Consider the following 59313-nt stretch of genomic DNA (forward strand, 5'->3'; position numbering starts at 1 on the left):
AAATCTCAAATACAGTAGCTGTTGTGGAAACCTTTGCTGTTTATCATCAGCGGTAAGGACACACCTGCTGCCTGGAGAGGTATCCAGGCTTTCTGGTTTTCTATAATTCAAATTGTATTTCACATCGGTTCCTGCCTTGACTGTTAACTTGGCAAAAACACACTTCAGCCTCAGCACTTTGGTTAGCAATGTTGTGGGAGATGCACACACTCAGTATTTGATAAATGTACACTGAGGTGCAGCTCCGAATCAATTGAGACACCAAAAATACACATTTCTGCATGACTGTGGCAGACAAGTGTGCAGCAGACACAGGCAGAGCTCTGTCTCAATTAGCTTCCCCCGCCCCTTTCCTCATTTACCTCAATAAAAACTGGAAACTCCCAAATTATGAATAGATAAAAGCTGAGCATAACTCACCTTCCACCAACTTTCTCAGCCCTCTATTGAAGTAGTTAAAATAAATTGTGCTCATTAAAATTAAATAAAACCATACCTAAATGGACTAATACATAGATGGTAATGTAAGTTTAGTTTATTATTGTCACGTGTACCGAGGTACAGTCAAAAGCTTTTTTGTTGTGTGCTGTGCAATCAGCAGAAAGACTATACAAGATTACAATTGAGTTGGCCACAGTGTAAATATGCAGGATAAAGTCTGTTGTAGCACTATCTGAGGCAGCACATTTACTTCAATTTTGCAAACCAAAGTCATTTTAATTTAGTCAAATGATTTTGTATTGAAGTCATTAATCATTTGGGGGTTTTTTTAGGCAAGTCCAGCTCTGTTTCCAGCTCAAGTTTCCAGTCGATAAAATATCAGCTTATTCATGCAACAATTATGGATTATTTCTGTAGATGTTGAAACCACATTCCCCATTATTTGACCTTCAGTTGCCATACCTTGTGTACACCAAAACAGTGGCACAGAATGCTTGTCATTTGCAGACTGAAATCCTGAAAATTAATAGAAGCAAGGAATTTCAGAAGCTGGTTTACAAAAAAAGACACAAAGTGCTGGAGTTACTCAGCAGGGCAGGCAGCATCCCTAGAGAACGTGGATCAGATATTTCAGATCAGGACCGTTCTACGAATATCATTTATCCATGTTCTCTAGAGATGCTGCCTGACCCATTGAGTTACTCCAGCAATTTGTGCCTTTTCCTGAAAATGTATGTTCAAGTATTTTTTGATCTTGGATCTGAGGATGCAGAGAGGAATAAGAGTCTGAGTCAATTTTAGAAGCAAATTACAAATTAGTATTGGATAAAGCCTGGGAATTGGTCAGTTTACCATTGAACAGGCAGATTGAGCCTTAAGACTTTAGAGGCTCCACCGTTGTGCCACTGTGCTGCCTCTAATACAATTTTACATGACATTCAGTGTAGGGATTAATGTGAAATGAGCACATTTACCAGTGATTGATTTATTTCTGTTGTTGCTATGATTCCACATGTGATTGTGCAGTTATTTTAATTTGTGAAATGTTACTAGGAGTGCCAGGTTCCAAACAATAGTCATTTTTTGACCGCAGAGCTCCTGCACAAACCAGTTGTGGTGCATTTGTGAACGGCTCCTTGGAATGCAGCATAGCTAAGAGCGAGAGAGCAGATGCGGACCAAAACAAGTTGGTGAAAAGTAGCAAAGGAATCTCAGCTGAAGGGATTTTGCAATCAAACTGTTGAATGCAAGAATTTTTTATTCTTGTATTTAATTTGCCATTTCTCACAAAATTTTGAAGAGGTGACCATGTAGGTAGACGAGGGCTGTTCGGTGCATATTGTCTACGTGGAGTTTAGAAAGGGCTTTTAACAAGGTTCAACATGTAGGCAGGTCAGGAAGGTCCGATCACAGAGGATCCAAAGCAAGCTGGCCAATTGACAATGTTTAAGGAACATTTAGACAGGCACAGTGCCCTCCATAATGTTTGGGACAAAGACCCATCATTTATTTCTTTACCTCTGTACTCCATAATTTGAGATCTAAAATAGAAAAAAATCACATGTGGTTAAAAGGGACTGGCAGGCCAAGGAAGACCTCCACAGCTGATGACAGAAGAATTCTCTCTATAATAAAGAAAAATCCCCAAACACCTGTCCGACAGATCAGAAACACTCTTCAGGTGTGGATTTGTCCATGACCACTGTCCGCAGAAGACTTAATGAACAGAAATACAGAGGCTAGACTGCAAGATGCAAACCACTGGTTAGCTGCAAAAATAGGATGGCCAGGTTACAGTTTGCCAAGTAGTACAGGTACTTAAAAGAGCAACCACAGTTCTGGAAAAAGGTCTTGTGGACAGATGAGACGACGATTAACTTATATCAGAGTGATGGCAAGAGCAAAATATGGAGGAGAGAAGGAACTGCCCAAGATCCAAAGCATACCACCTCATCTGTTAAACACGGTGGTGGGGGAGTTATGCCTAGGCATGTATGGCTGCTGAAGGTACTGGCTCACTTATCTTCATTGACGATACAACTGCTGATGGTAGTAGCATAATGAAATCTGAAGTGTGTAGACACATCCTATCTTCAAACAAATGCCTCAAAACATTGGCCGGCAGTTCATTCTACGGCAAGACAAGGATCCCAAACAGACGGCTGAAACAAAGGAGTTTTTCAAAGCTAAAAAATTGTCAATTCTTGAGTGACCGTCAATCACCCGATCTGAACCCAATTGAGCATGCCTTTTATATGCTATAGAGAAAACTGAAGGGGACTAGCCCCCAAAACAAGCATAAGCTTAAGATGGCTGCAATACAGGCCCGGCAGACCATCACCAGAGAAGACACCCAGCAATTGGTGATGTCCATAAATCGCAGACTTCAAGCAGTCATTGCATGTAAAGGATATGCAACAAATTACTAAACATGACTACTTTCATGTACATGACATTGCTGTGTCCCAAACATGGTGCCCTGAAATGGTGCGACTATGTATAAACACAGCTGTAATGTATAAAAATGGCCTTTACTAAAATCTGACAATGTGCACTTTAACCACGTGATTTTTTTCTATTACAAATCTCAAATTGTGGAGTTCAGAAATAAATAAATGATGGGTCTTTGTCCCAAACATTATGGAGCGCACTGTACATGGAGGGATATGGGCCAAATGCAGACAGGTGGTCCTAGTGTTGATGGGGCATGTTGGTCGGCATGGGCAAGTTGAGCCAAAGAGCCTGACTCTATGACTCGGTGGTGGTAGAGGGTTTTTCAGACTGGTGGCCTGTAACAAGTGGCATAACCTAAAAATCCATGCTGGGTCCACTCTTGTTACATATATTAACAATTTGGATGTCAATGACAATTTTGTGGATTACACTAAAATTGGTGGTATGGTGAATGGTGAAGATTATTATCTAAGATTTCAACGGGATCTTGATCAACTGTGCTGCAGGCTGAGGATTGGCAGATGGAGTTTAATTCAAATAAATGCAAAATGTGACATTTTGCTTGAACAAACCAGGCAGGATTTAGACAGTAAATGGTAGGGCTCTTGGGAATTTTGTAAAGCAGAGAGAAAGAGGGATACAGGTACATAGTCCCATTAATATTTTGACACCGATACACAGAAACATAGACATTAGGTGCAGGAGTAGGCATTCGGCCCTTCGAGCCTGCACCGCCATTCAATATGATCATGGCTGATCATCCAACTCAGTATCCCGTACCTGCCTTCTCTCCATACCCTCTGATCCCCTTAGCCACAAGGGCCACATCTAACTCCCTCTTAAAATAGCCAATTAACTGGGACTACCCTCTGCGGCAGAGAGTTCCAGAGATTCCCACTCTCTGTGTGAAAAAAGTTCTTCTCATCTCGGTTTTAAAGGATTTCCCCCTTATCCAGCTGTGACCCCTTGTCCTGGACTTCCACAACATCGGGAGCAATGGTGGTAAAGAAGGCATTTGGCCCACTTGCATTCATTGGTCATTGTAATTATTACAGGAGTTGGGACCATGTTATCACAAGACATGCAAGATGTTGGTATGGTCACATCTGGAATACTGTGTTGAGATACTGTGTTGCCCTGCTGGAGGAAAGATATAATTAAACTGGAAAAGATGCAAAGAAGATTTACAAGAATTACAGGATCTGAAGGATTTGAGTTATGAAGGGAGGATATTTAAGTGGAGTATTTTTCTCTGGCTCCCTGTTGCATTGCAACCTTGTCGTGGTTGGAGTGCTTGTGTGTCTCGGTGACCTCTAGAGCTATGCCAGCGGGAGATTCGTCTCCTGTTAGGGTCTCCCATGCTGGACAGGTCGAAGGGTAGAGGCGAGACGAAGAGCGATCCACTGGTCCTCCAGGTTGGAGGTTGAGCACAGGGTTAACAACCCTGTCTTGTAAAACAAATATGTTATGGAAACAGCAACTGAAGGAATCAACAAGGAGTGGAGGACCTTCATTACTGCCCTACATGCCAGGAGGCATAATAGGCAGTAAGTTTTTCTCTGGAGCATAGGAGGCCGAGGGGAATAGATAAGATGAATAGCTGCAGTCATTTCCCCAGGGCAGAAACATCTGAAACTAGAGGACATAGTTTTAAGATGAGAAGGGAAATAATTAAAAGTTACCTTTAGGGGACAGCAGAAAGGCACAGTGGTAGAGTTGCTGCCTTGCAGCGCCAAGAATTTGGGTTTGATCCTGACTACGGGTGTTGTCTGCACAGAGTTTGTACATTCTCCCTGTGACCGCGTGGCTTTCCTCCCACATTCTAAAGACTTGCAGATTAGTAGGTTAATTGGCTTTTGGTAATTTGTAAAATTGCCCTTGGCATGTAGGATAGTGCTAGTGTGCAGCGCAGACTCAGTGGGTTGAAGGGCCTGTTTTCATGCTGTACTTCCGAAGTCTAAAGACCCAAGGGGCAACTCTTACTGCCAGGGGGTGGTGGGTATGTGGAACAAACTGCCAGATAAGTGGTAGTGGTAGGTAAAGTTATGACATTTAAAAGGCAATTGGACAGGTATGTGAATAGGAAAAACTTGGAAAGCTATGGACCAGGCACAGGCAAATGGGAGTAGCTTGGTTGGGCAACTTGGTTAGAATGGATGTTGGGCTGAAGGGCCAGTTTCTGTGCAGGTTAAGTGAATATTTGCTGCAGAGTCCATAACTTAACACAATCCAGGTGAGGCCTCACCAATGCCTTATACAATTCCAATAAAACTTTCTTACCTTTTCTAATCTTCCCCTAATTCCAGTTTCTATATAATTTACCTTCCTAATCACTAGCTGAGTCAGTGACTTGGGTACAAGCTAAAATAGACACAAAGTGCTGGAGTAACTCAGTGGGTCGGGCAGTATTGTGTGTACAAGCCTACCCATGTTCCTTGGAGCATCAGCACTATTGCATTTTTTTTTAAATGCCAGCCTTTACCTGATCACTCGCATACCTTTCAACATATTCATCCAATCAAACGCAGCCACCTCTCCTTGCCTGCTTCATTGTTTCCTTTGTTTAGATTTCAGACTCTAGTTTAACATTGAAAACCATCACTTTCAACACTTTCTAAAATTCTACTTGATATAGGGTTTCAACCTAAATAGTCAACGTTTCCTTTCCTTCCTTGGATGCTGCTTGACCTGTTGAGTTCAATTAGGAGTTTGTTTGTTGTGTCAAGTACTACCATATGATAGACACTATTCCCTAAAGGTCTTTTGACATTATTGTGAATTAACTCTTTCTCAGATCACTAAACAAGAACTAAATATCCATTTTCCTAGTTGTTTTCAATGTATTAATCTACAAAAGCATCTCATGTGCATTCCATGAATTCATTTTCCAATTTATTATGGCAAGGTTGATTTGCCCAGTCAATCTATTACTCAATGTCTCCCATATTTATTGAATTATCCATATTACACATATGGGAGGAGACGGAGAGGAATGAAAAGAGGGGGGGGAGGAGGGGAAGGGAAATGTCGGACTGAGATGGGGGATGAGCATACAGAGGAAGGGAAAGAACAGGGGTGGGGGGAGAAATGGGTTTGCACCAGGGTGGGGCACGGAAAGAAAGGGACAGGTAGCGGTTGCTGATAAAAGTGTCTGGGGTGCGGTGGGTTGGGTGGGTAGCTATGAATCAACCAAAAAGTTGTGGAGTGGTCTTTGCGAAAAAGGTTGGCAACGGGAAGATGAACACTTGCACTCTGTTCACCAAGGCCTACTAGATCTCTCGGTTACTAACCGTTCTAACTCCCATACTAACCTTTCCCTCCTTGGCCAAAGTAGAGGCACATAAACTGGAGGAAAAGCACCTCAACTTTCTGTTTGGGTGGTTTGCGTATTGGTATGAGCATTGAGTTTTCCATTTTAAAATAATACCTCCCATCCACTTCCCCCTGCTCCCCATCTCTGTGTGCATGCATTTCTCCCACCATCTTCCACTCCAATCATCCTGATCCTTTCCCCTCCTCCATATGTTCATATCCTACATTTCCCTTTCATCCCCCTTCTTTCCCCTTGTGGGAAGTGGTCCGAGTTGGAATGTAACAAGGAATCTGTTTCCCATTTTTTTTTTAAACTACATATTCCATGCAGCTTGGGCCCATGCAGGTTTCCATAGCAATTGCTTGGAGATGGTTCAGCCTTGCAAATGAGTATAGTTTAAAGCAAAGAGTTCCTCTAGTATCTTTGGTTTAAAGATACAGTGTGGAAACAGGCCGTTCGGCCCAAGTTCGCTCCAACCAGCCATCACCCCATACACTACCTCTATCCTACATACTAAGGCAATTTATAGAAGCCAATTAACCTACAAACCTGCACATCTTTGGAATGTAGGAGGTAACTGGAGCATCCGGAGAAAACCCTCACGATCACAATGTGCAAACAGTCAACAGACAGCAACTGTAGTCAGGATCAAACCCAGGTCTCTGGCGCTGTAAGGCAGCAACTCTACTGCTGTGCCACCCCTTGGTGTAACAAATGGATTAATCTGTGCCAGCTGCAATGTATCCATTTAGGAGGTGCAGGCTGCCTTAAGCAATGCGGAGGACTGGAGAATCCAGCTAATTAACAGAGTGGCTGAATAACTGGCTGACTACATCAGTTATTATAGAGAGTAGTAATTAGGGTTAAGTGCACACATTTTATAGCTATTGATTTTGGGCTGATGTTCTCCAAATGTGTCATCTTCTGGTAAACCAAACAATACCGTCTCAATATCCATACATGGAACAAAATCTTACATTCATGGTTATTGTGCCTTATCATTTCCTCAAGGTAGTCCAATACACTTTGAGGTCAACATAGGAGCTCTGAAAATAATCTCTACTGTGAGCAGTAGCAACTCGTATATAATTTGCAGCTTTAACATACCTTTACTCTTTGTAGAGGTATAGGGAAATTGATTGTCAGCATGATTAGCTATACGAGGTCTAATCGAAGACTCCGCTACATAGGTCTAGAGAAGGACCATAACGTAGAACAGGCAGGAGGAAGGGCAGATGCTTTTGGGGAGGAACTTTCAGAGCACAGCTCCAAGTAAACAAGGAAGGGTGGGGCATCATTTCTTACCTGTACACTGTGGATGGCTTTGATTGTAATCATGTATTGTCTTTCCGCTGACTGGTTAGCATGCAACAAAAGCCTTTCACTTTTCACCTGACAATAAACTAAACTAAAAGATTGAAAGTTCAGGAGGGGAAAGGCGTGTCAACACAGGATAATCATATTACAAACAAGTTGTGCAGAGTAGGAGCCCATAAACATGAAGCAATTGGTTTTATTTTGATTTTGAATTTAATACTTGTCACGTGACAAGTCGCAGTGAAATTCTTTGCTTGCATACTCAAGGTATGCAAATAGTCGCCATAAAGGGTCCTTACAAAGTATCCCCGCTCCAAATCCCCCTTTGTTCTCTTCCCCCCCCCCCCCCCCCCCCCCCCCCCTCCCCCATCTCTTGGCAGTCCCCCTACGCTGGGTCTCCATTTTTCTTCCCCCTTCAAGGCAGTCCCGCAAGCCAGGTCCTGATTTGTTCCTTCTCTTAGAAGCTACATTGACTTGGATCTCGCTACCTACCCATAGAATACTATGATGGGTGGTTTAAGCCTACATACCTGAATCATGGATATAGAGAAAGTAGAACGGGTGACTGAGCACACAGCCTTCAGGTGCTCCTTCTTCTTCTTGTGTATGGCGTGCACAGCCTAAAGTTGTAGGACAACTTGTTCTATTTGATCTTATTTGATTGTGCACACTGGGTTGATTGCATTAGTTGAAACAGGCGGACCACGTGAAGGTTGCAATTTTCCACCCCCAGGTGCTCCTGTGTTGATGGTTATTGAGGTGGAAGTGTTGTTGCAAATTCGTACTAATTGTGGGCATCTGATGAGGAAGTCGCAAATCTAATACATAGGGATGAGCAGAGATTCAATTCTCTGCATTTGATGATAAGTTCCGAGGGGATGACAGTTGGATGTTGAGCTGTAGATGGTATACAACAGCTTGATGTATGTGTTCTTATTGTACAAGTGATGCAATACAGAGCGGAGAGTCAGCGAGATAACATCCCGTATTGATCTATGGTGGCAATAGGCAAATTGTAGTTGGCCTTTTTCCTAATTATATATTTTTGCAATTGAGCTAATTTATGCTTGTCTTGAAGATTCTCATGTGCTAATCCTGAAATACGCTTTAAACTCCAAACTAATTATTAAATAGTATTCTGTTTCTGCCCACGCATCATAAATTCATGGTGCATCTTGGCAGGAAAGGGAGTCTCCTAGGTTTAAAAGTATGAAAGCTATGATATTGCTTGTGTACACCTAATTGAGATTTATATGAACAATAGAATATAGAAAATGTATTAAATATATCAAATGGGTTATAGCCCCAATTTATATACACACCTTTGCTGCTTGTCTCATAATGCAACAATAACAATGACACCAAGTGTTGGAGTAAATTAGGCAGCATCTCTGGGTAATGTGGACAGGTAACTTTTCAGGTCAGGATCCTTCATCAAACTTTGCTCCAATTCTATAACGCAACAAAATGATTGAGCACAAAAGATGAATGATGATTTGGGTACATTATTATTTCGTTTAAACATACCCAAGGCCTTATTTTCCTCTTCGGTTCTCCAAAATAATGGACCATATGGCATGAAATGTAAGTGAAGAATAAGTGCATAAAGTGCTGGAGTAACTGCAAGAATGTATTGGTTAATTTATATGTAGATATTGCCCTCTGCAGTTCATCGGTGTAAAAACAAATTAGCATTAACAAATATCAGATTGAAATCTGGATCTTTTTGCTAGATTTTTTAAAACTCTTATTGGCCCCTTGCAAACATTTTGGTTCAGTATACATTTTATAAAGCCTAAGGTGTTATATTGTGAATGGGTGGCATGATCCTTGACCACAAACAAGTTCATACAATCCACATATAACATGAATTATTATAATTGAGCATTACTACATTATTAATCAGAGAAACAAACAGCCTTTTTAATTGGTATCAGAACTGGCCAAATTTCATTGAAGTTCATCAACCTGGATTGCTAAATGTTGTTTTCCTTCTCCAGATGCTGTCAGATCCGCTGGGTATTTCCAGATTCAGCATACGACAATGGCTCCTTTGCCAATTCATGTAACTAAAATGGTAAATCCTTGGAAGCATACGACTAAATTTATTTTCCGTCCTTGCCATAAACTTCACATTCATGCTAAAATGCAGTACTCAAAATCTGTTGAAATATTCCAGCTGTGGGTCAAAATAGTTTGATGGGTTTAACACCTGTTTTCTGTATATTATACAGATTTACAGAATTTTAGATCATATAATTTATTAACCTACTGACATTTTCATGGACTAGAGTTTCAATATCCCCAGATCTCTCATTTGGGCTCCATTTCAACAATAAACATTTAGCCTATGTCTCCTGTTCATCGCAAAATATATTACATTGAAATATATGATTTAAATGCCCTTCAAATTGCTCTGCATTTAATAAGATTGTGATTGTTTTGATGGTAACCCTCTCTACTTGCAGTAATCTTGGGCTTATCAAGAATCTATCAACTTTTATCTTTTACAAGTATTCAGGATCTTTTTGTTGAAGGCTTCTAGGTCTTGTCATTCTTAGGGGAAAACAAAGGGTATCTTAAATGGAAAAGTTCTTTTTTTAAATGACACGTGTCTAGATTCTCCCACAACAATTCTGTAAAGAACCCCTGGAATCTGATTTGTTTTGATTAAGTCCCCTCTAACTCATCTAAAAAAATCTTTCTCGTTAGACAACTCATCAGAGATGCCGCATAACCTGATGAGTTACTCTGGCATTTTGGGGGTTTTTTTGTAAACCAGCATTTGCAATTCATTTTTAATAGTCTTCATTAAGTAAGGTGACAAATATTCTAGTCCTCCTCACCAATGCCTATACAACCAAACATAATATTTATTGTTCAAGAAGGAACTGCAGATGCTGGAGAATCGAAGGTTACACAAAAAAGCTGGAGAAACTCAGCGGGTGCAGCAGCATCTATGGAGCGAAGGAAATAGGCAACGTTTCGGGCCGAAACCCTTCTTCAGACTGATCGGGGGCGGGGATGGGCGGGGACAAGAAAGGAAAAAGGAGGAGGAGCCCGAAGGCTGGGGGATGGGAGGAGACAGCAGGGGGACTGAGGAAGGGGAGGAGACAGCAAGGACTAACAAAATTGGGAGAATTCGATGTTCATGCCTCCAGGATGCAGACTCCCCAAACGGAATATGAGGTGCTGTTCCTCCAATTTCCGGTGCTGCTCGCTGTGGCCATGGAGGAGACCCAGGACAGAGAGGTCGGAGATGGAGTGGGAGGGGGAGTTGAAGTGCTGAGCCACCGGGAGGTCAGCTTGGTTATTGCGGACCGAGCGGAGGTGTTCGGCGAAACGATCGCCCAACCTTTGCTTGGTCTCACTGATATAGATCTGCTGACATCTGGAGCAGCGGACGCAATAGATGAGGTTGGAAGAGATGCAGGTAAACCTCTGTCGCACCTGGAACGATTGCTTGGGTCCTTGAACGAAGTCGAGGGGGGAGGTAAAGGGACAAGTGTTGCATCTCTTGCGGTTGCAAGGGAAAGTGCCCAGGGAGGGGGTGGTACGAGAGGGAAGGGAAGAATTGACAAGGGAGTTATGGAGGGAGCGGTCTTTGCGGAAGGCAGATATGGGGGGAGATGGGAAGATGTGGCGAGTGGTGGGGTCACGTTGGAGGTGGCGAAACTGACGGAGGATTACTTTTTGTATGTGACGGCTGGTGGGGTGAATGGTGAGGACTAGGGGGACTCGGCCCTTGTTGCGAGTGGGGGGATGGGGAGAGAGAGCAGTGTTGCGGGGTATGGAAGAGACCCTGGTGCGAGCCTCATTTATGGTGGAGGAGGGGAACCCCCCGTTCCCTGAATAATGAGGACATTATTATATTTATATTTTCAACATAAATACATAATATTTTAACATAATATTTTAACATAATATTTTAACATAAATACATAATATTTATTGTATTAATTGTCCATAGATTCTCACAATCCAATAACTGAATCTTCAAATTCTTTATATATTCTACGATTTAAAAGCATTGCAGATCCATCTTCATTTTAATATAAATTATTTTATGTGGCCACTATTTAACAATTTGTTCATTTCTACCGAATATTTTAATACAGACATGATCAAATCCACAAAATAATCGCCTAAAATTCTGAAACTGTATGACAAGAAACAATGACAAATCATTTCTGGAATTTTGTGTACATGCAATACCAAATGCTTCTTTTAAAAATCCTATGAAATATATAAGAAGTTAAACATCATAGCTCTCTGATGGAAGGCAAAGCTGGAATTAAGAATTTTATTTTTGTACGAATACACTATATTGGTGTGAGGTATATGTTTTGTCTTGTGCCGGTATCAACAGCTAAATGACTTCCTGTAATGTCTAGTACATGAACAATGGGGTGGTGGTGGATGGGAGTGGGGAAATATTCTGAGAAAAGCAGCAAGAATGATACCTTAAGTATAACTTACTCTTTAGAAATGGGTAATAAACGAAGCGTAAATTTCAAACGCACTCAATCATTCAATGATTCATATTTTAAGTCAGGAAATGAACATTCTATTCTGAAATTTAAATTGTGTCAAATGTCTTCAATATTAGATAATTTAGATCAAATTTGTACGGTTAAGGATATTAACAGCTTTAATAAACAATGGAATGTTAAGCTGAACGGAACAATAAAAGGACATGATTTAGTTAGCCAAGTGAACTTAAAACATTCAATCTTGTCAACTAGAGCAATAACAAGATATTTCAATCTTAATTATTTCCTTGCAGGTTTTTATTATAAAATTCCAGTTGTGATGTACATTTTATTTCTTAACATAACACAATATACATATTTAACTCTAGTCGGTAAAAGTGTTACCACATTAGAACCTGCAATTAAATCTTGATTTCAGCAAGAATCCTGATAGTTCTATGTACATCAATTAAAATGTCACAGATTTTCTGTTGGCATCATGGCTTCCGTTTTCATTAACCAATTCAAGTCTGATCCAGCAGCTGTCTTTTCAGCAAAAATTTAACCAAAAAAAAAAATTCAAACGGAGTGCAGACTGTAACATCCCACGAGTCATCTGGGAGATCCTGGTAGTTTTTTCATGACCTCGGCACTAAGTCTCAAGTAGGCATTGGCCTATGGCACAAAAGAAAAACAATTAGGATATTTGTTTTTAAAAAGACACAAAGTGCTGGAGTAACTCAGTGGATCAGGCAGCATCTTTGGAAAACATGGGCAGGTGATGTTTCAAACTGAAGAAGGGTCCCAACCCGAAAAGTCACCCATCCATGTCCTCCAGAGATGCTCCTTGACCAGTTGAGTTACTCCAGCACTGTCTTTTTTGTCTTTTGTAAACCGGCATCTGCAGTTCCATGTTTTTATATTAGGATAATTTATCTGATCATTTTAGGGAACTGTTGAGTAGTGATGCTTATTCCTTCTTGAAATGAAAAACGTAACATTTTATATAACTGCACATAGTCACAGACCATGTCTATAGTAAGTGAATACATTGATATCAGCAGCTTGGGGGCAAAGTAGTTGCTAACAAAATCATGTTACTAGTTGTAGTACAGAAACACATTTCTGCCATAAAGAAAATATTTCAAAAACTAACTTCTTCGGGCAATCATTTGTCACAGTCATCAATTAAAAACAGCATTACTTTAAGTCATGTCTGCCAATGCAATTCCCCATTGATAATTCAGGATCTATTTTTGTTTCTCCAATTGACCAGCTTTATTTTAAAAAAATCATAAATAACTTTGCAGAGAATGATGAGAATGTCACCCTAAAAAATGATCAGATCCTTGAGACAAAACCAACAAAAACAACCTCAGAACAAGATGCCAGAAGTTTAGATAAGTTATGCAATGCTAAAACATATCACAACATTATATTAAGTGTGGAGTTTCCGTTGGCACTGGTTAGGAGAAATTAGAATATTAAAATGTTTGAACCAAAATGCAACATACCTCAGGACTGTCTGGATGAGATATAACAATAGGTTGACCTTTATCAGACATTTCTCTTATATTCATATGTAGTGGAATATCACCTATGAAAAGACAAATCAGATGTTTCAACTTTCTGGTCTCATCTTTCATCATGCTGTAACATCAATCTTTAGCTTAATTTATAATCTTTAGCTTAATTTATTATTGCCACGTGTACCGAGGTACAATGAAAAGCTTTTTGACGTTTGCTATCCTGTCAGCAGAAAGACTATACATGATTACAATCAAGCCGTCCTTAGTGCACAGATACAGGATAACGGGTGCTATCTTGCACTATATTTAGTGCAAGATAAAGTCAGATTAAAGATAGTTCAAGGGTCTTCAATAAGGTAGATGGGAGGTCAGGACTCGTCTCCAGTTGGTAATAGGATGGTTCAGTTGGCCGTTAACGACTGGGGAAAAAACTGCCACTGAATCTGGAGGTATACATTTTCAAACTTCGTGCCTCTTGTCTCATGGGAGGGGAGAGAAGAGGGAATGACCAGGGTGAGATTAGTTCTTGATTATCTGGCGGCCTTGTCAAAGATAAAAAATAAGGTTATGTTGTATAGTATACCTATAAAATCCTAACTATTTTTAAGTTATTAATTTCCCTTCTGGGATAAATAAAGCTTTATTGTATCGTAAGCACACATCGTACCACAGTCAATTTATTAAAAAATCTTTAATTCTGCTCCATACCTAGAACATCTAGTTCAAGTTTTGCTGCCAGCTCTTTTGCTCCTTCAGCCCCAAAGATGTAAGTCTCATGTTTACATTTGGGACACTGGAAGAAACTCATGTTTTGAACAATACCAAGAACCTGCAAAAAGAAAGTGGTGCTTAGTTTCAGTTTTAGAGATACAGCGCGGAAACAAGCCCTTTGGCCCACTGAGTTCATGCCGACCAGCGATCTTCGTACACTAACACTATCCCACACATTAGAAACAAATCACTTTTTTTTTTTAACCAAAACCACTCAACCTACACGTCTTTGGTGTGTGGAAGGAAACCGGAGCACATGGGGGAAAACCCACGCGGTCACGGGAAGTACGTACAAACTCCATACAGACAGCACCCGTAGTCGGGATCGAACTGGTGCTGTGCCACATTGCCACCCCTAAATGTGCTAAGTATATATGACATTGAAGTATGTTAAGACTAATTCAATTAAGGTTTTAATGCTGCTTTAAATACAGTTGCCACTTTATATTCATTTATCAAATGGGTTTTATATTAGAAACCAAAACAAATAAAATTGATCAATTGATCATTCCCAGCCATGACACACTTTAGTAATGATACAGATTATTAACCTAATAAAATGCAAACTCCACACATACACCTGCGCCCAGCATTAAATCTGGGTCTCTAATGCTTGGCCACTATGCTGGCCATCACGTTGCACAAGAGTGTTTTATTATCATATGTCCCGGATGGGACAATGAAATTCTTACTTGCTGCAGCACAACAGAGTCTGCTGAGTCTGGGGAGCTGAGGTGAGCCATGTCTCTGTGAAACAGAACAGAGCATTCCCTCAGCTCCCTTTGGTAAAGCAGCCTTGACCTCAAGTCCTCCACTTTGTTTTCTAGTGACTGTACATTGGCTGGTAGGATGGTAGGGAGAGGGGGCCAAAGTCCCCTGCGCTTCAGTCTTACTTGCAGTCCTGCCCGACGACCACGTTTCTGTACTCCATGAAGACCTCCTCGGTGTTTACAGGTACAGTAAATTCCCTCCGATTGGGAATTCCCTTACAGTGGCTACCTCCGGGAGATCGCAGTAGCGCTAATGCCTTTAAATGCGTTAGCAGCTCGTTACGTACATCTCTGGTTTTTGCAGATTCTTTTATACAGGTGAGCTCAGAAATACTATATTTGAAGATTTTCTGTCGTGCAGCTGGCAAAATGTCGCCACAGGCAGGCGCCATCTTGAAAACATGTTGGTCCAACATATTGGTACAACAAAGTTGTTTGCAAATGTCTCCATTGTAGATGAATTGTTTATATAACTGCAAGTTCACTGTTGATTTATAATGCAGTACATCTCCTTTTATATTTGATATAGCCTATTGCTGGTTGCTCTGGGTAGATTTTTAATTCTGAAATGATCAACTTTGACAAAACTTTCAATTTCAAGTTAATTTAGTGTAATTATCTCACTTTGAGCGTGGGGGCTATGGGTGAGTGGTTGAATATTGGTCTAGTAATATATATATATAAACATATTACTAAAACTCTCATCTTGTTTGTCTTGTATGTGTGTGTGTGATCCCGGAAATACGCCAAAACGGTACACGATACACAAGTTTCGTTCACATTGATGTTATATTTTACAAGTTATTCACATTTTTAACTTTACAAAACCCCAAGTTGAGAAAAATGACTTGAACACTGCAGTGGCAGTTACAGCTGTGATGTCACAATGGGATTGTAGCCCTGCCCGCAGCAAATCCCAGGACACCGAGTCCTGGCAGCAAGTACAAGTGGATTTTTTAAAATGTTTAATGAGAGAAGGTGAATAAGGGGAATTGAGCCGCCCCTGCGCAGTTGGGGCTATGGGTGAGTGCTGGAATATTGCGTTGGGGGAACGGGTGAGTGGTGGAATATTGCGTTGGGGAATGGGTTGCATTGGGGGACCAGGCCTCCTGTGGGGGCGTGGTCGAATATTGCATTGGGGGAAACGGGTTGCATTGGGGGATCAGGCCTCCCGTGTGACAGGGACTGAATGGGTCCCACTTGGTCTAGTAATACTATAATTTATTCTTGATCTCCAATCTATTTTAAATCGTGAACCTAAAGAAGACATAACTTCTATAAATTGTACTTACAGGAACATTAACTTTTTGAAACATGTTTGCTGCTCGTTCTGCATCCAATAAAGCAATGTCCTGTGGAGTAGAAACAATAACAGCCCCTAAAGGCAAGTGCAGTAAGTTCCATTAAAGTGCCATTCCCCTGGGAGCCACATGAAAACATCCTGGGAAGTGTGTAAAATGAACTTTCAATTATGAAGTTATAAATGCTACAATGCTGAAACTGTGAAATACAAAACTGTGCAAATGCAAGAAATCAGAAATAAAAGGTAATTGTAAAATTATTCAGCACATCAGGCAGCATTGTTGAAAGTAAAACATGCTTTATATTTAATAGTTGATAATCCTTTATCAGGACTGGCCAGTTCAGATACAACAAAGGGAGGTGGTTGGGTGAAATTGTGGAATTCACTGTTGCGAGCTGGAGACTTAAAACTGTCCAGTTGTACAATGAAATGCTATTCTGCCTGAAATTACACCAAGCTTTAAGACCCTCCCTCAGCCAATGTCATCATAACTTATGAATTTCTGTTGGTCCTTCCCCAAACAATTTTTTCCTTTATTTTCTCCAAAGGGCCACTCTCCCTGCAATTTAGTGTTGATTCTAACATTTCCGAGTTTACATGGCCATTTAGTTTACCCCTTGACCTGGTGACGTCTATTTCTCCATTATTGACTTACTATGTTCAGCAATGCTTATTAAATGGTGATGGAGTGTGGAAATCAGATTATCAAGTCAAATGTGATCTGTCTTTTGTTTCCTGTTCTTTTTGCAGTGCCTCAAAACCAGATCTGTGGTACTAAACAGCTGGACCACAAGGGTCTGTTGTTGTGCTATATTACTCTACGATGTTATTTAATATCTGTAGCAGTTAAAAATAGAATTTGAGGTTGTGATTTGGTAGTTTTTGCTTTCTAATAGCAAAGAATAAAATGCCACATTTAATCAGCCTTACTTTTAATACAAATTTTAGAATTTTAGAATTAGCAATGTGAAGAAAATAATTACAACAGGGCAAAAATACTAAATTATTGAGATGTAAAGCATATGCAGTCCTTATTAAAATAAATTGCATACTAATTTTCAGTCTTAATTGCTAAAAATATTCTAATTTACACATAAAATTACTTTGCAATAAGAAACATATCTGCACCGTACAATGACAATGACCTGAGGTCAAACAAAAAATGTTTTCTAGAAAGGGTACTTTAAATATTCTGTCAGTGTGCCCTTGTGTGGCTCACCTGTTACACAGAATAAACAACCCCAAAGAAAAAAAACATTCACGTCAAGAGTTCAAGTTATCAGCATGATTACTTTGATATACCATTAATAGGTTTGCATTATGCATAAAAGCGTGCCCAACGTCGCCCTCATCCTGATGACCACCTTTGTGTGTGGCTGCATCAGGCGGAGTGTAGAGCCAAGACACGTGGGCACTAAGTGTCACTACCTGCTGAGGTTCTACCTATCCCCGGTGTTGCGAAGGATGGGCCTGGCGCAGATGCCACGCAATGTGCCAGTCAGCTGGACATTGCCGCCCCATCTGTCGTCTGTGGAAAGGTTCTTCCGGACCAACACCTTTGACCACAAGTCCATCGGGCAGTGGTCAGCACGGAATGTCCTACAGGCACTGCAGGGAAAGGACTCGATGGATCCAGTGGCGTGGTTCCCAGAGCAGACTGCCCAGCTTGTCTGGCAAAATGCCTCATCGCCAGAACTGACCAACAAGTACCAAGACCTGGCTTGGCTGGTGGTGAGGGGAGCCCTCTCAGTTAGATCCTTCCTGTACCGTCAGAACCTCACTACCAGCTCACGCTGCCCCCGGGACGGTTGCGGTGGAGAGGAGACGGTTGCCCACCTCTTTGCAGAGTGTGGGTTTGCAAAAAGAGTCTGGAGAGGTATGCAAGGGTCCCTGGAACGATTTATCCCGAACAGCTCCGTCACAGAGGACTCTGTGATTTACGGACTGTTCCCAGGGACACATTCAGAGACTGACATCGAGTGCTGCTGGAGGGTCATCAACTCGGTGAAAGACGCTCTTTGGTCTGCGCGAGCGTTGTTCACCACCCAGCGGAGCGAGATGTCCGTCAGGGAATGTTGCCGACTGGCCCACTGCAGACTGCAGGAGTACGTGCTGAAGCTTGGTGCAGCCAACGCCAAGGCTCAGTGGGGGAGGGCCACAGTCTAGGGTCCTTCCGCTGCTGGACATAGGGGGCACGGTATGGTGGAGACGCCCCCCAAATTAAATTAAGGGAAGGTATCCCACGCCAGGGGGCCACATGAGTGGCACGGGTGAGGGACATTTTTTGTGGAAATGAAAATGTCAGATGGAATTTTCGCACTGTGTAAACATTGTATATATTTATTACTTGGACAGGGGCCACAGAGTGGCACGGGTGGGGGACTGTTTGGTTAAATTTGACAAATGTAAAAAAATTGTACTGGAAAAATTTGTAGTCTCCGAAAATGTCGGATGAATTTTGTTTGTTTGAATGGTTCAGGAATTGTATATATTTATCAATTGAATAAAGTCTATTTTGAAATTTAAAAAAATTAATAGGTTTGCATTACAAAGACATGACTTACCTGAAATAGGTATGTTCTGAGAGATAGAAAGTTGCACATCCCCTGTACCTGGTGGCATATCTATGACAAGGTAGTCCAACTGACCCCACTCAACCTACAATATAGAAAATAACTATAACAAGGCAGTCTGAGAATTTGTTTTAAGATTTTAGAGATATAGTGTGGAAACAGGCTCTTCAGTCCACCAAGACCGGACCAACCAGTGATCACCCCATACACTAGCACAATCCTACATTACTAGGAACAATATACTATTTCCAGAAGTCAATTCACTTACAAACCCGCACGTCTTTGGAGTGTGGGAGGAAACAGGAGCACCTGGAGAAAACCCAAGGAGTCACCCGTAGTCAGTATCAAACCCGGGTCACTGGTGCTGTGAGGCAGCAACTCTACCGTTGCGCTACTGTGCCACCCTACAACTGATAAATGTTTGATTTCTGAAAATGCAAATGAAATCAATAACATGTCTGCAAATAGTAACTAATGCAAACTAATGCAAATTGAAAATTTATGGTCTAGAGAAAACAAGTAAACAAACAAATGAATAAGTAAATAAAAACAATTACAAAATCTGTTCAAAGGCATTGAGAGTAAGGAGAAATCAGTAACTCAAAGATCATGTGAATATCTATGTTTGCAACTTAAGAGCAAATTTGAAAACAGTGAATGAGAGGTCTTGTGCGATTTTTCTAACAAGCCATTTTGCCAATTCGCAAGAACTCGGAGCTATTTTGAATCATAAACTCCTGATCTTGTATTATTTGATTCAGCACACAAGACGGAAAATTAAATTTTTACAACCATTCCAATAAATGTGAAAGAGCTGCTGTACCACAAGATTGGCGTCTGCACAGGGAATATGTCCATCCTTATTATATGGAAGCAAGGTCAAAGCTGCTTGGTGGTTGGGTAGCATTTTTGTTGTCCAGAAGAGGACAAACGGGTTAATTAAGAGGGAGAGAGCATGAATTAAAACTTGTGGGGAATATAAAAACTGACTCTAAAAGCTTCTTTAGATATGGAAAAAGGAAAAGATTAGTGAAGACAAATATAGGTCCCTTACAATCAGACATATTAAATTATAATGGAAAACAAGGAAATGGCAGGACAGTTAAACAAGTACTTTGTTTGTGTCTTCCTTAATGAAGACAGAACCAATCTCCCAGAAATGCTAGCGGACCAAGGATCTAGTGGGGTGGGGGGAAGGGGGGAACTGAAGGGAATCTACATTAGAGGTAATCTGTTGGGACTGAAGGCAGATAAATCCCCAGGTCCTGATAGTCTGCATCCCAGAGTATTCAAGGAGGTGGCCCAAGAAATTGTGGATGCATTGGTGATCATTTTCTAATGTTCCCTCGACTCTTAATCAGTCCCTGTGGACTGCCGGGTAGCCAATGTAACCCAACTTTTTAAGAAAGGAGGGAGAGAGAAAACTTGGAATGAAAGACCAGTTAGCCTTACATCGGTAGTGGGGAAGATGCTCGAGTCGATTGTTAAAGATGTTATTTATATAAAGTTGTTTATAAAAATAACTTTAAATGCAAGCAGTGCGCTGTATCATCCTCATTCTCCAGCTTCGAAGTTACTTTATTTGAGGTGGGTTGCTCTGACCCGGTGCTATGCGCTGTCATCTACCGACCCCCCAAATACAATAAGGACTTTGTGAATGACTTTTCTGATTTTCTGGCTGGGATCATGCCCAACTATGATCGTGTCCTTATGGTTGGGGATTTTAACATACATGTGTGCTGTCCTGATAAGCCGTTGGTGAAGGACTTTTTAAGCCTTATTGACTGTTTTAATTTTGTGCAGTGTGTGTCTGGTCCCACACACGAACATGGACATACACTAGACCTTGTTCTCTCTCATGGCTTGTCTGTGTTTAATTTAGAGATCTGTGACTGTGTGGTTTCTGACCATATGCCCGTATTATTTGATGTTGGTTTCTCCTGTGCTGCAGTTAAATCCGGCGCTCCTGCTCGGCGCTGTCGGACTTTTAACCCTTTTGCTGCCGGTCAGTTCTCTGCTGCTTTCGACCAGCTCTGTGCCCCCTCCGATTCCACTTCTCTTGATACGGAGGAGCTCAGTTCTTGGTTTCACTCCTGCAGAACTATACTGGACTCTGTGGCTCCATTAAAAACCTTGCAGCCTAGAACTAAACCCGAGCCCTAGTTCAGTGACGTAACTCGTACAGCTAGACGGGAGTGCCGCAAAGCTGAACGCAAGTGGAAGAAGGACAAGCTGCAGGTTTCATTTCAAATCCTAAAGGACTGCTGGCGTCATTACCAGAACACTGTTAAAGAGGCCAAAAGAGAATACCTGTCAAACATTATTGTGTCTAATCGTCACAACCCATGTGTGTTATTTAAAACCATTGACTCTGTTCTTAATGCCCCACAGCCTGTCTGTTTGGAAGCATCCTCTGAAATGTGCAATGACTTCCTGCACTTTTTCATTGACAAAGTTGTTACCATAAGGGCTCTCATTTCAGCTCCTGCCTCTGACCCCTCTGATTCTGTCCCATGCTTGGTGGTATTTGATAAGTTTGTGCCTGTGACATTGTCGCTTTTAGAGGATGTGGTTAGCCATATTAAGCCATCAGGTTCCCCTTGTGATGCTGTCCCTCCTCATCTTTTTAAAGAGGTTTTCCCCAGTATAGGGCAGTCGGTTCTTGCCATTATTAACAGCAGTCTGTGTTCTGGAGTTGTCCCCGTAAGTTTTAAACATGCAGTAGTGCAACCCCTGCTTAAGAAACCTGGCCTGGATCAAACTGTATTGGCCAATTTTAGGCCCATCTCCAAGTTGCCTTTTATCTCTAAAATCTTGGAGAAAGTTGTTTATGCTCAGTTAAAACTTTTCCTGGACGAGCATAATATTCGGGAGGTTTTCCAGTCTGGGTTTAAAACTATGCATAGCACAGAGTCAGCATTGCTAAGGGTCTTTAATGACATCCTCCTAGCTAATGATTCTGGTGATTATGTGATTCTTGTCCTGCTGGACCTATCTGCTGCCTTTGATACAGTGGATCATGATATTTTAGTATTTAAGAGGGAACTGCAGATGCTGGAGAATCGAAGGTTACACAAAAAAGCTGGAGAAACTCAGCGGGTGCAGCAGCATCTATGGAGCAGGGGAAGTGTCTCCAGGGGAGCAGGGGAGCGTCTGAAGAAGGGTTTCGGCCCGAAACGTTGCCTATTTCCTTCGCTCCATAGATGCTGCTGCACCCGCTGAGTTTCTCCAGCTTTTTTGTGTAACCATGATATTTTAGTATCTCGGTTACAGCACCTAGTGGGCATTTGTAGTAGTGCCCTGGAATGGTTCTGTTCTTATCTGGCAGACAGAACTATGTGTGTAAGCCTGGGGTTACACAGAAAAGCTGGAGAAACTCAGCGGGTGCAGCAGCATCTATGGAGCGAAGGAAATAGGCAACGTTTCGGGCCGAAACCCTTCTTCAGACTGATCGGGGGTGGGGGTGGGTGGGGACAAGAAAGGGAAAAGGAGGAGTAGCCAGAAGGCTGGAGGGTGGGAGGAGACAGCAGGGAAGCTGAGGAAGGGGAGGAGACAGCAAGGACTAACAAAATTGGGAGAATTCGATGTTCATGCCCCTGTGCAGACTCCCCAAACGGAATATGAGGTGCTGTTCCTCCTCCGGTGCTGCTCGCTGTGGCCATGGAGGAGACCCAGGACAGAGAGGTCGGACTGAGCCACCGGGAGGTCAGCTTGGTTATTGTGGACCGAGCGGAGGTGTTCGGCGAAACGATCGCCCAACCTCCGCTTGGTCTCACCGATATAGATCTGCTGGCATCTAGAGCAGCGGACGCAATAGATGAGGTTGGAAGAGATGCAGGTAAACCTCTGTCGCACCTGGAACGATTGTTGGGACGGAGATGGGGGGGGAGGTAAAGGGACAAGTGTTGCATCTCTTGCGGCCGCAAGGGAAAGTGCCCGGGGAGGGGGTGGACCGAGAGGGAAGGGAAGAATTGACAAGGGAGTTATGGAGGGAGCGGTCTTTGCGGAAGGCAGATATGGGGGGAGATGGGAAGATGTGGCGAGTAGTGGGGTCACGTTGGAGGTGGCGAAACTGACGGAGGATTATTTTTTGTATGTGACGGCTGGTGGGGTGAAAGGTGAGGACTAGGGGGACTCGGCCCTTGTTGCGAGTGCGGGGATGGGCAGAGAGAGCAGTGTTGCGGGGTATGGAAGAGACCCTGGTGCGAGCCTCATTTATGGTGGAGGAGGGGAACCCCCGTTCCCTGAATAGTGAGGACATTTCAGATGTCCTGGTGTGGAACGCCTCATCCGTGGAGCAGATGCGGCGTAGACGGAGGAATTGGGAGTAGGGGATGGAGTCCTTACAGGAAGCAGGGTGGGAAGAAGTGTAGTCCAGATAGCCATGGGAGTCAGTGGGTTTATAGTGTATGTCGGTTAGAAGTCTATCACCTGCAATGGAGATAGTGAGGTCAAGGAATGGTAGGGAAGTGTCTTGATGACATTAAATTCTGGATGGCCCTAAACTTTTTAAATTTTAATGAAAAGAAAACAGAAGTGATAGTGTTTGGTCCCAATGGCTCCCGTGAATCTCCCCCTGTTGACTTGGGTCCCTTGGCACTGTATGTGAAGCCAACAGTTTTAAACCTGGGTTTTAAGATGGACAGTGATTTTACATTAGATCGTCAAATAGGCGCGGTAGTTAAGTCCAGCTTCTTTCATTTAAGGCAGCTGGCAAAGGTGAAGCCCATTCTTGAATGACAGCATTTTGAAACAGTAATCCATGCCTTCATCACGTCTCGGCTGGATTACTGTAACGCACTTTATTTTGGAGTTAGTCAATCTTCCCTTGCACGTCTCCAGTTGGTTCAGAATGCTGCTGCTCGTCTTTTAACTGGCCTCCCTCCACTGGCTGCCTGTGTACTTTAGAGTTCATTTTAAGATTATTTTATTTGTTTTTAAATCTTTAAATGGTCTCGCCCCGCCTTACCTCTCAGAGCTGCTTCATCCCTACGCTCCTGCTCGGTGCCTCAGGTCAGCTGATCAACTGCTCCTGGAGGTACCGAGGTCTAAGCGGAAGCTCAGAGGGGATAGAGCCTTCTCTGTTGCTGCTCCGACATTATGGAACACTCTACCTTTGCACATTAGACAGGCCCCTTCACTGTCCATTTTCAAAACTAGTCTTAAAACCCTTTTCTATTCCTTGGCTTTCGACCCTGCATGAGACTTTGCTCCTGTTTTAGTGTTTCTATTGTTTTTTTATTGTTTTTACTGTCTTTTAATGTTTTTATTTTGTTTTATGTTTATGATTAGTCATGTACAGCACTTTGTTGCAACAGTGGTTGTTTTTAAAGTGCTCTATAAATAAAGTTCAGTTCAGTTATAGCAGCGCATTTGGAAAGCAGTGACAGGATCAGTCAAAGTCAGCATGGATTTATGATGGGGAGGAAATCATGCTCGACTAATCTTCTGGAATCTTCAGGCAGTGAACAGTGGGGTGCCACAAGGCTCGGTGCTGGGACCCCAATTATTTACAATATATATTAACCATTTAGACGAGGGAATTAAATGTGAAATCTCCAAGTTTGCGAATTACACAAAGCTGAGTGGCACTATGAGCTGCGATGAGGATGCTATGAGGTTGCAGGGTGACTTGGATAGGTTGGAGGAGTGGGCAGATGCATGGCAGATGCAGTATAATGTGGATAAATGTGAGGTTATCCACTTTGGTGGCAAGAACAGGAAGACAGATTATTATCTGAATGGTATCAGATTAGGAAAATGGAGGTGCAACGAGACCTGGTGTGCTTATACATCAGTCACTGAAAGTAAGCATGCAGGTACAACAGGCTGTGAAGAAAGCTAATGGCATGTTGGCCTTCATTGCGAGAGGATTTGAGTTTAGGAGCAGGGAGGCCCTACTGCAGTTGTACAGGGCCCGGTGAGACCGCACCTGGAGTATTATGTGCAATTTTAGTCACCTAATTTAAGGAAGGACATTATTGCTATAGAGGGAGTGCAGCGTAGGTTCACCATGTTAATTCCCAGGATGGCAGGACTGACTTATGATGAAAGAATGGGTCAAATGGGCTTGAATTCGCTGGAATTTAGAAGGATGAGAGGATCTCTCGTAGAAACATAAAATTCTTAAAGAATTGGACTAGCTAGATGGAGGAAATATTTTCCCGATATTAGGGAAGTCCAGAACCAGGGATCACAGTTGAAGAATAAGGGGTTAATTCCAGACTGAGATGAGGAAAAACTTCTTCACCCAGATCGTTGTGAATCTGTGGAATTTCCTCCCACAGAATGCAGTGGAGGCCAATTCACTGGATGTTTTCAAGAGAGTTAGATTTAGCTCTTAGGGCTAAAGGTATCAAGGGATATGGGGAAAAAGCAGGAACGGGGTATTGATTTTAGATGATCAGCCATGATCATATTGAATGGTGGCGCTGGCTCGAGTGGCTGAATGGCCTACTCCTGCACTTATTTTTCTATGTTTCTATTTTAATATGTTAAAAAAAAATTGTTTCTCACTTGTCTCAACAGCTTTTCTATTGCTGACATCACCATGAGGCCACGCCAAACAATTGGTGCCGTTTCCTCTACCAGAAATCCCATCGACATGCTGCCAAGAGAAGACGAGCATAAATTCAAAATGTATTTAATAGCACTCATAGAAAATGTATTTTACTTGGAAAGAATACACTCCTACAAGGAAGATGGGATAACATTGATTGGAAAATGCTTACCAATTAATTCCATAATTTACCAAAGGTATCATCAAGTTGCCTTTTAAAGGAAAAGGTACAATGATTATGTTATATGCAGAATATTAATCGTAAACCACATCTATAACCCTACCCACAAAGTGCAAACGTGTGTTCACAGCAATCTCAATACATTATGCAAGGGAGAAGTGAACACATATTTGCCAAGCACAAAGGCCTTGGGGCAGGGTGTCCATGTCAAGGTGCTCCAAATTCAAGTAAACACACAGCATAAACTTCAAGACAGAAAGTGCTGGAGTAACTCGGAGGATCAGGCAGCATCTCCGGAGAACATGGATAGGTGATGTTTTGGGTCGAAACCCTTCTTCAGACCGATTGTGGTGGCAAAGGAGGGTACGTGGGGGGAAGAAAGCTGAAAGAGAGGAGGGGCAGGATAGCAAGTGAAATGTTGGGGGGGGGGTGGGGGGGGGGGGGGGGGGGGGGGGGGGGGGGGTTGGTCGACAGATGTTTGGACAAAACCAAAAGATGAAAATGTATGAGACAAATAAAAGAATTGTGAATTTAGGTGGAGGAGAGAAGAAATGGGTGTGTATCCAGGTGGGGAAAAGGGAAGATTTTAATTTAGGAGTTACTTTAGGATGTTTGACTTGGAAGAACCCATCATACTCCTGGGATGTGAAGGAAGGGATTTATGACATAATCAAAAGTTATTTGCCAGAGACAACACGTAATCTGTCCTATTCTTATGCTGTATATGTCAGGTCCGCTTAAGGTTCTCCTCCATAGGGATGCTGAGTGATACTGACCACTGGGATGCCACCACTGACATGACACCGTATCTCCAGAATTCAGCTTTCTTGGTCATTTTTAAACAAAGTGATCATAAGGTCTTGAAAATAATGGACCCAGATGGACACAAATTAAACTATCAATGAACATCTTATTGTTATGTAACTACCTTTCATGCTAATGACAGCCGGTCATTAAGGGCGGCATGGTGGAGCAGCGAAAGAGTTGCTGACACAGAGCCAGAGACTCGGTTTGATCTTGATTAAGGGTGCTGTGTGTATGGAGTTTGTACGATCTCGCCATGATCTGCGGATTTTCGCTGGGTGCCCCAGTTTCCTCCCACACTTCAAAGATGTACAGGTATGTAGGTTAATTGGCTTAGTAAAATTGTAAATTGCCCCGAGTGTGTGTTGGATAGTGTTAGTGTTCGGGGATCGATGGCGGACTTGGTGTGCCGAATGGCCTGTTTCCATGCTGTATCTCTAAACTAAACTAATTACCTGGTAGCAACTTCATTGCTCAGATTTTCCAGAGATATTTCTTCTTTATGGGGTACCACTGTGCTGCCATATATTGTGACTGTCACTTATTGGAAAGGATGCAACCAGCTAATGACATCAGCATGGTGCATCCTAAAACATATATAAAGTCAGGATTAATGTAGGATTAGAAATAAAAAACACCAGAAAACAATTTGGGTATTATTTGTATAATATTTTGATGTTTTGTTACTTCCTTTCTAGAGGGTTCATTATTAAAGTTTTCCTGATATATTTATTTTCCTGATTAATTCCTACTTTCACAGAAATAAAAAGAAAACCAAAACATTGAGTTTGGTTTTGCTAGGGTTCTTATCCTTTTTAATGACATTGTTTTTTGATGTTCATTCCATCGTATAGTATGTACAGTATGTAGAATGTTTAAGTTGATGTTAAGAAACTTACTGTCTGTTAAAGCTGGGGTTCCTTTCAAGTTCATCATGCGTGGGATAGAAGGACCATGCACATCTGCATCCAGCAGCCCCACATGCTTAAGAGATCAAAAACATACTGAATTGGTCAACATTCTTGGATATATTCAACTCTAATGCCAATGCAACCAAGGGCAGTTTTGAAAAAAAATTGTTAATTCCTCAAAAGGTACAATTAATTATGGAATACAACACTCCTATCAGTAATACCAAGAATGCCCTTTATTCTCATGGAGTCATGCACAAATATATGCATCTCCTTATTTTAGATATTTACTTTTTCCTGAATGTTTCTATTTTTAAGGTTTGTAATGGTTTTGTTTAACCTTTTTCTGATGTGGCACATAGGCATCGGGCTGTTATATACCCCAACTTCATGGACAATGGTCCTCATTCACTTAGCAATATGCTTCTATGGTCAAACTTGTACAGGTGCAAATCAGGCAAAAAACGTTTATTTCTGTCTGGCAATGTGGTCATGAACCCTGGAAGTTGCAATTCGACAGTCCTCAATAACAGCCCATTCTCACGTTCCACATTATGTTTGAAAATGACAGGGTTTACCAGTCATGTAAATACATTTTGCTGTAAAAAAATTGTTTTTAAATACAAGTTACAGTCTGGTGGCAATTTCCACACAAATATTTCACCTTACAATGCTTCAACAAAATTGTATATTTAAAGGAAAATCCACCTACCGCTTCATAGGCTGCTAATCCCAGAGCCAAATTCACTGAAATTCAGATAGACACATATGTTAGATTTTTATAAGATAGTTATATGTCAGAATTTCAAATAAACACAATGAGCATTATCCCCAACTCCACACTCCCTTTCTGCTTCCCACTTCAGACAAAAAGAAAAATCTTACGGCCAATAAACCTCAAGTGCCTCTTTACTATTTTATTTTGCCCGTTTTACAAGTGATGACAGAATCAGAGCAGTGTGAATATGTAAGAAGAAGAAACCTGACAAAGACTATGCTACAATTCATGTTTCATATCTGGAATAAATAAATCACAGTTCTATTTACCCTCAATTCTGTGAGCTTCAGAATTGTGGCAGATTTCTGTTAAGTTATTAAAAGTCTGTTCATCAAACCAATAGAAACACCGATTCTATTTATGCCGACTGCTTTATATTGTAATCTACAGCAGGAAGAATACTATCCCCTTCAAAATTATGTAATTCATAAACTTTAGACTAAAAAGTAGTTAGCATTCAGTAAACATTATACCTGCAGTGGTTGATTTTCCAACGCCTCCTTTCCCTGAAGCTACAACAATAACTTGTTTTACTCCAGGAATTGCTTTTTGCTTTGGGACTCCCCGAGCCATCAATCGTTTTTGTCTCTCTTGTACTGATTCAGGAGTAGAGCCTGAAGACTGAAAACAATATAAACACAAATAAGAGCATGCTGAAACAAAAGCTAAATTCAGGAATCCTGGAAATCTGACAAAAAGCAGAAAATGCCGGAAATACTCAGCAGGTTATGCAGCATTTGTGGAGGAATAACAATAACTTTTCATCGGAACTGGGTAAGCTCTACTGAAGTCATGTTTTACCTGGCACGTCAAATTGTTTCAGATATTTTCTGACCTACTCTCGCTGAACGTACATCATACAGAAGCCACAGACAATGCTTAATCTAGAATGCATTGCATGGCAGTGTGTAATGACCAGTCGTTTGATGTGTGAAAAAACATCAGCTGTGGGAATTCAGCAGGTCAGGCAGCATCTCTGGAGGATATGGATACATGCCATTTTGTGTCGTAACTCTTCTTCAGCTAATTCTAGTAGGGATAAAAAAGCCTGACGAATGAAGGGTGGATACAGTTCACAGGTTATAAGAGTAGAATTAGGCCATGCGGCCCATCGGGTCTACTCTGCCATTCAATCATGGCTGATCTCTGCCTCCTAATCCAATTTTCTTGCCTTCTCCCCATAACCCTTGACACCTGTTTTAATCAAGAATTTATCTATCTCTGTCTTAAAAATATCCACTGACGGCCTCCACAGCCCTCTATGGCAATGATCCACAGATTAACTAGCCTCTGACTAAAGAAATTCCTCCCTACGTCTTTTCTAAGAGGCTATGACCTCTGGTCCCAGACGATCCCACCAGTAGAAACATCATTTCCACATCCATTCTATCTATAGTGCCCTCCATAATGTTTGGAACAAAGACCCATCTAAAAACCCATTTATTTGCCTCTGTACTGAATTTCATCTGCCACTTCTCTGCCCACTCTCCTAACGTGTCCAAGTCCTTCTGCAGTGGCACTGCCTGCCCCTCCACCTATCTTAGCATCATCTGCAAACTTGGCCACATCCCCTTATCCAAATCATTAATATACAACGTGAAGAGAAGCGGTCCCATCACTGACCCTGGCGGAATTCCACTAGTCACTGGGAACCTGAAAAGGCGCCTTTTATTGCAACTCTTTGCCTTCTGCCATCCATCCATCCAGCCAACCCGCTATCCATGCTAGTATTTTTCCTTAAATACCATAAGCAAGTTTGGTATTCCAAAAAACGCAAGGAATCATGGGATTTGTCAAAGGTAATTTGTGATAAAGAAAAAGCGAACGGTGTATAAATTGTTAACTATGCCATCAATGAATTAATCTAGAATTTTGTCAACTCTATAGCTTCCTTTCTTGTTCTGCTGTTCACACACTACTTAGTCGCAGTTCCAGTTCAGTTCATTAATCTGCAATTATGAGATATTCAAATGTCAAAGAATTTATTATTTTAATTTAATCCTTAATGTGTTTGTTACTGGAATAAGAAAATATTACTTGTGTTTAAAACATTTTCTTATCATTCATAATTTATGTGTAAAAATATATTTAATCTGAGGAACGGGGGTGCCAGATAGCGGGAGAGTGGGATGTAACAGCGAGAGAGAGGGGGCAGATGCGTGTGGGAGACGATGAGAGACTGGACCAGCAGACATTCTCGGCAGCTGAGCTGCTGCATGTGTACAGACCCGCGTTTCATCCATAGTCAGGATCAAACCTGGGTCTCCGGTGCTGCAAGCGCAGTTGAATTGCTACTGGACTGTCCCCTCCCGAGTGTCCCATCCCTGTCCGGAGATGTCCAGGGTGACCCTGGACTGACGGGACACCGGCCCGGAGCAGTAGCGGCCCCAGGCTTACAGCCAAGAAGCGCTGACTCCAGCTCAACTCTACTCCAACTCCCGAGGAACCCGTTCCCCGACGGGTGGGGGACCGTCAGCTGCACCTCTCGCCTTAGCTAGTGGCTGCCGGTTAACCCCCTCGGTGCCAGCGAAAGCCGAGCACCAGTCATCAACGGGGATACACACAAAATGCTGGAGTAACTCAGTGGGACAGGCAGCATCTTTCAGGCATGATATTCACCTTCAGAAAAAAAAGTAGGGAGCATTGGCCAGGGGGTCCAGGAGGCCGGCTAGACCCCCGGCAAGGTCCAGTGGGGGTTCAGGGGGCAAGTTTCTGCATTTTCAATAAATTGAAAGTGATCCCAAGGCTTTTTGCTGGTAGTTTACATAACAGAAGCAGATTTTTTCTAATACATAACCAGTAAAATAACCCCCAAAAGATAAATATTTCATGAAATAAATGACTTCACACAGCTAAAAAAATCTTTACAAAAAATGTTACCTGAAATGTCACACAGAAAAGGTGATTGATTTACCTATGACATAAGTAACATTACCTTAACTTTAGTTTGCCTTCCTCTTTGCCTGACACTTTCTTTCTGTATTAAGCAAAACAAAAAGCGCTGCAGGAACTCAGGAAGCGAGTCAGGAAGCATCTCTGGATGGAATGGACAGGTGGCATTTCAGATTATGATCCTATAGCAGACCAATTGTCCATTCCCTCCACAGATGCTGCCTGAAAGTCAATGGAGACACAAAAAACTACAGTTGCTGGAATTTTGAGTTGCTGGAGGAACTCAGCAGGTTGACTCAGTTCAGAACTGACAATAAAGCAAACCTGCAGAATTCCTCCAGCACTTTGTGTTTTGCTCAAGATTCCAAAATCGGCAGTTCTTTGTCTCTCCATTGCACCACTGTCGTTGATCATAAGTACTTTGGTTTTTGTACCATGATCTAGCTTACTTAGAATAACCAATAATTTACTGCTTCTCCTGCAGCAAGTAAAAAAAAATAATTGCAATTCTTGGCAGGGTTCCTTGGATTGCATTGCAATAAATCCATAAGCATTAAATTTCAGCCCATAGGCATTCCAACCCAAGATTTATTTACACTGCACACTGCAAGCATGGCACCATCCTCTCATCCCTAACAAAGTCAATATCAATGCGCCGTTCTGTCAGCCTTCCCCACAGCGGGTAGTCCGTTTAGTCCTTCTATGTGGCTGTAGACATCACTGGGGCCAGGAGCCATCCCTAGCCCGGCGCCATCACCCACCGTGTTCGTCTTCAACACCATCTTATCCATCTTCTTGGCGATGCGCACGATCTCCTCCAACTTTCCCATTAAGTCGTCGTTTTGTATTGTTGTTTTTGAGGGTGAGGGAGAGAGGGGATGTTGCAGAAGGAGAACGTAATGGCTGCTCATATCAGCGGAGAGAGCACAGGCTTCTCCTCGCCTCTTGTATAGGGCATTGGCAACGACAGTTGGCCGGGCGCCACCACAAGCGCTGCTGGGAGCTGTAGTCCCAACCCGCGCCCCAGATGCCCCGCCCTGCCCATCGCGCTCACCCTTCCGCACTACAACTCCCAGTGCGCCCTGCGCCGCCCAGCTCCCCAGCCGCCGTCTCTAGGTGAGAAGCCTTCACTCGCCTCAGGTCGGAGAATAATAATGATAATAATTTAAAAATCGGGTTCATTGCTAGGAAAATAATAAACAATCGGAAGAATATCGTGCCTGCATCTTTGGTAAAAAAAAGAGTAGGTAACGTTTCAGGTCGAGACCCTTCTCTAGATATGTTGCCTGACCCGCTGAGTTACTGCAAAATTTTGTGTGATGACTGGTGCTCGGCTTTTGCCGCCACTGAGGGGGTTAACCAGGGATGGGACACACAGAAGGGGACGATAGGGGTTATGCAGGAGAGGGGTGCGTGGTTCGCCACCTTATAGCCCTGTATAACCCGGGAGGGCAGCCCGAGTGAGAATGAAACTCATACACCCAGGCTGAGGGGGATTGGACCATGATTCATTGGATTGTCACTGCTGAGATTTATGTATGGACCATTGGAGAAGTAGCAAAATCAGAGACCAGGTTCGATCCTGACCACGGATGAAACGCAGGTCTGTATTCACGCAGCAGTTCAGCTCATTGTTTCCACTTTGAAGGGAATAACCAGAAATTCTGGTTGTCTTCGGAGTGGTGCAGATCTCACAATCTCACCCTCAATGTGGAAAAGACAAAGGAAATGGTGATCGATTTCAGGAGGGCTGAAAAACACCATCACACTCCGCTGCATATTGATGGAGTTGCTGTAGAGGGTCAGCAGTGTGAAGTTCTTGGGACTTCACCTGGCGGATGACCTGACCTCTACGACCAACACCACAGCAGTGATCAAAAGAGCTCAGCAGCGGCTCCACCCCCTCCGGGGACTAAGAAAAGCAGGTCTCCCTACTGTTCATCTAAGGACCTTCTACAGGGGCACCATCAGAGTATATTGACCTACGGCATCACTACCTGGTTTGGGAGCTACAAGGCTTATGAGCAAAACCAATTTAACAGGATAGTGAAGACAGCCAGCAGGATCATTGGTGCCCCACTCCCTTTCCTGTTGGAGATCTATTAGAAGCGGAGCATCAGCAGAGCCATCTCCATTATTAAGGACCCCTATCATCCATCACACCACATCTTCTCCATTCTGCCATCTGGGAAGAGGTATAGGAGCATCAGCTTCAAAACCAGCAGAATGCTACACAGCTTCTTTCCACAGGCAATAAGGCTGGTTAACGGACTGTGTCCCCTCCCCATATATCATACACCAACACATCTAACCTTGCCCATACTTTGACAGCTAGGCACCTGTCAAAGCAAAGCCACTGTTTGGTCTGAATGTTTTATTTCAGTTTTTAGGCCTATTTTAGATATGGTATAATTTTTAAAGCTATATGTATTTATTCTGTTTTTATTAACCGCACTGATGGGAACTGATTGAGAAACAATTTTTTCGTTTCATCTGTGTATGTAAGTACTCAGTTAAAATGACATTAAAGTAAATACAGTATATTGAATTTTAGGGAAATGGAATAATTTTGGGAAATTTCCACATCCAGCCCGTGAAGGGGTGTAAAGGCAATACATACAGTAGGTATGTTACAAAACCTACCTGAATCATCATTGGGAATCTGCCCACAGCCATGTCCGCGATTTTGGCGCTGTTTGGAGGGGGCGGGTTTAAAACGCGATTTTTACTAGGCTGTTCTAATCGCAGATGTTCAGCCTAGTAAATCATTAACGAAAAATCGCTGCAAGACCCGGTCGCAAAAGGTATTATTAGTTTTATAGGCCTCGATAATATAGTTATAATAGTTTTAAAATTACTCTCTCATTCCGCAACCTCTCGCAGCCGCAGGGTTTTATAAAGCAAACAATTAAAGGTATGTACCTTATTTTTACATTAAATGGGGCATATATATAACCCTGTATATCAAGTTATCTATAGCGAGTAGTTCATTTTTGGGCAGGAGTTTCGGCCCTTCGATCCCGCAGTATTTTATCTCGCCTCTTTTCTCCATACCCTTGATCCCCTTGGCCACAAGGGCCAAATCTAACTCTCTCTTACATATAGCCAATGAACTGGCCTCAACTACCCTCTGTGGCAGAGAGTTCCAGAGATTTAACACTCTCTGTGTGAAAAAAGTTCTCCTCATCTCGGTTTTAAAGGATTTCCCCCTTATCCTTAAGCTGTGACCCCTTGTCCTGGACTTCCCCAACATCGGAAACAATCTTCCTGCATCTTCCTGTCCAACCCCATTTTGCCGTTTCTATAAGATAATGTAAACTCTAGATAGTATAAACCAAATCAGTCTTTCTTCATAAGACAGTCCTGTGAATTACCTTTCTGCAATCCCTCTATGGCAACAATTAGGCTCAGATTTGAGAAAAATGTTAATCAGGTGTGGTCCTTAAGAAATGAACCTCCCTGGCTTTCTTGACTATCCAAGATCGCTTTCTTTACTGCAGCTTTTTTGTCAATGATGTACCATGACACCCAGGTCTCGTTGCATCTCCCCTTTTCCTAATCGGCCACCATTCAGATAATAGTCTACTTTCCTGTTTTTGCCACCAAAGTGGATAACCTCACATTTATCCACATTATACTGCATCTGCCAAAATTTGCCCACTCACCCAGCCTATCCAAGTCACTTTCAGTCTCCTAGCATCCTCCTCACAGCTAACACTGCCCCCCAGCTTAGTGTCATCCGCAAACTTGGAGATATTGCCTTCAATTCCCTCATCCAGATCATTAATATATATTGTAAATAGCTGGCGTCCCAGCACTGAGCCTTGCGGTACCCCACTAGACTGCCTGCCATTGTGAAAAGGACCCGTTTATCCTACTCTTATCTGATGGGTTCTCTATCCACATCAATACTGAACCCCCAGACTTTGATTTTTAAATCTCTTAAAATTGTTGTAACATTGCTACATACAGCACTCCACGTTTAGTTACATCCTCAAAGTTTATAAGAGGGCAGACTGATTTACCTTTTGGTAAATCCATGCTGACTTTGTCCAATGATTTCACCACTTTCTAAATGTGCTGCTATCCCATCTTTAATAACTGACTCTAGCAGTTTCCCCACTACCGATGTTAGGCTTTTTATATCCCGCAGTATTTTTCTCGGCATTTGAGGGCACTAATCCAGCGCGATGTGGCGTTTAAACCATAGCGTTCTATGGCAACAGCGCTTTAAATGGGTACAGCAATTGACTGTTCGGAAAAAGCTCGTAAATTATAACAATTGTGAGTCTTTGGAATAATCTTTCCTTCTCAGTGGAAGTCCTTAAGAAAGCCTATTAGTTTTTGTAATGTTTTCAGGCAGTGCTAATTTCCGGTATGAAAATGGCCAGCCTAATACTTGAGATATGAAAAGGAATTTTGGTGTCCTTATTGTTATGCTTTATCTGATGGGATAAATTGCAGACTTGATTTTTAAAATCTCAAAATTTTGTAACATTGCTACATACAGCACTGCCGGTTTAGCACTCAAAGGTTTAAACAGGGCGCTGTTAGTTTAACGCGTGGGAATTTAAACAAAGAGTTGTGGGCTGCAGCACTATGGGTTCTAAATATAGCGCTACCAGCTGCAGCGCTATGGGCTTTAAACATAGCGCTATGGCAACAGCGCTCTGGGTCACAGACTGTTCGGGAAAAAGCTCGTATAACAATGAGTCTTTGGAATTCTCCTTCTCAGTGGAAGTCGAGCCTTTAGTTATTTTTCAGGCAGTGGTAGAATTCTGGATAAGCCTAGTGGTGAAAAGGTACCAGTGGGCTGTCGGATTGCAGTTACATTGGGATTGGGATTTTATAGGGGGGGGCTCAAGGGGGGAGAGGGAGGAGGGGGGGAGAGAGAGAGAGAGAGAGAGAGGGGGGGGGAGGGGAGAGAGAGAGGGAAAGAGGGGAGGAGAGAGAGAGAGAGAGGGGAGGGGGGGAGAGTGGGAGGGAGCAGAGTCTGAAACACATGACAGCAGGTTGAAAAAACGAAGACAACGAAAGCTGCCTTGTATAACACTGTACAAGTGAGTAACAGAAGCAGGCATATACAGTGTAGTTATATAGATCTGTTTTGCCTTGTTCTTCGTTGTGTTGTTAACGTGGGATTCTATTCAATTTGGGATTCTATTCAAGGGTATTTTTTTGAGGTGTGGAAGCACTGGTTCAGCTGCCGAGAATGTTTTTCTCGAGTATCCTATGACCTGAGCATGCGTAGTCGGAATATCAAGCTCGCTTATTAAGAACTTCAGAAACTTTGGCGGCGCCAAAAATGAGGGAACCTGTGTATTGTCCGGGTGAAGTGAACTATATGCAAAAACAAAGAATTTCACTGTGACTAGGTACATAGAATATCATTGAACCGTATAACCTGGAGCTCGGAGTCATTTAACACAGGTGAGTGAAGCTCATTTAAACTTGGCAGCTCAGTTGCTGATCTGCGCTCCAGTGAACGGCAGGACACAGGTAGAAGATAGACACAAAAAGCTGGAGTAACTCAGCGGGACGGGCAGCAATTCTGGAGAGAAGAAGTTGGTGAAGTTTCGGGTCAAGACCCTTCTTCAGACACAGGTAGGTAGACCCGGCCGATAGTCAGGCCGGTGGGGCAGTGGACGGGGACACTCACCCAGAAACGCGCTGCCAAAGCCGCCAAAGCCGCGCTTGTCCCGACGCCACGGCTCCTGGCTCCGCACAGCTGCGCCATCCTCCCGCCGCCGTGGACACCCTCTCCCACCGACAGAAGATCTACACGGGCAACGACGCTTGGACTTTAACCGGGCAAAGGATGAGCGGCGTGCATCACACGTCGACCTCTTGCTTCAGCCTTGGAGCCGGGTGAACGACGCCTGTCTGAGTAAGATGGCCGCTGTGGAGCTGGGTCGCGCCTGCTCGCGCCCGCGACCTGCGCATGTGCTCGTGCCCGCGACCTGTGACGGTGCTCGTGCCCGCGACCTGCGCATGTGCTCGTGCCCGCGACCTGTGACGGTGCTCGCAGCCCGTGCCGGTGCTCGTGCCCGTGGCGGCAGGAAACGGAGGTGACGCGCGCATCTACCCATGGATCTCAGAGGGGGCAAATTTGAAGGGGGCCTTTGGCGTGAAGCGCTGGTTTGGAGCCGCGGGTCGGGTCGGGTCGGGTCGGGCTGGGCGGGTGGTCGGTCTGTCGGCGGGGGAATGGGATGGGGCAGAGCCGCTTGCGTTGTCTCGCTCCTTGTCTTTGAGTCGGGGCCGGCCCCCGTCCCGCTCTGGGACCGCTGCTGAGGGAAGCGGGGCCGGGGCCGTGAGGGGTCGCCGGGCGCCAGGCTCCCAATGATGTCCGAGGCGAGGTCAGAGCGCGGCGCCCTGTGGTCGGACGCCGAGACCCTGGCGCTGATCGCCGTGTGGAGCGAGGACAACGTGCAGACGGCCCTGGACGAGCAGCTGAGGAACAGCCACGTCTTTAAGTTCATCTCGTCGCAGCTGCTGGACCAGGGTTACATCCGCACGCCAGAGCAGTGCCGCATCCGCATCAAGGGGCTGAAGAGGAAATACACGCTGGCCAAGGACAGCATCAGGCGCGGTTGCAGCGCCAGCGGCAGGAAGATCTGCCGCTTCTACGAACAGCTCGACGCGGTGCTCGGCTCCCGGGTCGCCAACGACCGAGCGGTCGCCACGGACGCGATGGCGACGCCCGATGACCCGCAGGATATCAAAGAGGAACAGAGCAGCCCCCACTCCGAGTCGAGTCAAAGAGTTGAATGTCGCAATGGTCATTGTTCCTCCGAGGAGCCCGAGCACCCGAGGGCAGAGAGCAGCAACAGGCAATTTGAGCCTCAGCCCTCGACCAGTGCTTTCTGCAGTAAGAAGTTTGATTTACTATATCTTTCAGCAAAAAGTTAACGTGAGTTCATAACGGACGCTGAAAGTCAATGGGAATTACAGGAATGCCCTGTTCCCAGCTGTTGGATATGTTGTAACTTGGTAACTAAATGAAACTTTTATACGGGCAAGGGGAAATTATGTTCCCAGTGAAACGCAAGTTTATCTCCCCAGAACATCATGTAATCTCGACCAATTCGTTTAGAATTGATAGACATAAACGCTGGAGTAACTCCGTGGGATAGGCAGCATCTCTGGAGAAATGGGATAGGTGACATTTCGGCTCGTGTCCTTTAAATGAATGTTTCTTAGTGTTTTGAAACATCGAAACGTCACCCATCCATTTTCTCCAGAGATGCTGCCTGACCCTCCGAGTTACTCCAGCGTTTCGTTTTACATTTTGTGAGATTTAACAAATGAAAATGTAATGAAGAGTGTTGTAATATAGTCTTGACTTCGGCCTTGTTAATACTGAAAAGATTTTGCCGAGCGAAGTGGTGTATTTGTGGCTGTATTATTTCAGTGGCGGTCCAACATTCTCATTAATATAACGAATTTCGTGATGTTGGTGATGCTGCTGGACGTCAAGTTTTGTGGTTAGATTCATTCTTTTGATTGCGATTGCCATTGTGTGGCATCTCAGTATAAATGTTCCCGCTACTGGATGTTTATGATTTGCTGCGGACAGTTTCATTGTTTACATAGTACTTTGTGAAACCAATAGATGTAACAATCATCACACATCCCAGCCAATGATTGCCAGTGGAGACATTCAAGCATTTGAGCAATTGTAGAAAAAAAACGGAGGTGTATTCCCAATGGATCAGTGATTTGAGCTCTGAAAATGGTTGAATCTCGGTCATTTGAGCCCAATAAGAAGACCGCTGAGAGGATAAATATAGAACCAGGGACACAAGATATTGGAGTTACTCAGCGGGTCAGGCAGCATCTCTGGAGAAAGGGAATTGGTGACGTTTCGAGTCGAGACCCTTCTTCGGACTCGACGTGCAGGTGCTGGTTTACACAAAATGACACAAAGTGTAGGAGTAACTCAGCGTGTCAGGCAGCATCTCGGACAACGTTGTGTCATTTGAGGTCAGGACCCTTGAAGTTACTCGAGCAACTTGCTGAGTTGCTCCAATTGTGCCCTTTTAGCTGAAAGGATAATCTGACTGAGGTAAATAAGCTTGAATGTTCCTTTAACTTGCTGTTTGATTCCGTTTGTTTTAACTTAATAAACATGAATTTTAAATGTGATTATTCCATTATCAATATATGGATTAGGATTCGGGCTGGTATTACCAAAGCTCATTGCAATCATTGTAAAATTAATGTGTTACAATGTGTCACAATTGGAGCCATGAGATTCATATATTCAGTTTGTTGAATAATCTTCCCTCTATGGACATTTTATTTTGGAACAGAAAAAGCTGAAAATACTCAGTAGGTCAGGCAACATATGTAGAAACATTAGAGTTAGCATTTTAGATTTGAGACTCATTGGTCAAATGTTTGAGTGTTCCTGGCAATTTCTGTTTTTATATCAGATAGCTACTGTTTGCAATTTTTCAGAATTTCAAATAGAAAGTAAAATAATTATCTTGGCCTTTATTCTGGGAGTTTGCAATATTAGGCTATTTATAGATTGGGTACACACAGATATGTGCTAGTCTAATGCCATTATGTACCAGTATTGGATAAATACGTGTTGTTTTCTCAAGCAACCCGTTTTATCTTTCTTATTTATTTATTTATTTATTTATTTGTTTATATTTTATTAGAAGCAATTGTGCAAAGATAAAACGTTTGGCATCTAGAATTATACAATCATTGAACAGCGTCATTTTTAACCTTATAACCTAAATTGTGAAAATGAAAAAAAGGAAAGAGAAAGCAAGAAAAGAAGAAAGGAAAAAGTGAAAGGATAGAGTAGAAAAGAACATGAAAAAGTCCCCTAAACCACCAAAGCAGTGAAGTAGAAAGATAGAGGAATAAGATAAAATGGAGATATACCTTGACCCCCCCCCCCCCCCCCCGCCTCACCCAACATAGCATCGGATTTAAATTTGTGTTTCACCATACTATTGTTGTAAAAATTCAGTGAAGGGTGTCCATGTCTTAAGAAATTGATCTGGTTTTTTCCCATTTTATCTTCGTCCGAAACAATTGAAGATCCTGGTTAATTTTTTATTCAGTATTGGCAGTTGGTATTGGTAGTTTCAGCTGGTACTCTTGTGCGTAACAGTCCACTATATAAAGATACTAACAACACAAATGAGGTGGAAAAAAAACAAAAAGTTAATTTGTTTAACAAGACTTGCTAGATTACACAATATATTTGCACTATGTCAGAAACATGAAGGCCCATCATCATATTGCCGCTTGTGTGTTTGGGAAAAATTAGTGACAATAGTATTTTTAATCTCCAAGACCTTCTTAACCATCTTGATTCTACCCGCAAATTGACATTTGTGATGGGGTTTTGATAATATTTTATTTGAGATATATCACTTCTATTTTTTTGGTGTATGTTTGACCAGTGAATATAAAGGTGCTTATGTGTATTGATTTTATGTTTGTCCTGTTAACTGCAACCAGTGTGTTTATAGAGGAATATGTAGAATTACAATTTCATGATTTTGAATGAGGCCAGTATGCTCACCTGCATTTGTTATTATTGCTAATAAAATCAATCAAGAAAGCAGAATTTTACGATGAGCTAAGAAACTGCTCTTGATATCAAATCAGTTATTCTCAAAGAACTTCATAATTCAGAAATTAGTGGGCTCACTGATGATTATACTGTGTGTCATTGTTAATTCCTCACAAAACTGAATTCTGTGATGAGCCTTTGCATCATCTGCAAGGCGCAAGTCAAGAGTGTTGTGGAATGCTCTCAGAGCTGGTACAACTGAAATGAGCCCGTGGCCCCCTTTTGTGATATTCCATTCTCTGATTTGAGAACGGGCAATGCTTTTCTGAGACGGTCCTTTTGTCTTCCTTGTAATGTGCCAGTTCATGCTTGATCAGGCTTCCTCCCCTGCGATGTTTGCATGACCCTACTTGCCTTTTGTGGTTTTCTGGGATGGATTGACCTGCAGGCTTGAACTCTGCAACCATGCCGCGAAGCATGGCAGGCTCGGGCAGTGACGAATCCTTGAGTGGCAAATATTGCATCATGCTTTCAGAACGCCCTCATGGCTTTTTGACAGCTTGCTCCTTTTGTGGCTTTCAAACTGGTTTTATAAGTCTCTGATAATCAAAGCATGTTGTAGTAAGCCCCCCCTTGGCGAAAGCGTGTAAGAACTGCTTAAATAGTCTTAAGTAAAGTTGAAAAATACATTTGGTTCCCCTCTGTTAGAACTTGCCTCACTCTCAACAACTATTTCAACTTCTCCCACTTTCTTCAGGTTAAAGGTATAGCAGTGGACACTTGCGTGGGTCCCAGCTGTGCCTGCCTTTTTGTTGGTTACATCGAACGGTCCTTGTTCTCAACGTACATTGGCACCATCCCCCTCTCAACTGTTTCTCAGCTGCACTGCCGACTGCATCACAGCTGCCTCCTGCACCCATGCAGAACTCATTAATTTCATCAACTTTACCACTAACGTTCACTTGGTCCTTCTCTGATAGTTCCCTCCCCTTTCTCAATCTCTCTGTCTCCATCACTGTGGATAATCTAATGTCTACTATAAACCCACAGGCTTCCACAGTGATCTGGATCACATCTCCTCCCACCCTACCTCGTGCAAAAATGCCCTCTCCTACCCTCAATGTCTACGTTACCTGGCGGGCCGATGACAAGTGTGCATGACAACGAACAACTCGCATCCATCCAGGCACTCTAGCAGCCACCTCTCTCCTCCTGTTAACCCCAGGCGACCCCGTCCTCTTCCACCTTTATGTCTTCCTCTGACCACATTTCATGCCTGGCCTTTCATCTCAAAGCCATCATCTTTTGTCATAATTTTTTCATTGTCCATCCATCTGTAAATCAAACCCCCCTCACCTGTATCCACCTATCACTTGCTTAGCTTTGTCCCAACCCACCTTTCTACCAGCTTATTCCCCTCTGCTATAGTCAGTCTGAAGAAAGGTCCCAACCTGCAATGTTGCCTATCCATGTCCTTCAGTGATACTGCCTGATCTGCTGAGTGACATCAGCACCTTGTGTCTTTTCTAATTCAAATAAACGGACAGACTTAATTTTGACTTTAGCATCAAAATGTTGATTCAATAGTTAATTCCCACAGCATTATGGATAAAACTAGATAATATTTGATGAATGTGTCCTCCATTCATCCAATTGCTATTATCATACCCTGGAATATTGTAATTTCCTTTGTTCAAAAATGTTTTTTTCTGTTTACCACAGTGCTTTTTGCTCTGGTGAGGCACATCTCAAACATGTGTATTTTTATTTCCTCAGCACCCCGTATCCGGCGAATGCATTCATCTCTACCATTCACACCTCAGCCGAAGAAAGCAAAGAAGCACTCACTGGAGGACATAATGGACGGCATGATGGAGAAGTTCATCCGCTACAGCGAAGCTGCCGATGAAAAATTTCTCCGTTACATGGAGGCATCAGAGGAACGGTTTGCTCGTCTTGAGCAGCTCCGTATGGAAATGGAGGAAAGGATGAGACAAAGTGATAGAGAACATGAAGCTCGTGTTCTCTTTATGTTGGGACAAATGATGGGCCATAATATGGCTGACTTTCCTTCCACATCTACAGCTACTGAAGGTGAAATAACGGAAAGAAAAGTATTTTAGGCCACTGTTCAACTTTCTTTCAAACAAAGTTGTATCTTTGTAGCACATTTTTATTTTATACAATATGTTTTCCAACATGACTGAATACAGGTTCACAACCAAAATATTTTTTAATTGCTCAGAAATTTGCTTGTTGAATGTTCCCAACAAGTTTGTTTGGAGAAATAACTCAACTTTAAACTATATTTTTCAGGGGTGTATGTTTAGTGCAAAATTCAACTTTTCAACCATCATGATGTCAGAAGAAAATTATTGTAGCAGGCAGTTAGCACAAGAGTTTTATTTTATGTGTTTGAATAGGACTTGAATAGGTACATTATTTTTTTAAATCGTGTTAGGTGAGGGACAGCACAGTGGATATCAAAATGATCCAGAGTAATCATTCTAAACATTATGAAATTAAACATTTTTGCATCGTCCACTGCTGTCCTGTCCTCTTTCTCCCTTTTATTTCAAAGCACTAATAGAGTTGAATTGTGTAGCATTTCAGGTCTTTTATTCTGTTAGTTTCTCGTAATAATTATCTTAGCATAAATCCACTTGCCAATGCCTCAGTACAAGGAAACCTTACAATTTTTAAATACGGCCTGCGTTCCATGTCGAGACATGGTTCCTTGGCAAAACCTATTCCTGATACCATGAACTGAGTGATTGGGTGAATCTTTCTTCATGTGTCTACAAACATTGTCTGATTTTTTTTGTTTGTTGTTATTGTCATTCCAGTAAGGCTTATGTGGCCTTAAGACGATCCTTCCATTTTTCTGTCTCGACGAGCATGTGCTCCAATGATAATGTTCATTAACTTAATGGAGAAGCCAATCTTCTGTACCAGGGCATTAAATATTCAATTCTATTTTATAAAAATGTGATTTTTTTAACATTGAAGGCAGTTTTTATTGGGTGATGTTTTATATGATGTAAGAACTTGATTAATTAATTCTAACCTTACAGCAGTCACAAAAGATGTGTATGTTATTTGTGTTGCGTGTATTTCTATATTGATCATTCTGAAATTAAATGTAGCTAATGTTGCTTTAAGCAAAAGTTTAATAACTCCCAGTTATTTTGGGGTAACAATTTAAATAATTTATCCAAATAAAAACAAATACATTTGTTTGGAGTGCACATTGGACACACACATGCATTACTTGTCAGTTGTTCCTTAGTTCTGTTTTGAGTATTTGCATCTAAACTGTTTTATCCAAATTAAAATGTTTTGTAAATGGAATTCTACGAGCCTTTAAATGTAATTGGCGGATGGTGATTTTGCATTTGGGCATTGTAACTGGCTCAGTTAATCATGAGTTACATCAAATGCTAATTATCTTTTTAACTCACCATTAATGTAGTTAGATTAAGGTGTTGAATATGATTAAACTGAAAGATGGTGTGGTAACTGGTTATTGGCATTGGGTGAAATTACAGTGTTTCTTCTTATACACTGATTCTTGATTATCATTGTGTGCTTTGTCTTGGTAGACACAAATGTTAAAAATGTTTTATACTGGTAGTTCCTGAAAAGTACACATGTTAAAGATTTGATTTGAAGTTGTATGACACTACTTTTAGTTACTATAATTTCAAGATATTTGGTATATTTAGTTGGCGTTTTTTTAAACCCAGAAGTACTGCTAAATCACAGAAAATGTAAAATGAAGAAAGATCTGTTCAATATCTTTAACCATGGAAATGGATGATAAACCTTTTGCCATTAAAGAATGTCTATTTTTAGTGGAAACGCAGCTACCGTTGCATCCACTTAAGATAAAAATTAAATGGATACGATCTGGAGTATGATTCTGACTGTAACCAGTTGCAGTTTGGTGAATTAATGTCCCTTTGAATGTGTTGGGTTCATAATGTATTTGTGTTTTAAAACAATTTAATTGGATGATTTATCCATAAATTGTAAATAGATTTCTTTCCAATGGGAAAAGAATCAATTCTCTTTCATCTTGAAGTATTTTTATAATTTTATATTGTAGAATTGACTGTTACTTAAGTAAAATAAAATATGAATGTGAAAATGTTTTACAGTGTGATCTCCATCCATTTTCGAAATTTAGAGGTTATGAAAAGGAATAAACAGCAACAAATGAAGGAAGGAATTTTTTTTTGGAACTTTACCTTGGTTTACCTTAGAAGAAACAAAGAGAATGATTTATGTAGTATTTTTCATGCAGGTATTGTCAGAATGGAGAAGTACAAAGACTATTTCCAAATATTACGACTTACTGTTATTTGTCAATAGTAAAATGTTCCTTTGTGTGTTATTGGGGTTCCTCCAATTGTATCTTTCTTGGATCTAATTTATTCTGACTTCTTTAGTTTCGCTCTGGAGCAGAGAAAACATTTGTTTTACTTGGACTGATTCCAATTCCTTGCAATTACTATTTAGAAAGATTTGCAGAGTTTTTTCAAAAAATAACCCGTCTTTCCCAACTATTTTCTTTATGTCTTTACCTTGACCCTCCCCTCCACCCACCTGGCTGCATCTCCTGCTTCTTCCCTCATCGTTTTCCACCTATCACTCACTGGCTGTCTCCCAACTCCTCCCATACCCAGCTCCATCTGCCCATCACCCGCACCACCCCTCCTCGCCTGGTGCAACATATCCCCTTCCAAACACTGCCTCGTCCCTGCCACTCGCCTCCATACCCGCTATCTCACCTTTACACTCTGTCGTGAAAGCATGGTCTCGACCCGAAGTATCAACCATTTCTCTCTACAGATGCTGCCTGATTCGCTGGATTCCTTCAGCGTTTTTCCTTAAGCAAAAGGAATTTTAAATGTTGATACCTTACTAACACATCCAAAGTACAAATTCAGGAATTGAAGCTGTCCTTATTGTCTTAAGAGAAGACTACTATTATTGTAGACTGCCGAATGGCAATAGCTTCTTCCTGCTTTGACTGGAGGATGTAAGAAATGAAATGGAAGTAGATACAGGCCATTTACCCCCTCAGTCATTCAGTAAGATTATTTGATCTTTGAGGTTGGTACCATTTAATCACGCTTTCCCTGGATTCCTTGAATATACTTAGCAACCAAGCCTCCACATTGCTCATGAGTAAAGAATTGGCAACAGGTGAAAATAGCAAACTCCACACAAGCGGCACACAGGTCTCTGGCGATATGAGGCAGCAGCCCTTGCAGCTGCACTTATAAGTTATCTTATCTCTTCACTCAAAAGCACATGTTTAAATTGTTAGTTTTTGTCCCTTTTTTTGTGACTGAGCTGTGCTGAATTTAGACTTCTGTATGATCAGTTTCGTACTTTTCCATCAACATCCAGTGATTGTTGTTCAGATGTTTCCATCTTTCCAGTGCTCAATCGTTTGTTCTGCCAATTTTATTTTACCAATAATTTGTTTTGTCAACCGTCCCTTGTTATAATACTCTAGTTTTGAAAATCATATCCTCGTACTGTGCTTTTGCAGATGTAATTAATGTTTTGCTTCTGGTTATCTACATGTCTATCTGAAAGTCATCAACTGTGGTAGTTGTTTAAACAATGTATTGATGTGTTGCTCTTTAACAATAATAATCAAATGACTAAGGTTATATAAGAAACATTATTTTTAAAGGACACAAAAGGTCCCGACCTGATGCATCATCTATCCTTGTTCTCCAGAGATAATGCCTGACCTGCTGAATTACTCCAGCACTTTATGTCTTTATTTTATAAATCAGCATCTGCAATTCCTTGTTTCTACATTTTGACTGCTGCATTGTGAAATCTCATCGGGGTATGCTTACTTTGAATAAGTTCTCCGATACCCTCTCTCACTGCTCCCCCTCTCATTCGTGCTACTCTCTTTTTTGTTAACCAGCATATAGCTCCTTGTTTCAGCATTCCTTTAGGCTTGTCTATGTGCAATATTAACACAGTTTCTTACAAATTATCACTATATTGGCAAGCCTCTCTGTAGACACCAACTTGTTTCTAATTGGCTCTACAGTGCTGTAACAATATTAGTGAAAAACATTTAAATTGTTGGACTCCAGTAAGTCTTCAGGAAATAATCATGCAATTATTTTGTTGTTGCACTTGATTTACAGAATCTTAGGACTTCACTAAGGATGGTGAGACTGAACATTCTTGCTTTGATATGACCAAACATGTGGATAAAGACCAAAATATAAGATGATATAAGATCTTTTGTCCACGATAGATCAAATTTCAATGCCATTTTGTAAATTTATCTCCAGCATTTATTGAAGCCATAAATATCTTCACCAATAAAAAAAAGCTGCATTTCAGATTCAGATTCAATTTAATTGTCATTGTCAGTGTACAGTACAGAGACAACGAAATGCATTTAACATCTCCCTTGAAGAGCGACATAGCAAACGATTTGAATAAATAAATAATAATAATAAGTGTCCGGGGGGGGGGGGGGGGGGGGGGGGGTGGTGTGATTGGCAGTCACCGAGGTACGTTGTTGAGTAGAGTGACAGCCGCCGGAAAGAAGCTGTTCCTCGACCTGCTGGTTCGGCAACGGAGAGACCTGTAGCGCCTCCCGGATGGTAGGAGGGTAAACAGTCCATGGTTGGGGTGAGAGCAGTCCTTGGCAATACTGAGCGCCCTCCGCAGACAGCGCTTGCTTTGGACAGACTCAATGGAGGGGAGCGTGGAACCGGTGATGCGTTGGGCAATTTTCACCACCCTCTGCAATGCCTTCCGGTCGGAGACAGAGCAGTTGCCATACCATACCGTGATGCAGTTGGTAAGGATGCTCTCGATGGTGCAGCGGTAGAAGTTCACCAGGATCTGAGGAGACAGATGGACCTTCTTCAGTCTCCTCAGGAAGATTCAATACCCCAAACGTAATAAATAGTGAAAAGCTAAAGTTTACTTGTAGAAAATATATTTTAAATATTACAGTATTTACATGTTGTATTTCATGCACAGTATTGAGGGATTTTATAACACAAAGTTATTAGTAATTACGTTGGAGCCCTAAATGGCTTTTGTGTTACTGAAGAACTCCCAACGTCATGGCTGTTGACATATTGCTTGGCCTCCTACACTCTTTCACCATCTGTATTTTAAGCTCTATTTTCTGCTGCATCTCTGACTGGTGCTTTCCCCTTGAAACTTAAACTTCCAAACCAGAATGGCCTCATGTTTGCAATTAATTTGAGGGGTAGATAGGATAGAAAGTCAGAACCTTTTTTCTCCACGGTGGAAGTGGCCAACTCTGAAGGGCATAACTGTACGGTTAGAGGGGGAAAGTTTAATGGAGATCTGCAGGGCAAGTTTTTTTTTTTGACACATTGGTTGGGGGGGGGGGGGGGGGGGCAGGAATACACTGCCAAGGGCGGTGGTAGAGGCAGATACCATTGTGGTGTTTAAGAGGTTTTTAGATAGGCACATAGAAATGTAGGGAATAGAGGGATATGGATCACGTGCAGGCACCTGAGATCAATTTAACTTTGCATCATGTTGGGCACACACATTGTGGGCCAAAGGGCTCATTCCTGTGCTGTACAGTTCTAATTAACCTGTCTATCTGCAGTCCATTTTCATCAAACCAGATTTGGATGTCAACTATAGGAGACTTTGGGGAAAGCTGGAAACTGGTCACTTTACAGCATCTTTCGGTTGGAAATTGACAAATTGTTAGGTGATGAGAAGAGTCCAACCTTGTGGACTGTAAAGAGCTTTGACATTGACCTTCCTGATACAAGACTTTCATTTATGCTTTAAGTAGAGATAATAAATATATTGGGCAGTGGTCAGCCCAGCAGTGGTGGGTGCCTGTTGTGGAATGTATGATGCAGACATCTTGATCTGTCACTTGAATTATAATAAAATAGAGCAGGTGTCGCAACTTGAATGAGAGTTGTTGATCTGTTGTGTTGCTCCCTCCGACAAAATTACATCTTGATAATGACAGGGTTGTGTTCCAACTATTTTATCAATGGAAAAACCTTGCTGGAGTTGGCCTTCCTTGCTCATTTCTTGCCAGAGATTCACATCCCTCCCCTGCCACTCCCTCCTCCTGCTGGTGTTGTGGTAATGTTGGGGGATCAGTTTCTCTTCCTTTGGATCGTGGATAAGGATATTTGAAGGTTGTGGCTGAAGTAATGAGCTTCAGCTGAAGCTTCAGGGTTTTTAGTTGAGTTGTGAAAAGGGCTTTTGAAGGTCAAGGCCGCACATCTGCCACAACATTTATGTTTGCTGTCTACCTTTGTGCTTCAGAGATGTGGGGCATTTACAGATGGCATCTTGGGGTAAAAATACCCCCAATGTTTCTATCCAAAACCTTCAATTGATTAGTGAATCAATATAATTAGTGTCTGCTGAGTACTATTTAAACATATTGTTGTGTTGCTGCAAGAAAGAAATTCATTGTTTCGGTTTGGGACTTGCAACAATACCATTCTTGACTCATTGTCCTCTTTCAGGTCAACACCCCATATAGTGTGGACCAAGTCATTACTAAGTCTGCTTTTCAATAAATTTCAAACATGATTTAACAAGTGCAAAATAAAGGCTTGAAGTACATGAGGTTGATGAAATATTACTTTAAAAAACCCATCTTATTTTGTAAGATCCGAGTTAATTATAATGACCACATAAAATTATTAGCCCAAAAGCTATTAAGGAGACCTTTGACCTATCTTTAATCGGATTTTATCGGACTGCAGTGTTCTATCTTGTACTAAATGTATCTAGTCTTCATCTGCACCGTGAACCGTTCATTCATAGTCTCCTTTAACAGAATAGCACGCAAACAAAAGCTTTTCACGGTATCTCGGTACGCATGCCATCAATAAACGAAAACAAATATGGCTTTTATTCAAAATGTCATTTGAATCTGCCTTATGCATCATAACCGTATTTTCTGGGATTGGGTTGAATTTTACATAGCTTGGCTTCATATTTCCCCTGGATGCTGCTTACCCGCTGATCCAGCGCTTTGTGTCTTTTTTTTATAAACCGACAGCTGCAGTTCCTTGTTTCTAATTGACTTCTTAGTTCCCTGATTCGTCCACAGTGAACATACGATGGAGGTGAAAAACAAGATTTCTTAACTTTGCAGTCTGTGTAGGAGAGCTTTCTAAAGCACGTCATGTAATTGAATATGTCCGATTCCAAGGCAGGCAAGCTTTGAGAACGCGGAGATCTAGAAATCAAAGATACTAGTAGTATCTTTGCTAGAAATCCCCAAATCCCGGTGAGATTTGGTTTCGCTCCTCTAGTATCTTTGGTTTTGCTACATCTCCTGTTTCCGGAGGAAGTTGCATTTGTAGCCCTATCTTTGGCCCTTACCCTTTGACTTCAATGGCGGCTCGTGTGGTGTTGCAGCAATGTCTTTCGGCTCGGCTGCAGGTGAAGCCGGCAGAAGAAGGCACAGCGGCTGAATACGTTCAGGTTCTTGGCGTTGATGGCTGGGATTGCCTTTCCTTACAGCTGGGCGTACTGTTGCTCTTGATTTCTCGTGGAGTGGGAAATGAGGCATCGTGTCGGAATATTCTCCCTCCTCTGGGCCGTCGGTTATAACCCGTATTTCATCTTTCATTTGAAGTTCATTTGTGAAGGAAGAATTTATATCATATTTTGAATAGTTATTTCCCTATTTTACAGATAGAAAGGGGGACGTTGATCTACGTTTGTTTTTTTAAAGGTGCAACCGTAGACCTAATCCCCAAAATGTGTGAGTACACGGTATATTAATGATACATATTTGCAGCTTTGAATAAGTTGGGTACATTTGCAATAATAATAGTCCCACCAGCCCAGGTTAGGCCCATGTCTCTCTAAAACTTTCATATCCATGTAGCTGCCCAAATGTCTTTTAAATGTTATCGTACCTCACTCAACTATTTCCTCTGGCAGTTTGTAACGTATACCCACGTTGCCCCTCAGGTACTCTGGGGGGAAAAAATGTGTGCTTTCTCCCTATTAATTCCCCTCATGATTTTACTTACCTAGAAAAGATCACCTTTAAGCCTCCTGTGCCGAAAATAATATATTTCTAGTTGCCCAAGCTCTCCCAATAGCTCAGGTCCTGAACTCCAGACAAATGCTCATGGAATTATCTCTGCACTCTTTCCAGTTGAAAGGCAAATTTCCTAGAGCAGAAATTGAACCAAAATCAAACACACTATTCCAAGTGGAATCTCACCAATGTCTGCACAACAGAAACGTAATGTCCTAACTTCTCTACTCTGTTTCAGAGGGAACAGCAGATGCTGGAGAATCGAAGGTTACACAAAAAAGCTGGAGAAACTCAGCAGGTGCAGCAGCATCTATGGAGCGAAGGAAATAGGCAACGTTTCGGGCCGAAACCCTTCTTCAGACCCTTCTGAAGAAGGGTTTCGGCCCGAAACGTTGCCTATTTCCTTCGCTCCATAGATGCTGCTGCACCCGCTGAGTTTCTCCAGCTTTTTTGTGTAACCTTCTCTACTCTGTTCCCTGATTGATGAAGACCAGTGTGCTCATAGTCTTCTTCACCACCCTATCCAGCTGCGATACCACTTTCAGGAAAGTTTATACAGGCACCTCGCTTTTTACTCATGCTTGATTTACACGTTTTTAGAATAATGGGTCTTAATTGCTACCAAAGTTTTAATTTACCTGCTCATATTTTCGGAATAACCATAAATTTATGTCTGGCAGTGTCCTGTCATCTACCAGTCCTTGCCATCATACTGCTGACCAACATATTCCACAAACAAGTACAAATGGTCAGTAGTCCATTTTGTTTCGTTACAGCCTTATTCTAAAATGAATTAAATTCTTTTTTTTTTATCATCAATCTACACACAATACCTCATAATATAAAAGTGAAAACGGGTGTTTAGACATTCATTTAAAAGAAATAACTGAAATATCACATTTACATAAGTATTCAGACCCTTTGCTATGACTCTCAAAATTGAGCTTCGGTACATTGATTATCTTTAAGATGCTTCTACAACTTGATTGCAGTCCACAAGTGGTAAATTAAATTGATTGTTCATAATTTGGAAAGGCACACACCTGTCTACATAAGGTCCCGCAGTTGACAGTGCACATCAGAGTAAAAACCAAGCCATGAAGACAAAGGAATTGTCCTTAGACCTCCCAAGACAGGATTTTGTCGAGGCACAAATCTGGGGAAGGGTATAAAACAATTTCTGCAGCATTGCAGGTCCCGAAGAGCACAGTGGCCTCCGTCATTCTTAAATGGAAGAACTTTGAAACTTCCAGGACTCTTCATCGAGCTGACCGCCCGTCCAAACTGAGCAATCGGGGGAGTAGGAGGTGACCAAGAACCTGATGGTCAGTCTGACAGAGCTCCAGAGTTCCTCTGTGGAGATGGGAGAAACTTCCAGAAGGCAACTACATCTGTAGCACTCCACCAATCAGGCCTTTATGTTAGTGGCCAGACGGAAGCCACTCCTCAGTAAAAGGCACATGACAGCCCACTTGGAGTTTGCCAAAAGGCACCTAAACAAGATTCTCTGGTCTGATGAAACCAAGATTGAACTATTTGGCCTGAATGCCAAGTGTCACGTCTGGAGGAAACCAGGCACAGTTCATCATCTGGCAAATACCATACCTACGGTGAAGCATGGTTGTGGCAGCATCATGGTGTGAGATGTTTTTCAGCGGCAGGAACTGGGAGACTAGTCAGGATCGATGAATGGTGCAAAGTACAGAGAGATCCTTGATGAAAACCTGCTCCAGAGCGTTCAGGATCTCAGACTGGGGCAGAAGTTCACCTTTCAACAGGCCAACGACCCTAAGCAAACAGCCAAGACAACGCAGGAGTGGTTTTGTGACAAGTCTGAATGTCCTTGAGTGGCCCAGCCAGAGCCCAGATGAACCCGATTGAATATCTCTGAAGGGACCTGAAAACAGCTGTGCATCGACGCTCCCCATCCAACCTGACAGAGCTTGAGAGGATCTGTAGAGACGAATGGGTGAAATTACCCAAATACAGGTTTGCCAAGCTTGTAGCATCATGCCCAAGAAGACTTGAGGCTATAATTGCTGCCAAAGTTGCCTCAACAAAGTACTGAGTAAAGGGTCTGAATACTTATGCAAATGTTATATTTCAGTTATTTATTTTTAATTACTTTGAAAAAAATTCTACATCTGTTTTCACTTTTTTATTATTGGGTATTGTATAGATTGATGATAAAAATGAATTGAATCCATTTTAGAATAAGGCTGTAACGTAACAAGATGTGGAAAAAGTGAAGGGGTCTGAATGAACTGTACTTGTATATCAGTGGCAATGTTAAATCTACAAAATATTATTTATAGCAGCACTGTGGCGCAGCAGTAGAGTTGTGCCTTGCAGCGCCAGAGACCCTGGCTACAGATACTATCTGTATGGAGTTTGTACCTGCTCCCTGTGACGGTGTGGCTAGTGCTAGCAGTGGCGGACTGGGTCTAAAAATATTGGTTGCCAGGAGACAAAGGGGGCCCACTTCATCAGGGGCCCACATGATATAGGGGACCCACTTCATCAGTGGCCCACTTGCCATCGGGCAAGCTGACACCCTGGCCAGTCCGCCACTGAGTGCTAGTGTACGGGGGTGATCACTGATCGGCGTGGACTCAGTGGGCCGAAGGGCCAGTTTCCACAATGTATCTCTAAAGTCTAAAGCTGACACAGAGTTTAATTGGAAATAATAAATAATTTTTCCAAGTAAATTTGGTTAATCCCCCAAAAATTAACCCTTGATCTAATTCAAATTGTTTGCATTAAATATTTTACAGTTAAGCAGTTTATTTGTATGATGAAATCAAACTGAAAAGTGTTTAGATTTTACCTACAATATTTTCCCTTCTGCAGTTAAATCGTTGCTGAATGTGAGACTCTGTGAGGATAATGAAGGTAATCACGTGTCTGTGCTGGATCTACCGGCTAATGTTCTCATCATACCTCAGGCTACTTTGGGTGGTAAACTCAAGGGACGGGCCATGCAATACCATGACAATATTGGAAAGGAGGATGGCAAAGAGCTTTTTGCACAGTTTGTAGCTCACTGCGAAAAAGAATTGGCCTCGAACAGTAAATGTGCTGAAGTTGGAGTTGTGGTCAAACATGGAACATACGGAAGTCGACAAGTGTTGCAAATCGACACCAATGGCCCATATACACACTTGATTGAATTTTAAATCTATTCTGTCATTTTTTAAATATTATTTAAATGTGGGCACAAGAAACTACAGATGCTGTTTTTTTTTTAGAAAGCACAAAGTGCTGGAGTGATTATTTACATACCTGACCAGTCTGAAGGAGGTCCTGACCCAAAACATTGCCTATCCATGTTCTACAGAAATGCTGCCTGAGCCGCTGAGTTACTCCAACATTTTATGTCATTATTTAAATGTGCTTTATTTTATCTCAACAGTTTATTTTCTTTTTAAGAGCAGCTACTGAGAAATTGATTATCCGTAGAATTGTGCACTATCATTCAGGATGGAAATGGCATTCTGGTGTGTGGATTTAATACCACCCTGATGAATTTTCCTTTGGCAATTTCTGGAACATGATTGAAATATTTATTTAGAAGTAAGCTTTGCAAGTAGTATAAGAGTAACTGTAACTGCACACCGCCCAGTCACCTCACACTCATACATAATCTGTTTCCTTTGACAAATGATCATACGTGTGGGAAAGTTGATGACATTATTTTTTACGGTACTTCAAGTAGGAAATTAAAGTAAGGGTTTTTTTCTGCACTGTTTCAAAGAGATTTCTTTAAAAAAAGATTTTGCTCTGTTCAAAGACAGTGTTGTGGAAAGATTCAATTGCATGAGTCTATAGTTGGGTAAAATAGTGATATTTCATTGTCACCTTCTGAAAAGAAAGTCCCATTCACCTAAGGATGCAGTCTATACATGCATTCTGATCAGATCAGCCACTTCTAATGTCACATCCCCTTTGTGATTATAATGTACCTTGGAGATGCCTTGTCATTTCTAAGTGGCTTTGGCTTTTGTTATTTGTGTCTCTAGATCGTTTATGTCCTGAAGACCTGTTATTCCTAACCACATTCCATATATTTACCACTTAGTTCCGCAAACCTGCAGAGATGTTTTGAAAGCAAGCCAGTGTTTCCTTTTATCTTCCCCCATGTACTGTCTTTCAGAGGAGGGGCTGCTCATTTCTATTTATCTTTGTAGACTATCAGTGTCAATATTTCTTGCTCTGTTACCTTGGCTATTCCATAGCCTACGTAGTCTGCAAATGGCAATTAGCTTTTGACCCATGTATCTGTCTTTGTTGCTGTACATTTCCCAGTGCTGACACAAATGCCTCATGGCTATGAGCTTTACTACAAACCCTGCATCATCCTGTGAAGTCTTGACTTCAAGAGAACATTTCAGTGGGCTGATCCTTATTTGTACTGCTGCACTTGTTAGCTTATCTACACTAAGTCTGATGTGCACAGAAATGTACTTCTCATTTATTTTGTATTTTTACAGAAGTTGCTGGAGATTGCAAAGATGCAGCAAGTTTCTAGAACTTGCAGCAGCTATGGCGGCAGAAGGCAGGTTATGTTTTAACTGGTCTGCTCGAAAGGTTAACTGTTTTTTATTCGTGGCAGATGCTGCCTGATCTATTATTTCCAGCTTCTGCAGTTGTCAATTCTTTGCTTATTTGTTTAAATGTTCTTCCTACAACTGATATTTTAAGTTAATTCATTGCCTGAGATACCTTTTGGAATTGCTGCACAGTTGTACAAACACACATATACACATCTGAAGAAGGGTCCCGACCTGAAACGTATCCTATCCATGTTGTAGAAGGATCCCAAAACAAAGTGTCACCTGTTGTTGTTCTACAGAGATGCTGCCTGTCCCGCTTTGTGTCATTTTTACATGCCTATGCAAGTGTATCTGCGTTTTGAATAATGCTTCTTGATAATGATTTCTTTGAATTGTAAGTTCTTATTAAAGGTTCTGCTGTCTTTTTTCACTCGTATGAGATTGTTTTGTATGTGGTTTTAAGATACTGGTTACCAGAGTCAGTCAAGTTGAAATCCATTTAGGTTTTGATGTAGAAACAAGGAACTGTAGATGCTGGTTTACAGAAAAGGACAGAAAGTGCTGGAGTAACTCAGCAGGTCATGCATTATTTCCGGGTCGGGACCCTTTTTCTAACTAGAAGGGCTCACATCTGGAGGAGAGTCCCAACCTATTCATGTAAGTTTTGATGTGTCTGTTTTCCTGGTTCAAGATGGGTAAGTGCATGTACAAAATGGTACGAATTCTCCCAATTTTGTTAGTCCTTGCTGTCTCCTCCCCTTCCTCAGTCCCCCTGCTGTCTCCTCCCATCCCCCAGCCTTCGGGCTCCTCCTCCTTTTTCCTTTCTTGTCCCCGCCCACCCCCGCCCCTGATCAGTCTGAAGAAGGGTTTCGGCCCGAAACGTTGCCTATTTCCTTCGCTCCATAGATGCTGCTGCACCCGCTGAGTTTCTCCAGCTTTTTTGTGTAACCTTCGATTCTCCAGCATCTGCAGTTCCTTCTTAAACACTGTACAAAATGGTATTTGGGTTCTTATTTTATACCAGAGGTTTTTCATATTGACCATGGTTTGTCCACGGGTATACGGAGCTTGCCCAGATTAGGTGTTGGACAACATAGGATTAGGTTTATTACTGTCACTTGTACCAAAAGTTTTGTTTTGCATGTTATCCAAATATATACCATACAGATACATTGTGTAAAGAAGACTGATGCATATTTGCGGCTACCTTTGCAAAATTAGGTCACACGGACATCTGAAGAAGGGTCTCAACCCGAATCGTCGCCAATTCCTTCTCTCCATAGATGCTGCCTCACCCGTTGAGCTTCTCCAGCATTTTGTGTCTACCTTCGATTTTACCAGCATCTGCAGTTCTTTCTAAATGTTGGTTTCTGTAAGTGCTTGGCATCCAAATCAATAGAAACCAACCTGCAGAGAGACAAGTTCTCTAATGTTTATTGACCTCATTATGGAGTTTTATTTGGTATTACGTAGAGAAATAACATGGAAACAGACTCTTCCGTCCACCAAGTCCATGCCAACCAACGGCCACAAATTCATGCAAGTTTTGTTATCCCACTCTCTCAAGTCCATACATGCAAGGGACCATTTACAGTGGCCAACTTGCCTACAAACTCACTCCTCTTTGGGTTGTGGGAGAGGAAATCCACATAATGATAGGGAGAACATACACATTTCATAGAGACACACCTGAGGGCAGGATGGAACGGAGGTCTCTGCCTCTATGAGGAAGCCGCTCTACCAGTTGTGCCACTGTGCTGCCCTGAGTTATGAGAAACAGCAATTTGCCAAGTGAACTGCTTAATTGCTTCTATCACATTGTCTTCTATTTGACTGTTCTCACATGAAGTACAGAGCCAGCAAGTTACCCCTGGAAATGCAATTGGAACCCAAAGCTCATGGCTAGTAAGAGATGAGGTTGTTAGACCGATTTAGCTTTAGACCCATGCAAAGTATGCTGCATGAAGTTTCTGCTGGGTATGATTCCATTATTTTAGTCCCTTATCTTGAAAAAACTGCTGAATTGGTGTCTTGAGACTGCAGCCACTGATTCGGGGATATTGATTGTTTCTTTGTAAGAAAACCATATACCGGTAGTTATTTATGTTCTCTTACTAATATTTGAGTATTTATAATCGTTCCAAAGAAAGGTGACACTTGACATTCCAGCAGATGGGTTGAGATGTGGGAATAGGATTGAAAATAATAAACTAGAATCACTTTTATGAATATTTATTTGGTGATTCTTAGTTTGCAATTACACTTTATTCAATTTCTAAACTATTAACATAAAGTCACTGCATTAAAAATTAACAGTGACATTATGAATTCAAATCAATGAGATTAATCCAAAATGCTTTGCTGGTCTATGTGAATGGAAAAATTAATAAATTGAAAACCAACAATTATAAAGATAAATAGAATTGATGTTCACGATTTCAATATGTGTATCAGTTTCATGTCGGTGCAATGAAAACAATTATTGCCATATTTAATGTTTTGGGTAATGGAAGAAATGTGTAAAGCCAACATTTGAAATAAAAATTATACTTGAAATGTTTCTTTTGTGTGCAATTTGTTTTTATATGCTGGACAAGTGATTTTTGTTTTAAATCCTCATGAATTTTGAGATTATTCGATTGATATGTTCTGTTTATAGTGGGATGCACAAAGGTATCCGAATAAATGTGCAGATCACTCTTCTCTGCACCCATATCATGATTTATGAACTGCTTGTACTTTATGGGTCCTTTGTCTGATTTCCACCCCTCACCCATTCCCTGAATTTGGTGAATACAGATGTATGCATCATCTCAACTGTGGGCATATTAAATATTTAATAATGTCAGTTTGAACCAGCAGGGACATTTTTTGAAGGGTACTTAACAATATTTATCACACAATTATTACTGTGATTGTTACTATATTATTTTATGGAATCTTATGCACTGCACAAATTGACTGCCATCTTTAACAGTAATCGGAGGTATGGGGTCATTAGTGTTATTAGTTCTAACACCACTTGAGGTCCTATGTTTGTGAATGGCATTCTATAAATACAAGTATTTTTACTCGTGGACTTTAAGAATCAATTCCAGCTATTTGGTTGCTCAGTCGGCGGAGTGTCCTCATCTAGGGAAGGAATAGATCAATTGAGTCTCCAGCTTCTATGTGCAGTCTGGTGACATGAGAGAAAGTAAACATGTCTGGGAACACCTTAAATCTCTGTCCTCTGGTTCTTGATTTTCCCCACTCTGGGTAAAATACTGTGCATTCACCCTATCTATTCCCATTCATGCTCTTATACACCTCTACATGATAAACCCCTCATCCTTCTGCACTCCAAGGAATAAAATCCCAGTCTGCCCAACCTCTCACTATAGCTCAACCTCTCAAGTCCTGGCAACATCCTCGCTAATCTCTGCACTCTTTGCAGCTTCACGACATCTTTCCTAAGCTAGGAACTACATAAAATTGCGGGGCATTTTTTGGTTTTGTCTTTTGCACTATTTTTTGTTTTGTGTGTGTGTGTGTGTGATATATATATATATATATATATATTGTGTATGGATGTGTGTATATATACACACATATATATATATATAATATGCACTATAACACACATATATATAGATACATATACACACACACATATATATATATATAATTCAGTAGGCATCAGGACTGGGAGTGTAGCGATTCATTTTGTCTGAGTCATGCCAGTTACAGGGAGCCAATGATTGGGAGATGCTGGTAGATATAGGAGGAAAGTTTCTTGTCCCGCAGGAAATAATTACTACTAGTTTGAGGCCTGATATAGTGTTATGGTTAGTTATTCAGTGGATAGTGTATTTTACAGAAATAATGGTGTCTTGGGAGAACTTAGTGGATGAAGCTTATGAAAGGTAAAGGCTTAGATATGCAGAGTTGGCAGCAGATGTTGAGCAGCGAGGATGAAGAGCAAGTGTACGTTCAATAGAGGTGGGTTTTAGAGATTTCATAACGAGATCAACCACATCGCTATTGGAGAGCTTGGAATTCGTGGACAGGGTTTGGGTCAGGCTGTAAAGCAAATG

At 41.8% G+C, this 59313-nt stretch overlaps 3 protein-coding genes across 5 annotated transcripts; 2 read left to right on the forward strand and 1 right to left on the reverse strand.

Annotated features, from left to right (window-relative positions):
- Positions 1–11514: 11514 nt before the first annotated feature.
- nubpl (nucleotide binding protein-like) lies at positions 11515–37007 on the reverse strand. 3 transcript variants are annotated; one of them, XM_055640646.1, is made up of 11 exons: positions 36728–37004; positions 28650–28797; positions 28111–28145; positions 27387–27471; positions 25675–25714; positions 25460–25550; positions 18935–19028; positions 16360–16445; positions 14235–14355; positions 13512–13594; positions 11515–12672 (listed from the first exon to the last, which is right to left on the reverse strand). In XM_055640646.1, exons 1-11 carry the CDS (start codon positions 36803–36805, stop codon positions 12610–12612), a joined length of 924 nt encoding a protein of 307 aa, XP_055496621.1. In that variant the 5' UTR covers positions 36806–37004; the 3' UTR covers positions 11515–12609. The 3 variants fall into 3 exon arrangements, with proteins under 3 accessions (XP_055496621.1, XP_055496622.1, XP_055496623.1); XM_055640647.1 differs by lacking the exons at positions 16360–16445; positions 18935–19028 and having other exon boundaries at positions 36728–37007; XM_055640648.1 differs by lacking the exons at positions 25675–25714; positions 28650–28797; positions 36728–37004 and having other exon boundaries at positions 28111–28141.
- Positions 37008–37250: 243 nt separating this feature from the next.
- Positions 37251–44762, forward strand: LOC129700293 (zinc finger and SCAN domain-containing protein 29-like). Its single transcript, XM_055640650.1, has 2 exons — positions 37251–37936; positions 42386–44762. The coding sequence occupies exons 1-2, from the start codon at positions 37408–37410 to the stop codon at positions 42730–42732; spliced, it is 876 nt and encodes a 291-aa protein (XP_055496625.1). The 5' UTR covers positions 37251–37407; the 3' UTR covers positions 42733–44762.
- A 5122-nt stretch (positions 44763–49884) lies between these two features.
- Positions 49885–55670, forward strand: dtd2 (D-aminoacyl-tRNA deacylase 2). Its single transcript, XM_055640651.1, has 3 exons — positions 49885–50116; positions 50330–50399; positions 53535–55670. Exons 1-3 carry the CDS (start codon positions 50027–50029, stop codon positions 53858–53860), a joined length of 486 nt encoding a protein of 161 aa, XP_055496626.1. The 5' UTR covers positions 49885–50026; the 3' UTR covers positions 53861–55670.
- The last annotated feature ends 3643 nt before the right edge of the window (positions 55671–59313 follow it).

This window comes from Leucoraja erinacea, chromosome 9, assembly GCF_028641065.1.
Source record: "Leucoraja erinacea ecotype New England chromosome 9, Leri_hhj_1, whole genome shotgun sequence".
In the NCBI taxonomy this organism is placed as follows: domain Eukaryota; kingdom Metazoa; phylum Chordata; class Chondrichthyes; order Rajiformes; family Rajidae; genus Leucoraja; species Leucoraja erinaceus.

What these genes read in the sequence shown, in the direction of transcription:
- nubpl (XM_055640646.1), bottom strand. Translation starts at nt 36,805, where the DNA reads ATGGCGCAGCTGTGCGGAGCCAGGAGCCGTGGCGTCGGGACAAGCGCG. An exon ending in GATTAGCAGCCTATGAAGCG is followed by an intron (nt 27,472 to 28,110) that starts GTAGGTGGATTT and finishes TGATCTCTTAAG; the next exon opens with CATGTGGGGCTGCTGGATGC. An exon ending in AACCCCAGCTTTAACAGACA is followed by an intron (nt 25,715 to 27,386) that starts GTAAGTTTCTTA and finishes TTCCTTTAAAAG; the next exon opens with GCAACTTGATGATACCTTTG.
- LOC129700293 (XM_055640650.1), top strand. Translation starts at nt 37,408, where the DNA reads ATGATGTCCGAGGCGAGGTCAGAGCGCGGCGCCCTGTGGTCGGACGCC. An exon ending in CTCGACCAGTGCTTTCTGCA is followed by an intron (nt 37,937 to 42,385) that starts GTAAGAAGTTTG and finishes TTATTTCCTCAG; the next exon opens with CACCCCGTATCCGGCGAATG.
- dtd2 (XM_055640651.1), top strand. Translation starts at nt 50,027, where the DNA reads ATGGCGGCTCGTGTGGTGTTGCAGCAATGTCTTTCGGCTCGGCTGCAG. An exon ending in CAGCGGCTGAATACGTTCAG is followed by an intron (nt 50,117 to 50,329) that starts GTTCTTGGCGTT and finishes CCTATTTTACAG; the next exon opens with ATAGAAAGGGGGACGTTGAT. An exon ending in AGACCTAATCCCCAAAATGT is followed by an intron (nt 50,400 to 53,534) that starts GTGAGTACACGG and finishes TCCCTTCTGCAG; the next exon opens with TTAAATCGTTGCTGAATGTG.